Source organism: Rutidosis leptorrhynchoides, chromosome 11, assembly GCF_046630445.1.
Source record: "Rutidosis leptorrhynchoides isolate AG116_Rl617_1_P2 chromosome 11, CSIRO_AGI_Rlap_v1, whole genome shotgun sequence".
Classification (NCBI taxonomy): domain Eukaryota; kingdom Viridiplantae; phylum Streptophyta; class Magnoliopsida; order Asterales; family Asteraceae; genus Rutidosis; species Rutidosis leptorrhynchoides.
In genome coordinates this window covers 338,783,647-338,855,735 of record NC_092343.1, presented here as the reverse complement: position 1 = coordinate 338,855,735, position 72,089 = coordinate 338,783,647, and the positions used below count along the sequence as shown (strand labels likewise).

Genomic DNA, 72,089 nt, shown 5'->3' with positions numbered 1-72,089 from the left:
AATATAACGACACTCGATCAACGTGGTTATATTACGGAAAGACATACCAAAGTTCTAGTGACGCGTGATGGTGGTTAGACTCGATCAACCTAAACACCACCATGTGCCATGTACATGACTTCATCTTTTCAGGTTTGGACATCCGAAAACTCCGAGAATATTTATAGCAACCATACCGGGGACACACCTTCAATTATTGTCAAATTATATTTATGCTTCCGAATGAATTACCGATTCCATTCGACTTCAACCGTATGTCACACGGGTATACTAGCTCATCCTCGCGCAGTCTTATTGACTAATTACAATTTACTCGTTATGCTCACATAGGGGCGGGAACTTCTCTTGCATCACCCTCGTACTTCCGGTTCAGGAGGTCCTTATTCTAAATTCTCAATGGAGAGCGACTCTTCATGTCATACAAGTATTCGCCGCGAGGGTGGATAGTCCTAACAATCGTTTTCAAAACCCGATAAGAACTTGCCCCGACGAACGTTTTTGGAAACCGATAAATCTTCCGCGACGCGAATTTTCTTGAGAAACTTGTCCTAGCTAACGTTTTCAATTCCTAGCAAACTTGTTCAATATGCCTTAGGGAAATGTACCCCGTTTCGGATCGAGATCCTCGTTTCACTTCTAGATTTTGGAGTACCTTACAAAAAGCCTCGGGACCGCGTTTAGACATGAGTACCGCGTACCTTCCACAACCCGACGGACCGAACAAACATGCGATTTAAACCTTGGAAACCATAATACAAGTTTGTATTACCAACTTCAAATTTACTTGAGAAAAGTATTTTCCTTTAACCGAATCCTCGTACTACAATGATTTTCATTCGAGTTTTAACGTCACTCCTTTTGAAACCACATGTGACCGGAAACGTCATTCTCCTCTGTCGAACCAAGTAAACGATGATCAATTCACCGGGGCCGAGGTTATTCATGAGCAACCGAGAAAATTTATTCATATTCAGGTAAAACCCTACGCGACTCGTAATCACCAAGAGCTACGCCGATGTTAGACGTAAACATTTCAAATTCCACGTGGGAAACCGCGTCACGTTAAGAGTCGCACCTTGGAAAGGTGCAATCCGTTTCGGGAAAACGTAGGAAGCTAAATCCGCGATATTTTGATCCTTTAAATTCTTGGGGTGTTTTGGACCCGTCGCTAGCCGTTTAGACTTTTCCGACTCATTTTGGGTCTCCGTTTATCCTACATTCGATGTATCAACTCAAAGACGTGTTTTGCGAAACGAGAACTTGTTATCTCCTTTGATGAACTCACTATCGACGATAAACCTCACTTCCTAGGAGGACCGGTTGAAGCCATGAATCATGGAAGCCAAACCTTAAAACAACATACGACCCCGACCTTCAAGTTCGTTGAAATGCCCAAAGACGTACCTTCACTTATTCGTAAATTTTTACAACGCAAGACCTCGGGGAAGATTCAACAACTACTACTTCCAACTAAATTTCGGGACGAAATTTCTTTTGAGGTGTGGATAATGTAACATCCCGCGTTTTTCCGTTAAATTTATTTTTAACACCGTCTTTTTTTTTTTTAATAATACCTTTCGTTATTTAAATTCTTAGTTTCCGTTGACTAACGTTCATAATAATTCCGTCATTTAATTATAACATCTCTCGTTAACTTGCGTTTTAAAAATATTCGATCGGTTAAATCCCGCACCCGCTTCTAAACTCGAGGGACTAAAATTAACACGGGGCAAACTAGTTGACTAGGTCAACTAGTCCACCCCAATCACCACCATTCAATCACCACCATCTCTCTCTCTTTCTCTCTAGCAAGAACACACACACAAACACCCAATTCAATCATTCATCATCTAAATTCGATCTAGGAGGCTTACAACAAAACAAATTACATATTTGGAATCCTCTCTTCATCCTCTACAATTTGATACCAACTTCATCAAGTTTGGGTAACATTTCTAAAACACTAAATTTCTTTAAATTCATGTTTTTGACTTGAAATTGTGTTAGTTAGGGTCTATGGCTCGTGTCTAGCATGAATATATGATTTACTTGCTCGAATTGTTGTTTTGAGTAACTAGTTTGAACATTTGAATGGGTTTGCTTAATCTTGCATTTTGGAAGATTAAATGTTGTTAAATTGTTAAAGTTCATGTTTTAATTGTGTTACTAGTATCACTAGCTTCGTTTTGATGCGTAGGTTGATTAAGAAAACTTCAAAAACATGAATATTGATTTTTGTGGATTTTGGTTAGGGTTTGATAGACTTAAAATGAGCTTTTGATGTTTCGAATGCCATGGAATGTTAATTGTTAGTGTTTAGTTGTAATGTATGCTTAATTACCTTCGAAACGGCATATCGTATGTGTAAATTGGATTCCCGAATCATAAAATACGTTTTACGAACTTGAAACTTTGAAAATAAACCTTTCTTGATCAATTGACGAGTTTTCGGTTATTGTAAATAATGTTTTTGCTTGATGAAAAGTGGTTAGTTGTATTCCTTGTAAAAATACCTTTCCGATGATATAAGATACATGTTCTAATTGTTTGCGGATCATGAAATATGTTAATTTGAGTTTTGGTTCGTGACTTGGACCATTTTTCTGCAAACTGCATGTTTCCCAGGTATTGCGCGCCGCGCATATACCCGCGCGCCGCGCAGAATTAGAAATCCCAGATGTTTGCCTTCGTGGTTAAGTTCTGACCAGGATTTACACTTGGGTGCGCGCCGCGCAACCCATTGCGCGCCGCGCATATGCCCAGCTCATTTTTGTTTTTATTTTTCCTTTCACAAAATGTTTCCCGCTTAACCGTAACTCCGTTTAACATGAAACTTGACTATTAGGCTCTTATATGACTTCTCGTCTTGGGAAAATTGTCGGATACCCGACCCGACCCCGTTGACTTTGACTTTGACCAAGTTTGACTTTTAGTCAAACTTAACCAAACTTTTATGCAATCGTTCTAACATGCTTTTATACTTGATTCTCGCATGAAACTTGACAACGTCATTCACATGCTATATTTAATCGAGTCGTAATGAGCCATAGGACTAATTGAGCACATTTCACCCGACCTTGTGTCGTAACCGGTTAATTGATACAACTTACTTGTTTAGGTCAAGGCTAAGCAACTTTCATGCATACGTTACTTTGTGAAGTACTTTTATACTCGTGCACTCGAGGTGAGATCATAGTCCCACCTTTTCAACAACTTTTATTCTTTTAAATCGTGGGCTGAGAAACATATACATTACATACTTATATACATTTCACATGTATATATACTTTTCATACTTTTATACTTTGAACAGAAATACGAATACAAGGATACAGACGAGTTAGAACAAAAGTCCTCAATCCAATTATCATTAGTTCCACTTGCAGGGTGTAAGTGTAAGCGAGTGATTATGTTGTGTGGCCATACGGGTTTAACGAACCCTCATTCAGACGGTTCGCTATCGTTAGTGGATGAAATATAATTTCAACGTGCATAGTGTATGTTCTAACACTATATTCAAAATTCAGAGGGAAGATTCAGTTAAGCTTTGGTAATTGGGTGCTCGCAATACAAACTACATTCTTCGGAATAAATACGATTTGGATAATCATCTATACAAACTATTGTGGTTCAAAATATACTTTTACAAATACATTTATGATCTCACCAACGTTTTTCGTTGACAGTTTTCTACATGTTTTCTCAGGTTCATACTTGGCTACTTGATACATGCTTCCGCACTCTTTGATTACTTGATTGGAGTCAACCATGCATGCATACACTAGGGAAAGCACTTTTGGATTCAAACTTTTGTTTACATACTTACGCTATTTATAGCAACTGTGTTTTTAAACTAATTATGTCGCAAGTTATTTCATTTATACTTTATGACTTTTGTAAACTTAGACTTGTTGTCGAACGGTTTTGTAAACTAAACTTGCAAGTCTTGTACCTTTCAAATGAATGCGACATAATTTTGGTCAAACGAGTCTCATATAGGGACTACGACCACGCAACGGGACCTAAGTTAATGGCGCCGTCAATAACGGTTTTGGTCGGGTCGTTACAATTTAGTTGACTTAATCGTAGACGTCCGGCTTCATGTAAATCAAGATTACATGTCTTCAAAGCCCAAAATGCTTTGTGTTCAATTTCTACTGGAAGATGACATGCTTTTCCATAAACAAGTCTAAAAGGTGTGGTTCCAATTGGAGTTTTGTAGGCTGTTCTAAAAGCCCAGAGTGCATCCTCCAATTTAATGGACCATTCCTTCGGATTTGATCCTACGGTTTTCTCTAGAATACGTTTTAAAGCTCGGTTGGTATTTTCAACTTGTCCACTTGTTTGTGGATGATATGCGGTGGAGATTTTATGAGTTACTCCATATCTTTTAAGAACTTTCTCAAGTTGATTATTACAGAAATGAGTACCCCGATCACTTATTAAAGCTTTCGGTGTTCCAAACCTTGCAAAAAGACGTTTTAAAAAGTTGACTACAACTCGTGCATCGTTAGTTGGGAGAGCTTGTGCTTCCGCCCATTTAGATACATAATCAATGGCTACGAGTATATATAGATTATTATTAGATTTTGAAAATGGACCCATAAAGTCAATACCCCAAATGTCAAATACTTCACATACTTGGATGACATTTTGTGGCATTTCATCACGTTGACTTTTTTTTTCGGCCCTTTGACATGCATCACAGGATTTGCAAAGAAGGTGTGCGTCTTTGTAAATTGTAGGCCAATAGAATCCAGCTTCATAAACTTTTCTTGCTGTTAGTTGAGGCCCATAATGCCCTCCTGTTGGTCCTGTGTGACAATGGTTTAAAATTTTACTAGCTTCATCTCCAAATACACATCGGCGTATTATTCCATCGGGACAACTTTTAAACAGATGTGGATCTTCCCAGAAATAGTGTTTTATATCACTGAAGAATTTCTTTCGTCTTTGGTACGATAATCCTTTTTCAAGGAATCCACAAACTAAGTAGTTTGCATAGTCTGCAAACCATGGGATTTCTTTATAATCTATCTTCAATAGATATTCATCAGGAAAGTTGTCTTGTATGGCCGATTCATTTAGAACTTCTAATTCGGGATTTTCAAGACGAGAAAGATGATCAGCGGCGAGATTTTCTGCTCCTCTTTTATCTCGGATTTCAATATCAAACTCTTGTAAGAGTAAGATCCAACGGATTAATCTTGGTTTAGCATCTTGTTTTGAAAATAGGTATCTAAGAGCAGAATGGTCGGTATAGACCACCGTTTTTGCTAGAACGAGATATGATCGAAATTTGTCAAAAGCAAAGACAATAGCAAGGAGTTCTTTTTCAGTAGTTGTATAGTTCGTTTGTGCTCCTTGTAACGTCTTACTAGCATAATATATAGGTTGAAATCGTTTTTCAATCCTTTGTCCTAAAACGGCTCCCATTGCAAAATCACTTGCATCGCACATTAGTTCAAATGGTAGATTCCAATTTGGTGTTATCATGATCGGTGCATTAGTGAGTTTCTCTTTAAGAATATTAAAAGATTTGATACACTCATCTGAAAAGATGAATGGCGCATCCTTTTCTAGGAGTTTATTCATAGGAGTGGCAATTTTAGAAAAATCTTTTATGAAACGTCGGTAAAAACCGGCATGCCCTAGAAAACTCCTAACTCCTCTAACATTGGTGGGATGTGGAAGTTTAGCAATTACATCTACTTTAGCTCTATCCACTTCAATTCCTTCTTTTGAAATTTTATGTCCAAGAACGATGCCTTCTTTAACCATGAAATGGCATTTCTCCCAATTAAGTACTAGATTTGATTTTTCGCATCTAATTAGCATTCGTTCCAGATTAACTAGACATGATTTAAATGTATCACCGAAGACTGAAAAGTCATCCATGAATACTTCCATGCATTCTTCTATCATGTCATGAAAAATCGCCATCATACACCTTTGAAAGGTTGCAGGGGCGTTGCAAAGTCCAAATGGCATTCTTTTGTAAGCAAAAGTACCATAAGGGCACGTGAATGTGGTTTTCTCTTGGTCCTCGGGTGCTATTGGAATTTGAAAATATCCGGAAAATCCATCTAGAAAACAATAGTAACTATTTCCGGCTAATCTTTCCAACATTTGATCTATGAAAGGTAAGGGAAAGTGATCTTTTATGGTGGCGTCATTTAATTTTCTATAATCAATACATACACGCCATCCTGTTACAGTCCTAGTAGGAATAAGCTCATTTTTCTCATTTGTGATGACAGTCATGCCACCCTTCTTAGGTACGCATTGAACTGGGCTTACCCATGGACTATCAGAGATTGGATATATCAAACCTGCATCTTGCAGTTTAATAATCTCTTTCTTAACTACATCTTGCATATTAGGATTTAGTCTTCGTTGGCGTTGCACATACGTTTTATGACCCTCTTCCATAAGGATTTTATGTGTGCAATACGAAGGACTTATTCCTTTAATATCATGAATCTTCCATGCAATGGCTGGTTTATGAGCTTTCAACACAGAAATGAGTTGTGATTTCTCATTTTCAGTAAGAGAAGACGATATTATTACAGGTAATTCAGATTCACCATGTAAATAAGCGTATTCCAAATGGTTTGGAAGTGGCTTTAACTCTAATTTCGAAGGTTCTTCTATTGATGATTTATATCGATATCTGTCTTCTTCTTTTAGCATTTGAATTTCTTCTGTTGTTGGTTCATATCCATTAGCTATAAGTGTAGCTAACATTTCAGCTTCATCAATTGGTTCATTACCTTCTCCTAAAGAACATTCTCCTGTTCCTTGTAATTCTGGAAATTCTTCTAATAATTCTGCATGTGCATCTATAGTTTGAATATAATAACATGTATCATCTGCAGATTGTGGTTGTTGCATTGCTCTATCAACTGAAAAGGTAACACTCTCATCCTCTATACTTAGGGTCAGTTTCTTACCGAACACGTCTATCATTGCTTTAGCCGTGTTTAAGAATGGTCTTCCTAATATGAGAGGAACTTGAGAATCTTCTTCCATGTCCAAAACAACAAAATCTACTGGAAATACTAAAGTACCAACTTTAACTAGCATGTTCTCCATTATCCCTCTAGGATATTTTATTGATCTATCGGCTAGTTTTATGCTTATTCTGGTTGGTTTCAATTCTCCAAGGTCTAGTTTAGCGTATAGTGAATACGGCATTAGATTTATACTAGCACCTAAGTCTGCCAATGCTTCTATTGAACTAAGACTACCCAGAAAACATGGAATTGTGAAACTTCCTGGATCAGATAATTTTTCTGGTATCTTATTCAACAGCACTGCTGAACAATTAGCATTCATAGTAACAGCCGAGAGTTCTTCCATTTTCTTTCTATTTGAGATTAGATCTTTCAAGAATTTAGCATATCTAGGCATTCCTGAAATCACATCAATGAAAGGAAGATTTACATTTATCTGTTTAAACATATCCAAGAATTTGGATTGCTCGGCTTCAAGTTTTTCTTTCTTCATTTTACTCGGGTAAGGAAGTGGTGGTTGGTATGGTTTAACATAAGGTTTATCCTTAACTGTGTTATTTTCATTAACCTTTTTAACTACCGGTTCTTTTTCCTTATCTTGATCAGGTTGTGGTTCTTGTGGAGTAGGAATAGTTTCATCAGAAGTTACAGGTATTTCAGGTGGTTTAAGTGTTGTACCACTTCTTGTGGTAATAGCTTTAGCTGTTTCATTCCGGGGGTTAGCATTTGTATCACTAGGTAGACTTCCCGGTTTTCTTTCACCTATTAACCTTGCTAGGTTACTTACTTCTTGTTCCAGATTTTGAATAGAAGCTTGTTGATTTCTAAATGCTTGAGCATTTTGTTCATTAGTTTGTTTTTGAGATGTGAAAAACTGCGTTTGAGTTTCAACTAGCTTCGTCATCATATCTTCTAAATTCGGCTTTTTATCATCGGTTTGTTGTGGTGGTTTGTTTTGAAAATTAGGTCTTTGCTGATTATAAGTATTATTGGATACTTGTTGATTGCTAGGACCTTGTTGGTTGTTGTATGCAATATTTCGGTTATAATTCTGGTTTTGATTGTAAATCGGTCTTGGCGGTTGATAATTATTCTGATAATTATTTCCAGGCCTTTGGTTTATGTATGAAATATTCTCTCTTTGTTCCATTGTTAATTCAATACTGAGACAATCTTTTGTCAAATGTGGTCCTCCACACTGCTCACAACTAATTCGTATTGAGTGAATATCTTTAGTCATCTTTTCCATTCGTCTCTCCACAGCATCTATCTTTGCGGAAATGGAATCTAAGTCATGGCTAGAATCGGCTCTAGCTGCTTTAGATGATCTAACGATATCTTTTTCTTGGTGCCACTCATGTGAGTGGGAAGCAGTGTTATCAATAATTTTGTAAGCATCAGTTTCGGTTTTCTTCATAATAGAACCACCAGCTGCTATATCTATGTCTTTCCTTGTAGTGATGTCGCATCCTTGGTAGAATATTTGTACTATTTGACAGGTGTCTAAACCATGTTGCGGACATCCTCTTAATAACTTTCCATATCTTGTCCACGCCTCATATAGAGTTTCATTTGGTTTCTGTGTGAACGTAACAATTTCTGCTTGAAGTCTTACGGCTTTAGATGCAGGAAAGAATTGTTTAAGAAATTTGTCAACTAAAACGTCCCATGTATCGATCGCCCCTTCAGGTAACGATTCCAACCAATCTTTGGCTTCTCCCTTTAAAGTCCAGGGAAATAACATGAGATATATCTGTTCATCCTCCACTTCTCGTATTTTAAATAGTGTGCAGATCCTATTAAAGGTACGTAGATGTTCATTTGGATCTTCCTTCGGCGCACCACTAAATTGGCATTGATTAGTCACCATGTGTAGAATTTGTCCTTTGATTTCATAATCTGGCGCATTAATGTCTGGATGAGTAATTGCGTGACCTTGGCCAGTGCGTTTAGCTCTCATTCGGTCTTCCATACTTAAAGGTTCTAGATTCTCCATAATTGAATTTGTTGAATCGGTATCACTAGATGATTCTGATTTAATGGTTCGTTCCTCAACAATCTCTGTTTGAATGATTGGTGGTTCCGGAGGAAAGTTTAATGGTTCAGGATCTATGAACCGTTCCTGAATATTCTCTGGATTCTCAATTGTGAGGTTGGGTTCAAAAAATGGATTATCGGAAATTTGAACTGAAGTACTTGGTTGACTGGATGACGATTCTAAAGAAAAATCAACGGCGGTTATATTTGCTAAATGTCTTGATCTAGTTACAGGTGGTGAACGTACAAAAGGTGGTGAACGTCTTGCTCGGTGCATTCACTGAATATCCTATTAGTTTTTAAAAGGAAAGAAAAATTATAATAAGTTATCCAATTAATAGACTTTTCTGATTTTGCCCACGTTTTGAATAGCCAAAAGATGCAGCAGAGGGGCAGGATTCGTTTGGTCTCAATATAATTGAGGACTGTTTGGCTCCAATATCCCGGTCCACGTACAAATCCAACTATTACTACGAACCAGAAAATTTTGATGTCTATCAATTTAACCACTTAAAATAAATTTTCGTAATTTTAAGAAATTTAGATAAGAAGTAGAAAAAATTCTATGTCCTAAAAACTAGAATGGCGAGAAATAAGAGAGAAAAAGAGTTCGTCGCAAAAGGTCGAAAAAGAAAAAAAAATGGTTGAAAAATAAAAGGTGACGGAAAAATAAAAGAAACTTATAACAACTTAAAAATACTTAACTAACCTAATCTTATTACTACAACTAACTTAAAATTATAATCGCAAATTGAAATTACTAATTGGAATGATAATTGATACATAGTAAAAGGTGTCTAAAAATATTAAAGCTTACAGGAAAAACTAAATACCAAATGGAAATAACTTAAAAAGAAACTAAAACTTAAAAAGGCGTCACAAAATTCTAAAGCACCTAAATCTTAGTCTAAAGAAAAAGCACTTAAGGAATTCTACGGCAAAGCCTAAAAATCTAGGAGTAAAAATAACTATAGCAAAAACTAAGTTTAAAATTAAATATGAGCTAAAAATACAAATATTACGCTAAAATGATTAAAAAGGGACAAAATATAAAAATATACAAAAAGTTGTAAAAAGTACAATTTTTATAAAAATATTATTTTTTATATTATTTATTTAATAAAACTACTAATTTTACAATTTAATAAAACTAATTAATACTAAATACATAAATTAAATAAAAAGTAAAAGTAAAAATAAAACTAATAATAATAATAATAATAATTAGGGTTAAATAATAATTATAATTAATAATAAACCGTAATTAATGCTGAATTAGGGCTTCCTGTTCGCGTGTCAGAGAAGCTCCGCGAGTTGCGGTATTTAAAACATCAAACCCCGCGAGTCGCGGGGTTTCAAATTTTAGATCTGGAGCAGTTTGAAATTTTTACGCGTTTTTTTTTTATTTTCTGTTTTCTGTTTTTTTCTATAAATAAAAGATATTTAATAAAATTTATATTATTATAAACTAAAATAAAGATAAAGAAACTTATAAAACTTAAATATTAAAAAAATACTAAAAAAAATACTTATATTTTTGTTTTTCTTTTTATATTTTTGAATAATTAAAACGTATTTTTACAAAAGCGACTTTTAATAAAAGTAAGCTAAAAATCTTTTTTTTTTATATTAGCGTTGCGCTTCCGGCGTTTAAGAGTGTCCCCGGCAGCGGCGCCAAAAATACTTGATGTTATGCGAGGTGTATGTAAAATAGTTATTAATTTTAGCAGAAAACACTATTAAATACGATACAATTTTACACAAGATATTTATTTATTTATAGAATGGATATACTTAAACCTTGCTACAACACTTATAGGCAGTGTACCTAATCGTAAAGTAGTGTAGTTTTTAGTAAGTCCGGTTCGTTCCACAGGGAAATCTTTAAACAAAGCTCAACGCTATATTAGTTTACTTTTATAAAAGTACAAATATATATATAAGTAATATTATTATTATAAAAGGGGGGTTTTTACCGTTTAATGACCGGTTTGTCGATTTTAAGACTTTAGTCGCAGTTAAAACCTAATGTAAAATATAAAATAAATACAAGACTTAAATTAAAGCGTAAAGTAAATAACGATAATGAAATTGCGAATAATAAAAGTGCGATAAAATAAACTTGCGATAATTAAAAAGTACGATAATTAAAAGTGCGATTAAATAACAATAAATAAAAGTGCGATAATTAGAAGTGCAATTAAATATAAAATAAAGGAAATTAAATATGAAATAAAAGAATTATGCTTATTTAAACTTCCGTAATCATGATGTTTGACGTGTTGATTTTAGTTTTATGCCCATGGGTTAATTGTCCTTTGTCCTGGATTATTTAATATGTCCGTCTGGTTTTTGTCCATAACAGTCCATCAGTCATAAATATAAAGTGCGAGTGTCCTCATCAAATTATTCTTATACCCGAATTTAAATATTCCAACTAATTGGGGATTCGAATTGTAACAAGGTTTTAATACTTTGTTTAATGAATACACCAGGTTATCGACTGCGTGTAAACCAAGGTTTTACTACTTTGTTAACAATTACACCAATTACCCTTGAATGTAATTTCACCCCTGTTTTAATTATTCTAGTGGCTATTAATCCATTCCCGTGTCCGGTTAAATGAACGATTATTCGTACATATAAATACCCCGCCCATCGTGTCCGATCGAGTGTATATGGTAATTTATAGGGACGCCCAATTGTAAATCTTTATATTAACATTAACAAACTTTCATTTAGTTAAACAAATATGAAGCCCATTAATAGCCCATAGTCTAATTTCCACAAGTGTCGTTCTTTTATCCAAACCCCAATTATGGTACAAAGCCCAATTACCCAATTTTAGTAATTAGCCCAACATCATGATTACTTCGGATTAAATAAGCATAATAATAACTTAGCTACGAGACATTAATATAGAAAGGTTGAACATAACTTACAATGATTAAAAATAGCGTAGCGTTACACGGACAGAATTTCGACTTACACCCTTACAATATTCGCTAACATACCCTTATTATTAGAATTATAATTAAAATTAAAATTAAAATTAAAATATAAATATAAATATATACGATATAGATAGAGAGATGGATATATTTTGTGGTTTTTTCGATCAGAATTCGTTTGCTTTTATAGGAAGTTTCTGAAATTGGGGCTCCGCGACTCGCGGCAAAATCCTCTTCAAACTCCGCGAGTCGCGGAGAATGAATTTACAGCTCACACCCTTGGAGTCTTTCTCTGCCGACGGTTTTATAATATATATATAATATATATATAATTAATATAATTAATTATATATTATATTATATTTATATACATAGTTAACTTGTAATTTTTAGTCCGTTGCGTCGAGCGTTAAGAGTTGACTCTGGTCCCGGTTCCGGATTTTCGAACGTCCTTGCGTACAATTTTATATTTTGTACTTTGCGTTTTGAATCTTGTACTCTTGTAATTTCGAGACGTTTCTTATCAATAATTGGAACCTTTTTGATTGTCTTTTGTACTTTTGAGCTTTTTGGTCGTTTGCGTCTTCAGTTCGTCGAATCTGTCTTTTGTCTTCACCTTTTATTATTTAAACGAATATCACTTGTAAATAGAACAATTGCAACTAAAAGCTTGTCTTTCTTGAGGAATAATGCTATAGCATTATCACTTGCCAATCTTCAAATGCTCTCTGTCTTGCATTTTCGTACTCCTGTGAAGCTATAAACCTTTGCATTTCTTGCATTTCATTCTCCCCTCCTACATTACCTTACTGTTGGTTTCTCTCAACCTGTGGATGTCTACCATGGTATTGTACTGCGGCGTTATTTCGCCTCTTCAAAACTTTTGCACCATGGTATACATTTAAACCTATAGTATCGAGGGGTTCTGGTTCTTCGACTAATAATCCCCCCCGACTTATATCCACACCGAGATATTCAGCAATCAAAGTAATAAAAATACCACCTCCTATTATGCTATGCGGTCTTATCCCCCTAACCATAGCTGATAAATAATAACCCACACAAATCCTGTTCATTTACCTTTTCCTTGTTCTTACCTCTTTGTGTAATCGAATTAGCTAAAAACCTATGAATCACTCTTAATTCAGCTCTATCTATATCCAAATAAGAGTAATTTCCCCCTTTGAATCGGTGATGGCTTGTCATTTGACTCTATACACCGTGTGTATCAAAATTTTCATCTATCTTTCTACCATTTAGTATCAACCCTCTACAATCGGCAGATGCTAACTCCTCAGGCGTATATATACATAAAGCCTGAGCCATGTTGATAATGCTAAAAACGAACATATATTTCATAGCATTATTCCTCAAGAAAGACAAGCTTTTAGTTGCAATTGTTCTATTTACAAGTGATATTCTTTTAAATAATAAAAGGTGAAGACAAAAGACAGAATCGACGAATTGAAGACGCAAATGACCAAAAAGCTCAAAAGTACAAAAGACAATCAAAGAGGTTCCAATTATTGATAAGAAACGTCTCGAAATTACAAGAGTACAAGATTCAAAACGCAAAGTACAAGATATTAAATTGTACGCAAGGACGTTCGAAAATCCGGAACCGGGACATGAGTCAACTCTCAACGCTCGACGCAACGGACTAAAAATTACAAGTCAACTATGCACATAAATATAATATAATATTTAAATAATTCTTATAATTATTTAATATATTATATTTATTTATAAAACCGTCGGTAAACAAAGAGCCAAACTTGTGTGAGCTGTATTTACAAACTCCGCGACTCGCGGAGTTTGAAGGCCAAAAGGGCCGCGAGTCGCGGAGGCCCAAATTCTGAAAGTCCCTGTAAAGCCAACCGAATTCTGATCATTTTTCACACTCTTAATCTATCTCTCTTTCAATATATACGTAAAAATATATATATATAATTTATATTTTAATTTTAATTTTAATTTTAAATCCTAATAATAAGGGTATGTTAGCGAATGTTGTAAGGGTGTAAGTCAAAATTCTGTCCGTGTAACGCTACGCTATTTTTAATCATTGTAAGTTATGTTCAACCTTTTTAATTTAATGTCTCGTAGCTAAGTTATTATTATGCTTATTTAATCCGAAGTAATCATGATGTTGGGCTAATTACTAAAATTGGGTAATTGGGCTTTGTACCATAATTGGGGTTTGGATAAAAGAACGACACTTGTGGAAATTAGACTATGGGTTATTAATGGGTTTTATATTAATTAAACAATACCTTGTTAATTTAATATACAAACTTATAATTTGACGTATTTATATATAACCACATACGCTTGACTGGGTACGGTGGGCGGGATATCTATAAATACCAATAATTATTCATTTTACCGGATACGGAACTGGATTAATAGTTAATAGACTTGTTGAAACAGGGGTAAATTACATTCAAGGGTAATTGGTGTAATTGTTAACAAAGTAGTAAAACCTTGGTTTACACGCAGTCGATAACCTGGTGTATTCATTAAACAAAGTATTAAAACCTTATTACAATTCGAATCCCCAATTAGTTGGAATATTTGACTTCGGGAATAAGAATAATTTGACGAAGGCTTTCGCTCTTTATATTTATGACTGATGGACTATTATGGACAAATCTGTATGGACATATTAAATAATCCAGGACAAAGGACAATTAACCCATGGGCATAAAACTAAAATCAACACGTCAAACATCATGATTACGGAAGTTTAAATAAGCATAATTCTTTTATTTCATATTTAATTTCCTTTATTTTATATTTAATTGCACTTCCAATTATCGCATTTTTATTTATTGTTATTTTATTTAATTGCACTTTTAATTATCGTACTTTTTAATTATCGCAAGTTTATTTTATCGCACTTTTATTATTCGCAATTTCATTATCGTTATTTACTTTACGCTTTAAATTAAGTCTTGTATTTATTTATTATTTTACATTTGGTTTTAACTGCGACTAAAGTTTTAAAATCGACAAACCGGTCATTAAACGGTAAAAACCCCCCTTTATAATAATAATATTACTTATATATATATTTGTATTTTTATAAAAGTAAACTAATATAGCGTTAAGCTTTGTTTAAAAAGATTCCCTGTGGAACGAACCGGACTTACTAAAAACTACACTACTGTACGATTAGGTACACTGCCTATAAGTGTTGTAGCAAGGTTTAAGTATATCCATTCTATAAATAAATAAATATCTTGTGTAAAAATGTATCGTATTTAATAGTATTTCCTGCTAAAATTAATAGCTATTTTATATACTACTCTGCTAAAACATCAGTTGTTAACCCAATGTTTATAATATCAAATGAGATTTTAAATTATTATATTATCATGATATTATCATGTATGAATATATCTTAATATGATATATATATACATTAAATGTCTTTACAACGATAATCGTTACATATATGTCTCGTTTAAAAATCATTAAGTTAGTAGTCTTGTTTTTACATATTTAGTTCATTGTTAATATACTTTATGATATGTTTACTTATCATAGTATCATGTTAACTATATATATATCCATATATATGTCATCATATAGTTTTTACAAGTTTTAACGTTCGTGAATCACCAGTCAACTTGGGTTGTCAATTGTCTATATGAAACATATTTCAATTAATCAAGTCTTAACAAGTTTGATTGCTTAACATGTTGGAAACATTTAATCATGTAAATATCAATCTCAATTAATATATATAAACATGGAAAAGTTCGGGTCACTACAGTACCTACCCGTTAAATAAATTTCGTCCCGAAATTTTAAGCTGTTGAAGGTGTTGACGAATCTTCTGGAAATAGATGCGGGTATTTCTTCTTCATCTGATCTTCACCCTCCCAGGTGAACTTGGGTCCTCTACGAGCATTCCATCGAACCTTAACAATTGGTATCTTGTTTTGCTTAAATCTTTTAACCTCACGATCTATTATTTCGACGGGTTCTTCGATGAATTGAAGTTTTTTGTTGATTTAGATTTCATCTAACGGAATAGTGAGATCTTCTTTAGCAAAACATTTCTTCAAATTCGAGACGTGGAAAGTGTTATGTACAGCCGCGAGTTGTTGAGGTAACTCAAGTCGGTAAGCTACTGGTCCGACACGATCAATAATCTTGAATGGTCCAATATACCTTGGATTTATTTTCCCTCGTTTACCAAATCGAACAACGCCTTTCCAAGGTGCAACTTTAAGCATGACCATCTCTCCAATTTCAAATTCTATATCTTTTCTTTTAATGTCAGCGTAACTCTTTTATCGACTTTGGGCGGTTTTCAACCGTTGTTGAATTTGGATGATCTTCTCGGTAGTTTCTTGTATAATCTCTGGACCCGTAATCTGTCTACCCCCACTTCACTCCAACAAATCAGAGACCTGCACTTTCTACCATAAAGTGCTTCAAACGGCGCCATCTCAATGCTTGAATGATAGCTGTTGTTGTAGGAAAATTCTGCTAACGGTAGATGTCGATCCCAACTGTTTCCGAAATCAATAACACATGCTCTTAGCATGTCTTCAAGCGTTTGTATCGTCCTTTCGCTCTGCCCATCAGTTTGTGGATGATAGGCAGTACTCATGTCTAGACGAGTTCCTAATGCTTGCTGTAATGTCTGCCAGAATCTTGAAATAAATCTGCCATCCCTATCAGAGATAATAGAGATTGGTATTCCATGTCTGGAGACGACTTCCTTCAAATACAGTCGTGCTAACTTCTCCATCTTGTCATCTTCTCTTATTGGCAGGAAGTGTGCTGATTTGGTGAGACGATCAACTATTACCCAAATAGTATCAAAACCACTTGCAGTCCTTGGCAATTTAGTGATGAAATCCATGGTAATGGTTTCCCATTTCCATTCCGGGATTTCAGGTCGTTGAAGTAGACCTGATGGTTTCTGATGCTCAGCTTTGACCTTAGAACACGTCAAACATTCTGCTACGTATTTAGCAACATCGGCTTTCATACCCGGCCACCAAAAATGTTTCTTGAGATCCTTGTACATCTTCCCCGTTCCAGGATGTATTGAGTATCTGGTTTTATGAGCTTCTCTAAGTACCATTTCTCTCATATCTCCAAATTTTGGTACCCAAATCCTTTCAGCCCTATACCGGGTTCCGTCTTCCCGAATATTAAGATGCTTCTCCGATCCTTTGGGTATTTCATCCTTTAAATTTCCCTCTTTTAAAACTCCTTGTTACGCCTCCTTTATTTGAGTAGTAAGGTTATTATGAATCATTATATTCATAGATTTTACTCGAATGGGTTCTCTGTCCTTCCTGCTCAAGGCATCGGCTACCACATTTGCCTTCCCCGGGTGGTAACGAATCTCAAAGTCGTAATCATTCAATAATTCAATCCACCTACGCTGCCTCATATTCAGTTGTTTCTGATTAAATATGTGTTGAAGACTTTTGTGGTCGGTATATATAATACTTTTGACCCCATATAAGTAGTGCCTCCAAGTCTTTAATGCAAAAACAACCGCGCCTAATTCCAAATCATGCGTCGTATAATTTTGTTCGTGAATTTTCAATTGTCTAGACGCATAAGCAATCACCTTCGTTCATTGCATTAATACACAACCGAGACCTTGCTTTGATGCGTCACAATAAATCACAAAATCATCATTCCCTTCAGGCAATGACAATATAGGTGCCGTAGTTAGCTTTTTCTTCAATAACTGAAACGCTTTCTCTTGTTCATCATTCCATTCAAATTTCTTCCCTTTATGCGTTAATGCAGTCAAGGGTTTTGCTATTCTGGAAAAGTCTTGGATGAACCTTCTGTAGTAACCAGCTAGTCCTAAAAACTGGCGTATGTGTTTCGGAGTTTTCGGGGTTTCCCACTTTTCAACAGTTTCTATCTTTGCCGGATCCACCTTAATACCTTCTTTGATCACTATGTGACCGAGGAATTGAACTTCTTCCAACCAAAATGCACACTTTGAAAACTTAGCGTACAATTCTTCCTTCCTCAATACTTCTAACACCTTTCTCAAATGTTCACCGTGTTCTTGGTCAGTCTTTGAGTAAATTAGTATGTCATCAATGAAAACAATGACAAACTTGTCAAGGTATGGTCCACACACTCAGTTCATAGGGTCCATGAACACAGCTGGTGCATTAGTTAAACCAAACGGCATGACCATAAACTCGTAATGACCGTAACGTGTTCTGAAAGCAGTCTTTGGAATATCATCTTCTTTCACCCACATTTGATGATACCCGGAACATAAGCCAATCTTTGAATAAACAGACGAGCCTTGTAGTTGATCAAATAAGTCATCGATTCTCGGTAGTGGGTAGTGGTTCTTGATGGTAAGTTTGTTCAACTCTCGGTAGTCGATACACAACCTGAATGTACCATCTTTCTTCTTGACAAACAAAACAGGAGCTCCCCACGGTGATGTGCTTGGTCGAATGAAACTACGCTCTAAAAGTTCTTGTAATTGGCTTTGCAGTTCTTTCATCTCGCTGGGTGCGAGTCTGTAAGGAGCACGAGCTATTGGTGCAGCTCCTGGTACAAGATCTATTTGAAATTCAACGGATCGATGTGGGGGTAATTCCTGTAATTCTTTCGGAAATACATCGGGAAATTCTTTTGCAATGGGAACATCATTGATGCTCTTTTCTTCAGTTTGTACTTTCTCGACGTGTGCTAGAACAGCATAGCAACCTTTTCTTATTAGTTTTTGTGCCTTCAAATTAATAATAAGATGTAGCTTCGTGTTGCCCTTTTCTCCGTACACCATTAAGGGTTTTCTTTTTTCTCGTATAATGCGAATTGCATTTTTGTAACAAACGATCTCTGCTTTCACTTCTTTCAACCAGTCCATACCGATTATCACATCAAAACTCCCTAACTCTACTGGTATCAAATCAATCTTAAATGTTTCGCTAACCAGTTTAATTTCTCGATTCCGACATATATTATCTGCTGAAATTAATTTACTATTTGCTAATTCGAGTAAAAATTTACTATCCAAAGGCGTCAATGGACAACTTAATGTAGCACAAAAATCTCTACTCATATAGCTTCTATCCGCACCCGAATCAAATAAAACGTAAGCAGATTTATTGTCAATAAGAAACGTACCCGTAACAAGCTCCGGGTCTTCCTGTGCCTCTGCCGCATTAATATTGAAAACTCTTCCGCGGCCTTGTCCATTCGTGTTCTCCTGGTTCGGGCAATTTCTAATAATGTGGCCCGGTTTTCCACATTTATAACAAACTACATTGGCATAACTTGCTCCGACACTACTTGCTCCGCCATTACTCGTTCCGACACCATTTTTTCCTTTCGTTCTATTAACCCCTGGTCCGTAGACCTCACACTTCTCCGCGCTATGACCACTTCTTTTACACTTGTTGCAAAATTTGGTGCAGAACCCCGAGTGATACTTTTCACACCTTTGGCATAGCTGCTTCTGATTGTTGTTGTTGTTGCGGTTATTATTGTTGTTGGGATGATTGTTGTAGTTGCTGTTGTTGTTGTTGTTGTTGTTGTTGGGCCGTTTGTTGTAGTTGCGATTGATGTTGCGATTGTTGGGATAATTGTTGCGATTATTGTTGTAATTGCTGTTGTTGTTGTATTGGTGATTCTTATCACCGTTTTCCTCCCACTTTCTTTTGACTTGCTTCACATTGGCCTCTTCAGCAGTCTGTTCTTTAATTCTTTCTTCATTCTGGTTTACTAGTTTGTGAGCCATTCTACATGCCTGTTGTATGGAGGCGGGCTCGTGTGAACTTATATCTTCTTGGATTCTTTCCGGTAATCCTTTCACAAACGCGTCGATCTTCTCTTCCTCATCTTCGAATGCTCCCGGACACAATAGGCACAATTCTGTGAATCATCTTTCGTACATGGTAATATCAAATCCTTGGGTTCGTAACCCTCTAAGTTCTGTCTTGAGCTTATTGACCTCGGTTCTGGGATGGTACTTCTCGTTCATCAAGTGCTTGAATGCTGACCACGGTAGTGCGTACGCATCGTCTTGTCCCACTTGCTCTAGATAGGTATTCCACCATGTTAACGAAGAACATGTGAAGGTATGTGTAGCGTACTTCACTTTGTCCTCTTCAGTACACTTACTTATGGCAAACACCGATTCGACCTTCTTGGTCCACCGTTTCAATCCGATCAGTCCTTCGGTTCCATCAAATTCCAAAGGTTTGCAGGCAGTGAATTCTTTGTAGGTGCATCCTACACGATTTCCTGTACTACTAGATCCAAGGTTATTGTTGGTATGTAGCGCAGCCTCTACTGCGGCTATGTTTGAAGCTAGAAAAGTACGGAATTCCTCTTCATTCATATTCACGGTGTGTCGAGTAGTCGGTGCCATTTCCTTCAAAATAGTCAAATGGAACAAGTTAATCATACAGAATATTAAGAGTAGTTAATAGTATTTCGTAGCATAATATGAACTCATTTATAAAAGCTTTTTCTTCATATTAGCGTTTTATAAGTTTAAATTCGGGTAGTACCTACCCGTTAAGTTCATACTTAGTAGCTAATATACAATTCAACTACTACAATTCTATATGAAAAACTGATTATAATAATATTTCGCGTTCAAACTTTTACACAATATTTTACAAACTTACAATACCGCTTATTTTACATATAGCATGAAATATAGCACACAATAAATTTGATACAAGATGGTTGTGAAGATAATTCTAGCTAGTACACAAGTCGTTCAGCAAAGGCAATAAAGACACGTAATTCATACGTCCAGAAACAAGTCATGCATTCTGGTTTTACTAGGATTACTTCCCATCCTTGGTCTTGTGGAACATAACCGTTATGGCCGTTGATAAGACAGCGTGTTGTAACGTCGTCAAAGGGACGAGGGTTACGTAATGTCCAACAGTCCCGTAACAATCTAAAAACCTCATTTCTTACCCCAATTACCGACTCCGTCACTTGTGGGAACGTTTTGTTTAATAGTTGTAGCCCGATGTTCTTGTTCTCACTTTGGTGAGAAGCGAACATTACTAATCCGTAAGCATAACATGCTTCTTTATGTTGCATGTTAGCCGCTTTTTCTAAATCACGAAGTCCAATATTCGGATATATTGAGTCAAAATAATTTCTTAACCCATTGCGTAAAATAGCATTTGGGTTCCCCACAATATATGCGTCAAAGTAAACACATCGTAACTTATGGATTTCCCAATGTGATATCCCCCATCTTTCGAACGAAAGCCTTTTATAAACCAAGGCATTCTTGGAACGTTTTTCGAATGTCTTACAAACTGATCTCGCCTTAAATAGTTGTGCCGAAGAATTCTGACCGACTCTAGACAAGACTTCATCAATCATGTCTCCGGGTAGGTCTCTTAAAATATTGGGTTGTCTATCCATTTTGTGTTTTTATACTGTAAAATAGACAAGAGTTAGATTCATAAAAAAAATACTTATTAATACAAGCAAGTTTTACATATATCATAAAGCATAAGCACACTATATTACATATATTACACCACACGAATACAACTATCTTATTCCGACTCGCTTGTTTCTTCTTCTTCGGTTTTGGTTCGTTTTGCCAAGTTTCTAGGGATATATGATGTTCCCCTAATACGAGCCGTCATTTTCCACATTGGTTTAGAAAAACCTGGTGGTTTAGAGGTTCCCGGGTCATTGTTACAACTTAAAGACTTCGGGGGGTTGACGATACATATAAAGTTCATCGTGGTTGGAATTAGATTTCTCTATTTTTATGCCCTTTCCCTTATTATTTTCTTTTGCCTTTTTAAATTCAGTTGGGGTAATTTCTATAACATCATCGGAATTCTCGTCGGAATCCGATTCATCGGAGAATTGGTAATCCTCCCAATATTTTGCTTCCTTGGCGGAAACACCATTGACCATAATTAACCTTGGTCGGTTGGTTGAGGATTTTCTTTTACTTAACCGTTTTATTATTTCCCCCACCGGTTCTATTTCTTCATCCGGTTCCGATTCTTCTTCCGGTTCTGATTCTTCTTCCGGTTCCGACTCTTCTTCCGGTTCCTCTTCGGGAACTTGTGAATCAGTCCACGAATCATTCCAATTTACATTTGACTCTTCATTATTATTAGGTGAGTCAATGGGACTTGTTCTAGAGGTAGACATCTATCACATAATATCAAACGCGTTAAGAGATTAATATATCACATAATATTCACATGTTAAAAATATATAGTTTCCAACAAAATTTGTTAAGCAATCATTTTTCAAGTAAACACGGTCGAAGTCCAGACTCACTAATGCATCCTAACAAACTCGATAAGACACACTAATGCAAAATTCTGGTTCTTTAAGACCAACGCTCGGATACCAACTGAAATGTCCCGTTCTTATTGATTAAAAACGTTCCTTATTAATTGATTTCGTTGCGAGGTTTTGACCTCTATATGAGACGTTTTTCAAAGACTGCATTCATTTTAAAACAAACCATAACCTTTATTTCATCAATAAAGGTTTAAAAAGTTTTACGTAGATTATCAAATAATGATAATCTAAAATATCATGTTTACACACGACCATTACATAATGGTTTACAATACAAATATGTTACAACAAAATAAGTTTCTTGAATGCAGTTTTTACACAATATCATACAAGCATGGACTCCAAATCTCGTCCTTATTTAAGTATGCGACAGCAGAAGCTCTTAATAATCACCTGAGAATAAACATGCTTAAAACGTCAATAAAAATGTTGGTGAGTTATAGGTTTAACCTATATATATCAAATCATAATAATAGACCACAAGATTTCATATTTCAATACACATCCCATACATAGAGATAAAAATCATTCATATAGTGAACACCTGGTAACCGACATTAACAAGATGCATATATAAGAATATCCCCATCATTCCGAGACACCCTTCGGATATGATATAAATTTCGAAGTACTAAAGCATCCGGTACTTTGGATGGGGTTTGTTAGGCCCAATAGATCTATCTTTAGGATTCGCGTCAATTAGGGTGTCTGTTCCCTAATTCTTAGATTACCAGACTTAATAAAAAGGGGCATATTCGATTTCGATAATTCAACCATAGAATATAGTTTCACGTACTTGTGTCTATTTTGTAAATCATTTATAAAACCTGCATGTATTCTCATCCCAAAAATATTAGATTTTAAAAGTGGGACTATAACTCACTTTCACAGATTTTTACTTCGTCGGGAAGTAAGACTTGGCCACTGGTTGATTCACGAACCTATAACAATATATACATATATATCAAAGTATGTTCAAAATATATTTACAACACTTTTAATATATTTTGATGTTTTAAGTTTATTAAGTCAGCTGTCCTCGTTAGTAACCTACAACTAGATGTCCACAGTTAGATGTACAGAAATAAATCGATAAATATTATCTTGAATCAATCCACGACCCAGTGTATACGTATCTCAGTATTGATCACAACTCAAACTATATATATTTTGGAATCAACCTCAACCCTGTATAGCTAACTCCAACATTCACATATAGAGTGTCTATGGTTGTTCCGAAATATATATAGATGTGTCGACATGATAGGTCGAAACATTGTATACGTGTCTATGGTATCTCAAGATTACATAATATACAATACAAGTTGATTAAGTTATGGTTGGAATAGATTTGTTACCAATTTTCACGTAGCTAAAATGATAAAAATTATCCAATCTTGTTTTACCCATAACTTCTTCATTTTAAATCCGTTTTGAGTGAATCAAATTGCTATGGTTTCATATTGAACTCTATTTTATGAATCTAAACAGAAAAAGTATAGGTTTATAGTCGGAAAAATAAGTTACAAGTCATTTTTGTAAAGGTAGTCATTTCAGTCGAAAGAACGACGTCTAGATGACCATTTTAAAAAACATACTTCCACTTTGAGTTTAACCATAATTTTTGGATATAGTTTCATGTTCATAATAAAAATTATTTTCTCAGAATAACAACTTTTAAATCAAAGTTTATCATAGTTTTTAATTAACTAACCCAAAACAGCCCGCGGTGTTACTACGATGGCGTAAATCCGGTTTTACGGTGTTTTTCGTGTTTCCAGGTTTTAAATTATTAAGTTAGCATATCATATAGATATATAACATGTGTTTAGTTGATTTTAAAAGTCAAGTTAGAAGGATTAACTTTTGTTTGCGAACAAGTTTAGAATTAACTAAACTATGTTCTAGTGATTACAAGTTTAAACCTTCGAATAAGATAGCTTTATATGTATGAATTGAATGATGTTATGAACATTATTACTACCTTAAGTTCCTTGGATAAACCTACTAGAAAAGAGAAAAATGGATCTAGCTTCAACGGATCCTTGGATGGCTCAAAGTTCTTGAAGCAGAATCATGACACGAAAACAAGTTCAAGTAAGATCATCACTTGAAATAAGATTGTTATAGTTATAGAAATTGAACCAAAGTTTGAATATGATTATTACCTTATATTAGAATGATAACCTACTGTAAGAAACAAAGATTTCTTGAGGTTGGATGATCACCTTACAAGATTGGAAGTGAGCTAGCAAACTTGAAAGTATTCTTGATTTTATGTAACTAGAACTTGTAGAATATATGAAGAACACTTAGAACTTGAAGATATAACTTGAGAGAGATCAATTAGATGAAGAAAATTGAAGAATGAAAGTGTTTGTAGGTGTTTTTGGTCGTTGGTGTATGGATTAGATATAAAGGATATGTAATTTTATTTTCATGTAAATAGGTCATGAATGATTACTCATATTTTTGTAATTTTATGAGATATTTCATGCTAGTTGAAAAATGATGGTTCCCACATGTGTTAGGTGACTCACATGGGCTGCTAAGAGCTGATCATTGGAGTGTATATACCAATAGTACATACATCTAAAAGCTGTGTGTTGTATAAGTACGAATACGGGTGCATACGAGTAGAATTGTTGATGAAACTGAACGAGGATGTAATTGTAAGCATTTTTGTTAAGTAGAAGTATTTTGATAATTGTATTGAAGTCTTTAAAAAGTTTATAAATACATATTAAAACACTACATGTATATACATTTTAACTGAGTCGTTAAGTCATCGTTAGTCGTTACATGTAAGTGTTGTTTTGAAACCTTTAGGTTAACGATCTTGTTAAATGTTGTTAACCTAATGTTTATAATATCAAATGAGATTTTAAATTATTATATTATCATGATATTATCATGTATGAATATCTCTTAATATGATATATATATACATTAAATGTCTTTACAACGATAATCGTTACATATATGTCTCGTTTAAAAATCATTAAGTTAGTAGTCTTGTTTTTACATATGTAGTTCATTGTTAATATACTTTATGATATGTTTACTTATCATAGTATCATGTTAACTATATATATATCCATATATATGTCATCATATAGTTTTTACAAGTTTTAACGTTCGTGAATCACCGGTCAACTTGGGTGGTCAATTGTCTATATAAAACATATTTCAATTAATCAAGTCTTAACAAGTTTGATTGCTTAACATGTTGGAAACATTTAATCATGTAAATATCAATCTCAATTAATATATATAAACATGGAAAAGTTCGGGTCACTACAAAAATTACCTGCTTATCATTCCTAACTCTAGACACGCCTTACTGCCTCTATTGCATAGATAGTGTATAGATAAATTTATATCTTAGCGTATCTACTATTGTTACCTTTGCCTGATAGCTTCCGTGGATTCCTCCGTAACTTATGAGATTTTAGTATTATATATGCATATGTAAATTATGTATTGCAGGGCACTAATCTACATCCTATAATCTATTTCTTATCTAAAATCCTTCATCTGATCGTACGAGATGAATCTCTCAATCAGTTCGAGTCCCTCAGATTCCGATAGCTATTCCGATAGTTATTCCGACAGCTATTCGGATATGGATTTTCACTCGAGCTCCGAAAGCAGTGTGACCGGAATGGGTCAACCAATCGGTCATCCCCAATTCATCTTATGGGTTCGTAGTCGACTTAATCAATGGAGACGCGAAAAATGCAATCCCTTCCACCAACCGAATTTATCTCTTGGCAATGAACCTGAAGCACTTACCGGCGAACCGGTTCGTAATACTATTTTCTCTCTCATTTCCCGAATATCTCGCTAAGATTATATTCTATCTAAAATTCTAAACCTTATTCATCCGCTCGTTTCGACCGACAATCATTCCGGAATAATAGAATAAGTCAACGAACTTCGCGCTCGAATAATTAATTTGGAGAATATGGTGCAAAATTTACCAGCTTCAGCAATATCACCAGCACTAATAGTACCATCAGTAATAGCACCAGTACCATCAACAATTCATGCCTCAACATCTCATTCTGTACCTCGAGTATAATCACCATTCTACGTATCATTTTATATCAATTATCTTCGTTATTCATGGCGATTATGTAATCTCTAATGTTTTAGAGATTATGTACTCTAATTCTAACCGTAAATCAGATGAGTTTAATATAATATTAACTCATTAAATCCATGATTACATCTGAAGAAAATATATATGTTTATATATTTTCATAAGGATTGTAATTAGAAATTCTTCGTACAAACTGTTAATGGTAAAAATATTTTAACGGGTAGGTAATACTCGAGGAATATTTAGATTTCATATTAACAAGTTACACTGTATATTCTTCGAATCTGATTCAACGGTCATTTAATATCCTACTCACATCTCCAGATATACGAATCCGTTCACCACAGAATAACCATTTTCATTCAATTTCATATTACCTATCAGAATTCAACAAGTGGCATAATGAAGAAAACATTGGACAAAATAAAAATTGTTAGAAACAAACAAATTAATTATGAGAAATTTTGTTAAGAATCCACGCTAACTGTTCCTAGCTAACTGTTAATTCCGTATTAAATTTTATTTATCGCAATTTACATTCTCGCAATTTTATTTATCGTTATTTAATTTCTGTTATTTACTTTACACAATTTATTTATCGTCATTTAATTTCTGTTATTTATTTTACGCACTTTAAATATCGGGACACGTATACAAGGTTTTGACATATCATATCGACGCATCTATATATATTATTTGGAATAACCATAGACACTCTATATGCAGTAATGCGGGAGTTAGCTATACAGGGTTGAGGTTAATTCTATAATTATATATATAGTTTGAGTTGTGATCGAGTCTGAGACGTATACGGGTCACGATACGAATTAATTAATTCGAATATTATATATTAAGTTATATATGAATTATTGGACTGTTAACTGTGGACTATTGACTGTGGACGAATAATATTGGACAATTAAAATGAATTAAAATACTGATTATAACATATGAAACTAAATAATTCCTCAAGTTTGCCACTTGATTTCATCTTTAACCTCATTTGTATCTTGACGATTACAATCTGCGTTCAAACCTTTCATGATTCTTGAAAACACCTCAATCGAGAGGATGAATCAACCGCACTTCATCTATGGAAGGAAAGATTTATGCATATAGTTATGCACTTGAAAAACTCTTGGAACCTGAGTAAACATTTAACACGTATCTGTACTAGCTTCTTTGGTATTGTTATTACCGAAAATCACTTTGTAATCCCTTTCAAAGTAGCAAATTTTGTCACAGCTTCAACAAATCAACTTCGACTTTCATTCGAATTAGCCTTATTATAACCTCGAGATATATGTTGCCCTTTCGCCATAGTTACCGGAGAACTTTTTATGTTTCACCATATTACCATCAGCGTTTAATTATCTAAAAACACAATTCTTCGAAAACCACCTCGGTTTGATAACTGACGAAGCAGCATGTTGTAGATGGATTAGGACGGGTCATCACAGTTGTAATGACCCGGAATTTTCTGACCAAATTATACTTATGAGATTAATATTTACATAAATTAAACCATACCAACATGATAAGCAATCCAAATTGTTGAGACTTGTGTTTTTGAAAAGAGTTTTACACAACGTTTGACCGTCCAATATGACCGATGATATCACGAACTATATAACATACGATAATTATACGTTTGTGTATATATATGTATTTATATATATTTAACATGATCTAAGGATGGTTTAACATCTCATTGTGTACTAATGACAATGAGTTATAAGTATATTTTGAAACTACTAACTTAAGTTTTCAAAACGATAACTATACGTAACATTCTTTGATATATATACTTATAATCTATAATGCTTATACATGTATCGTATATATAATGTATTTAATTACTTTTAAGGACTTAAATACATAAAACAATATAAGTATATTCACAAAAGATAGCTATATTTGAATTCTCGTTCCGTTTCCTCAAGATTTCTATACGTATATCTAGGCTATATGTACCCGTATCATACCCAGCTTCTATACGTATTTACTATTGGTATATACACATCAAATCAGCATCCTAATCAACATTATTACTGCCCTAGATATGAGGTAACTATAATTTGTCAAGTAGTATGAATTATTAGTAAGAAAACAAAATTAGGAATCCTTTTCTTTCTTTATAAACTAAAAACGTTTTTATAAATGAACACCATTTCTTCACTCCATTTTCTCATAACTACACCCTCATTTCTCTCTCAAAATACTCCTAACTTCATACTTGATCATCTCCAAGCATTTTCCCCATCATTTAGCTTCAATTACAAGCCTTAAACACCATAAGAAAACTCTTTCAAGAACATATCAAAATAACCACCCATTTGAAGAAGTTTACTTCCAACCTTTTGATCTAACTCCACCACTCTTTGATTCCAAGATTATTTCTTATCTTTTGCAGTAACTTTGTCCAAGTAACTTGAGGTAGTAACCTTGTTCATAATCTTATTCAATTCATATTCATATAGCTATCTTATTTTGTGGTATAAAATTTTAACAACAAGAACATAGTTTGAATGATTTCAAACTTGTTCGCAAACTAAATAGATCCTTCTAACTTGACTTTTAAAACACTTCAAGACCTGTAATATATCATAATGATATGCTAACCTAACAAGATATAACTTGGTTTTACAAAGAACATATTAAAAACTGAATCTACGTCGTCGGAGTGCAACCGGGGGCTGTTTTGGGTTGGATAATTAAAAACCATCTTGAACTTTGAATTGGAAGTTCATGTTATGGAAAAATGATATTTCTTATGAATATGTTAACACATAAAAATTTCTTGGTTTAACTCAAAGTGTAAGTATTTTTAGAAAAATGATCATTAAACGTTGTTTTTATGATGGAAAATGATCACTTTCATAAGTTTCACCAAAGTTTGACCTATAACCTATGATTTTGAATACAAATTAAGGTATTTTCAGTTCATATTCTTAAAATTTGACTCAATCCAAGGAAGTGGCAAGTTGAACCAACAAAAACGGAGTTGTAATGAAGAAACTACGACTAAAACAAGATTGGGTATCCGAAGCTAGTTTAGCTACGAAAATATTTGGAGAAAAAGTAAATTAATCATATCTTTTCTAATTAATATGATATTTTATATATAATTACTTATGATTTGATTTTATATATTTCAGGACCACCCGTAAACAACACGAGAAGATTAATCATAAGACCTCCTGATTGTACGCAACACGTCATTTGACAACACGGTACTTTATGTACGCAACACGTCATTTGACAACATGGTACCATGGGTCGAGATTAATTCTGATCAATACGAATACGATGGGGTCTTTATTTATTTTATTTAAGCAACTAATTGTTGACCACTAACATCGGACTGCTAACTACGGACTAAGAAAATATTAAAAGTATTAAAAGTATATATATATATATATATATATATACATATATATATATATGTAACGATTACTTAAAAAGAAAATATGTTGATATATTATATATATGGTTAGGTTCGTGATATCTATCGGAGACCAAGTCGAATTAAATACCTTCAAGGCAAAAGTGAGTTTCATTTGCTCCCTTTTTAATTGCTTTTGCAATATATATTTTTGGGCTGAGAATACATGCGCTGCTTTTATAAATGTTTACAAAATAGACACAAGTACTTAAAAATATATTCTACATTGAGTTGTACCACTGGCATATTTCCCTGTAGCTTGGTAACTACTATTTACATGGGTATTGTAAACGCGAATCCTGTTGATAGATCTATCGGGCCTGACAACCCCAACCGGACTGGACGACCAGTATTCAACGGTTGCACAGTACTTCGTTTTGTAGGCTACACTTGGTACGGTGTAGTAAGATTTCATAATAAAGGGAATATGCGATGTTGATTAATAGTTAAGTATGGTTACCAAGTGCTCAACCACTTAGAATGCTTTACATACACGCGAGTGTATTATGTTTATAATTATGAAATCTTGTGGTCTATTAATATATTGAAATGATTGTTATGATAAACTTATGAACTCACCAACCTTTTGGTTGACACTTTAAAGCATGTTTATTCTCAGGTACGAATTAAGTCTTTCGCTGTGCATTTGCTCAATTTAAGGACATTACTTGGAGTCGATCATCGCAATGGGACTAAATGTAGATGAATTCGTCCAGGTGGATAAGGTCGGGTCATCACAGGTGGTATCAGAGCGTTGGTCTTAGCGAACCAGGTCTTGCATTAGTGTGTCTAGCTGATAGTTGTTTAGATGCATTAGCGAGTCTGGACTTCGACCGTGTCTGCATGTCAAAAGTTTTGCTTATCATTTCGTATCAAAAATTATCTGCTTATCATTCTAAGTCTAGACACGTCCTACTGCCTTTATTGCATAGATAGTGTACAGATAAATTCATATCTTAGCGTATCTGTTACGGTAGACTTTATCTGACACATTTCTTTAAATCCCTTCGTAATCTACGGGATCTTCTGTACTATACATAGATATTCTATGTAATTAGAATATCATCCGATATCCGAAATTCATTTCATACCAAAAACTCTTTATCTAACCGAGCAAAATGGAACTCACCACTAGTTCAAGCCCCTCGGATTCCGACATGGATGTTCACCTAAACTTCGGAAGCATCGTCACTAGAATGAATCAACCAATCAGTCATTCCCCGATCATCTGATGGGTTCGTAATCGACTTAATCAGTGGAGGCGAGAAGAAGGTGATCCCTTTCATCAACCGAATTTACCTCTTGGTTAAGAACCTGAAACACTTACCGACGAACCTGTTCGTAACACCATTTTCTCTCTCATTTCTAGAGTATCTCACCACGATTATATACTACATCAAATTCTAGATCTTATTTATCCGCTCGTCCGAACCGTCAATCACCCCGGTGTAATAGAAGAAGTCAATGAGCTTCACGCTCGAGTAGTGGCTTTGGAACGTATGGTGCAAAGATTACAAGCACCATCAGCAACACCAATACCACCAGTAGCGTCCACATCGCAAGCCTCAATACCATAAGCACCAGCAGCATCACCGACACCAACAGTACCACCAACATCGACACCAGTACCACCAACAACTCAAGTTTCAACATCACACGCCTCAACATCTCATTCTGTACCTCGAGCCTAATCATCGTCCTACGTATCGTTCTATCTACTTTATCTTCGTTCTAAATATCATTCTACATCGATTTTCTTCGCTCGACATGGCGATTATGTAATTTCTAAAGTTTTAGAGATTATGTAATCTAGTATTAACGGTAAAGCAAATGAGATTAATATCATATTAACTCATTAAATTCATGATTTCATTTGAAAAAAATATATATGTATATATGTTTTCATAAAGATTGTAATTAAAAGTTCTTTTGTACAAAATATTAATGGTGAAATTTTTTTTTAATGGGTAGGTAATACCCGAGGAATAATTAGATTTCATCTTAATAAGTTACATTGTACATTCGTCGAAGCTGATTCAATAGTCATTTACTATCCTACTTACAACCACTGATATACGTATCCGTTCACCGCAGAATAACCATTTTCATTCAATTTCATATTTGGATTTTGACCTCCCAGAATCCAACAAGTGGCATATGAAGAAAACATATGACAAAATAAAATCTGTTAGAAACAAACAAATTAACTATGAAAAATTTTGTAAAGAATCCACGCTAACTGTTCCAGCTAACTGTTCCTAGCTAACTGATTACATTTTATTTATCACAGTTTATTTATCACAATTTAATTATCGCACTTTTATTAATCGCCATTTAATTTCTGTAATTATTTTACGCACTTTAAATATCGGGACACGTATACAATGTTTTGACATATCATATCGACCCATCTATATATATTATTTGGAATCACCATAGACACTCTATATGCAGTAATGATCGAGTTCTATATACAGGGTTGAGGTTGATTCTACAATAATATATATAGTTTGAGTTGTGATCAAGTCTAAGAGGTATACGGGTCACGACACGTATTAATTAATTCGTATATAATATATTAAACTATATATGAATTATTGGACTGTTACTATGGACTATCGACTGTGGACTAATGACATTGGACAATTAAAATGAATTAAAATATTGATTATAGCATATGAAACTAAACATTTCTTCAAGATTGCCACTTGATTTCATCTTAAACCTCATTGTATCTCGACGATTACAATCAACATTCAAATCTATCATGATTCTTAAAAACACCTCAATCGAGAGGATAAACTAACCGCACTTCATCTACGGAAGAAAAGATTGATGCATATAGTTATGCACCTGAAAAATCCTCGAAAACTGAGTAAACGTTTGACACGTATCTGTTCTAGTTCCTTTGACATTGTTATTACCGAAGATCGTTTTGCAATCCCTTTCCAAAGTAGCTAATTTTGTCACAGCTCCAGCAAGTCAACTCCGACTTTTCATCCGAAACAACTTTATTATAACCGCGATATATATGCGTACTCTTTATTGTTACTGGGGAACCTTTTATATTCCACAATATTACCATCAGCGATTAATCATTCTAAAAAACACAATTCTCCTGAAACTACCTCGGTTTGATAACCGATGACCCAGATCAGTTAACTTTGAAAATGCTGACGAAGCAGCATGTTGTAGATGATCTTAATGGCCAAAAGTTTGATGATAAATAAAGGAGTGTATTATGTTTATGATTATGAAATCTTGTGGTCTATTAACATATTGAAATGATTGTTATGATAAACCTATGAACTCACCAACCTTTTGGTTGACACTTTAAAGCATGTTTATTCTCAGGTACGAATTAAGTCTTCCGCTGTGCATTTGCTCAATATAAGGACATTACTTGGAGCCGATCATCGCAATGGGATCAAATGTTGATGACTTCGTCCAGGTGGATTAGGACGGGTCCTTTCACGTACTCTTTAATTATCGCAATTTTATTTTATCGCACTTTTGTTTATCGCAATTTCATTATCGTTATTTACTTTATGCTTTAAATTAAGTTATATTTATTTTTAATATTTTACATTAGGTTTTAACTGCGACTAAAGTTTTAAAAATTGACAAACCGGTCATTAAACGGTAAAAACCCCCTTTTATAATAATAATACTACTTATAGATATTTTTATATTTTTACAATTATAAGCTAAAAATATAGCGTTAAGCTTGTTTAAAAGATCCCTGTGGAACGAACCGGACTTACTAAAAACTACACTACTGTACGATTAGGTACACTGCATATAAGTGTTGTAGCAAGGTTTAGGTATATCCATTCTATAAATAAATAAATATCTTGTGTAAAATTTTATCGTATTTAATAGTATTTCCTTTTAAAAATTAATACTATTTCATATACCCCTCGCATAACATCAAGTATTTTTGGCGCCGCTGCCGGGGACATTGCTTAAACGCCGGAAGCGCAACGCTATATATAAAAAAAAAAGATTTTTATAAAGTTCCTTTTTTGTAAAAATATACGTTTTAATTATTAAAAATCAAAAATATAAAAGAAAAGAAAAACAAAATATTTATATATTTTTAATAGTTTGTTATATATATATAAAATTATAAAGTTTCTTTTTTTTATTTTAGTTTTTAAAATTAAATTTTTATTTAAGTTATATAAATATTATATATATATATATATTTAAAACAGAAAACTGGAAAAAAAAATTATAAAAACCACGAGGCCCTGTACTGTAGCAGCCCAACTCTGGCCCGAAACCCTAGCTCATGCGATCGCATGAGCCCGAAGGCAAAACTTCATGCGATCGCATGACCTGATTTGACTCGCCTGGTAACCTCAGCCGACAGTAGGGTGTAATTATTATTATAATTAATATTTAATTAAAACCCTAATTAGGGTTTAGTTATTTAATTATTTAGTTTAGTTTTTATTTTATTTATATTATTAAGTTTAATTAGTTTTAATAAATTATAAAATTAATAGTTTTATAAAATAAATAATATAAAAATAATATTTTTACAAAAATTGTACTTTTTTCAACCTTAAGTTTATTTTTATATTTTGTATCTTTTTATTTGTTTTAGCGTAATATTTGTATTTTTCGCTCATATTAAGTTTTAAGTCATAGTTTTTACCGTAGTTATTTTTATTTCTAGATTTCTAGGCTTTGCCGTAAAATCCCTTAAATGCTTTTTCTTTAGACTAAGATTTAAGTGTTTTAGAATTTTGCGACGCCGTTTTTATATTTTTGTACCTTTTTAAGTTATTGCCATTTGGGATATAGTTTTTCTTTTAAGCTTTAATATTTTTAGACGCAACTTTTAATTCTTAGTTTTTAGACTTTTAAGTTTCGACGCGCTACTTTCTTATTTTTATTTTTCGACGCCTTTTATTTTTCGACGTTTTCCGACGCGCTCTTTTTCTTTCTTATTTTTCGCCGCTCTAGTTTTTAGGACTTAGATTTTTTTCTATTTCTTCTCTAAAATTTCTTTAAATTTCAACGAAAAATTATTTTAAGTGGTTGAATTGATAGACATCCAAATTTTCTGTTTCGTAGTAATAGTTGGATTTGTTAGTGGCTGAGTTGTGAGATTTCGATTTAAAGGGTTCTGGCTCCCTGCTGCATCTATTGGCTATTCGAAATGTGGGCAAAATCAGAAAAGTCTATTAATTTGATAACTTATATAATTTTTCTTATTTTTATAACTAATAGGATATTCAGTGAATGCACCGAGCAAAACGTTCACCACCTTTTGTACGTTCACCACCTGTAACTCGATCAAGACATCTAGCAAATATTGTCGCCGTTGATTTTTCTTTAGAATCGTCATCCAGTCGACCAAGTACTCCAATTCAAATTTCCGATAATCCATTTTTTGAACCCGACCTTACAATTGAGAATCCGGAGGATATTCAAGGACAATTCAGAGATCCTGAACCACTAATCATTCCTCCTGAACCACAAATCACTCATCCAGAAATTGTCGAGAAAGAAACCATTAAATTAGAATCCCTTAGTGATTCAGATTCAACAAATTCAATAATGGAAAATCTGGAACCTCTAAGTATGGAAAACCGAATGAGAGCTAAACGCACTGGCTAAGGTCACGCAATTACTCAACCTGACATAAATGCGTCAGATTATGAAATCAAAGGACAAATCCTACACATGGTAACAAATCAATGCCAATTTAGTGGTGCGCCGAAGGAAGATCCAAACGAACATCTTCGAACCTTTAATAGGATCTGTACTCTATTTAAAATTCGAGAAGTTGAGGATGAACAGATATATCTCATGTTATTTCCCTGGACTTTAAAGGGAGAAGCCAATGATTGGTTAGAATCGTTACCTGGAGGAGCGATTGATACATGGGACGTTTTAGTTGAAAAATTTCTTAAACAATTCTTTCCGGCATCTAAAGTCGTAAGACTTCAAGGAGAAATTGTTACGTTCACACAGAAGCCAAATGAAACTCTATATGAAGCATGGACAAGATTTGGAAAGTTATTGAGAGGATGTCCACAACATGGTTTAGACACTTGTCAAATAGTATAAATATTCTATCAAGGATGCAACATCACTACACGAAAAGACATAGATATAGCAGCTGGTGGTTCCATTATGAAGAAAACATCAACTGACGCTTACAAAATTATTGATAACACTCCTTCCCACTCACATGAGTGGCACCAAGAAAAAGATATCGTTAGATCATCTAAAGCAGCTAGAGCCGATTCTAGCCATGACTTAGATTCCATTTCTGCAAAGATAGATGCTGTCGACAGACGAATGGAAAAGATGACTAAAGATATTCACTCAATACGAAATAGTTGTGAGCAATGTGGAGGACCACATTTAACAAAAGATTGTCTCAGTATTGAACTAACAATGGAACAAAGAGAGAATGTTTCACACATAAACCAAAGGCCTGGAAATAATTATAAGAATAATTATCAACCGCCAAGACCAAACTACAATCAAAACCAGAATTATAATCGAAATGTTCCATACAAAAACCAACAAGGTCCTAGCAATCAACAATTATCCAACAATACTTACAATCAGCAAAGACCTATTTTTCAAAACAAACCACCACAAACCGATGATAAAAAGCCAAATTTAGAAGACATGATGTCAAAGCTAGTTGAATCTCAAACTCAGTTTTTCACATCTCAGAAACAAACCAATGAACAAAATGCTCAAGCATTTAGAAATCAACAAGCTTCTATTCAAAATTTGGAACAAGAAGTAAGTAACCTAGCAAGGTTAATAGGTGAAAGAAAACCGGGAAGTCTACCAAGTGATACAAATGCTAACCCCCGGAATGAAACAGCTAAAGCCATTACCACAAGAAGTGGTATTACACTTAAACCACCTGAAATACCTGTAATTTCTGATGAAGCTATTCCTACTACACAAGAACTACAATCTGAACAAGATAAGGAAACAGAACCGGTAGCTGAAAAGGTTAATGAAGATAACACAGTTAAGGCTAAACCTTATGTTAAACCATACCAACCACCACTTCCTTACCCGAGTAAAATGAGAAAAGAAAGACTTGAAGTCGAGCAATCCAAATTCTTGGATATATTTAAACAAATAAATGTCAATCTTCCTTTCATTGATGTGATTTCAGGAATGCCTAGATATGCCAAATTCTTGAAAGATCTAATCACAAATAGAAAGAAAATGGAAGAACTCTTGGCTGTTACTATGAATGCTAATTGTTCTGCAGTGCTGTTGAATAAGATACTAGAAAAATTATCTGATCCAGAAAGTTTCACAATTCCATGTTTTCTGGGTAGTCTTAGTTCAATAGAAGCATTGGCAGACTTAGGTGCTAGTATAAATCTAATGCCGTATTCACTATACGCTAAACTAGACCTTGGAGAATTGAAACCAACACGAATAAGTATACAACTAGCCGATCGATCAGTAAAATATCCTAGAGGGATAATGGAGAACATGCTAGTTAAAGTTGGTACTTTAGTATTTCCAGAAGATTTTGTTATTCTGGACATGGAAGAAGATTCTCGAGTTCCTCTCATATTAGGAAGACCATTCTTAAACACGGCTAAAGCAATAATAGACGTATTCGATAAGAAACTGACCCTAAGTATAGAGGACGAGAGTGTTACCTTTTCAGTTGATAGAGCAATGCAACAACTGCAATTTGCAGATGATACATGCTATTATATTCAAACTATAGATTCACATGCAGAATTATTAGAAGAATTTCCAGAATTACAAGGAATAGGAGAATGTTCTTTAGGAGAAGGAACCGAACCAATTGATGAAACTGAAATGTTAGCTACACTTATGGCTAATGGATATGAACCAACAACAGAAGAAATTCAAATGCTAAAAGAAGAAGACAGATATCGATATAAATCATCGATAAAAGAACCACCGACATTAGAGTTAAAGCTACTTCCAAACCATTTGGAATATGCTCATTTACATGGTGAAACATAATTACCTGTAATAATATCGTCTTCTCTTATTGAAAATGAAAAATCCCAACTCATTTCTGTGCTAAAAGCTTATAAACCAGCTATTGCATGGAAAATTCATGATATTAAAGGAATAAGTCCTTCGTATTGCACACATAAAATCTTTATGGAAGAAGGTCATAAAACGTATGTGCAACGCCAACGAAGACTAAATCCAAATATGCAAGATGTTGTTAAGAAAGAAATTATTAAACTACTTGATGCAGGTTTAATTTATCCAATTTCTGATAGTCCATGGGTAAGCCCAGTTCAATGCGTACCTAAGAAGGGTGGCATGACTGTCATCACAAATGAAAAAAATGAGCTTATTCCTACTAGGATGGTAACAGGATGGCGTGTTTGTATTGATTATAGAAAATTAAATGACGCCACCAGAAAAGATCACTTTCCCTTACCTTTCATTGATCAAATATTAGAAAGATTAGCAGGAAACAGTTACTATTGCTTTCTTGATGGTTTTTCCGGATATTTTCAAATTCCAATAGCACCCGAGGACCAAGAGAAAACCACATTCACGTGCCCTTATGGTACTTTTGCTTACAAACGCATGCCATTTGGACTTTGCAACGCCCCTGCAACCTTTCAAAGGTGCATGATGGCGATTTTTCATGATATGATAGAAGAATGCATGGAAGTTTTCATGGATGACTTTTCAGTCTTCGGTGATACATTTGAATCATGTCTAGTTAATCTTGAAGAATGCTTATTAGATGCGAACAATCAAATCTAGTACTTAATTGGGAGAAATGTCATTTCATGGTTAAAGAAGGCATCGTTCTTGGTCATAAAATCTCAAAGGAAGGAATTGAAGTAGATAGAGCTAAAGTATATGTAATTGCTAAACTTCCACATCCCACCAATGTTAGAGGAGTTAGGAGTTTTCTAGGGCATGCCGGTTTTTACCCAAGTTTCATAAAAGATTTTTCTAAAATTGCCACTCCTATGAATAAACTCCTAGAAAAGGATGCTCCATTCATCTTTTCAGATGAATGCATCAAATCTTTTAATATTCTTAAAGAAAAACTCACTAATGTACCAATCATGATAACTCCAAATTGGAATCTACCGTTTGAACTAATGTGTGATGCAAGTGATTTTGCAATGGGAGCCGTTTTAGGACAAAGGATTGAAAAACGATTTCAACCTATTTATTATGCTAGTAAGACGTTACAAGGAGCACAAACGAATTACACAACTACTAAAAAAGAACTCCTTGCTATTGTCTTTGCTTTTGACAAATTTCGTTCATATCTCGTTCTAGCTAAAACGGTGGTCTATACTGACCATTCTGCTCTTAGATACCTATTTTCGAAACAAGATGCTAAACCACGAATAATTCGTTGGATCTTACTCTTAAAAGAGTTCGATATTGAAATCCGAGACAAAAAAATCTCGCAGCTGATCATCTTTCTCGTCTTGAAAATCCTGAATTAGAAGTTCTAAATGAATCGGCAATACAAGACAACTTTCCTGATGAATATCTATTGAAGATAGATTATAATGAAATCCATGGTTTGTAGACTATGCAAACTACTTAGTATGTGGATTCCTTGAAAAGGGATTATCGTACCAAAAACGAAAGAAATTCTTTAGTGATATAAAACACTATTTCTGAGAAGATCCACATTTGTTTAAAAGTTGTCCCGATGGAATAATACGCCGATGTGTATTCGAGGATGAAGCTAGTCAAATCTTAAACCATTGTCACACAGGACCAACAGGAGGGCATTATGGGCCTCAACTCACAGCAAGAAAAGTTTACGATGCTGGGTTCTATTGGCCTACAATTTTCAAAGACGCACACCTTCTTTGCAAATCTTATGATGCTTGTCAAAGGGCCGGAAAAATAAGTCAACTTGATGAAATGCCACAAAATGTCATTCAAGTATATGAAGTATTTGACATTTGGGGTATTGACTTTATGGGTCCATTTCCAAAATCTAATAATAATCTCTACATTCTCGTTGCCATTGATTATGTATCTAAATGGGCGGAAGCACAAGCTCTCCCATCTAACGATGCACGAGTTGAAGTCAACTTTTTAAAACGTCTTTTTGCAAGGTTTGGAACACCGAAAGCTTTAATAAGTGATCGGGGTACTCATTTTTGTAACAATCAACTTGAGAAAGTTCTTAAAAGATATGGAGTAACTCATAAAATCTCCACTGCTTATCATCCACAAACAAGTGGACAAGTTGAAAATACCAACCGAACTTTAAAAAGTATTCTAGAGAAAACCGTAGGATCAAATCCGAAGGAATGGTCCATGAAATTGGAGGATGCACTCTGGGCTTTTAGAACAGCCTACAAAACTCCAATTGGAACCACACCTTTTAGACTCGTTTACGGAAAAGTATGTCATCTTCCGGTAGAAATTGAACACAAAGTATTTTGGGCTTTGAAGACATGTAATCTGGATTTACATGAAGCCGGACGTCTACGGTTAAGACAATTAAATGAATTAGAAGAATTGAGACATGAAGCATACGAAAATTCATTAATCTATAAGGAAAGAACGAAGAAATGGCATGATAAAAGAATCAGAAGTTCAAAAGAATTTAAAGAAGGAGATAGAGTTCTTCTTTTCAATTCACGATTCAAGCTATTTCCTGAAAAATTGAAATCAAGATGGTCTGGACCATTCATAGTCAAAAGATTTTTCCCATACGGAACAGTAGAGTTAATAAATTCAAATGGGATTGAATTTAAAGTTAATGGTCACAGAGTTAAACATTACATAGATAGTCCGATGGAAGTTGACAACGAAGTTAATCACAATTTCAACACCACAGCTAACTAAGTGTGGGGAGAATCAAGTCTTTAAAGGATAATAAGTATTTCTGTTAGAGTTAGATGTTCTGTTTTTGTGTAGTTTCCGAGAATGGAATCCGAATGGTCTTTCCCTAGTAGACCCTAAAGAACTAGTCTCCTCCCCCCCATTCTGAATTTTTATTTTTTTAGGTTTTACGAGATGAAGACTTCCTGTGAACTAAACCATGGTCTAATGCTACACGCTTTGATCACTAAACGAAATAATGACACCCTTTCAAGTGAATTGGTATCATTAATCAGAGGCAAATTGGACGGAGTAAGAAAAGAATCCAGGAACAAAAATAATAAGTTACTATTTGGTAAAGGAAAATCAAAATCCGCAGCAAAAAGAAGAGCACGAAACCTTGAAAGATGTCATAAATGCGGAAAATGGTCACACGAAGGAAAATGCTCGACGAATCAGACATATTCCAATACCGAATTCGTTACTTTATGCAGAGATGGACCGTTCATATGTTTTGAAGAAAAAACGTTGAATGCTCGAGGTTACGCCTATGTAGCTATGGAAAACTAATTAGTCCGACTATCTTATGAGTGGGCTAAAACAGGTCACTGAGAATTCCATATCACAGGTAAGTATATACAGTTTTTATTTTTATTTTTATTGCTTTGAACCTTTTGATAATAAACGCTAAATTGTTCGCTATAAAGTATTAAATTGGTATTCAATAAAATTAGGTTTTGCGACCGAAATTATTGATATCATACAAAAATTTATTACATCACTGCGAAATTTACCGTTTATTCTTAAGGTATAAATATCTTTAATCAATCGACCCAAAATATTTCAGAAATTCGTCAAGAGTAAAACTATGTAATATAACCGAAATTACTTTACCGAAAAGATGGGCGTATATTTTTGATAATATTTGATTGATTAAAGTGGGATAAAAGACCAAAAAGATTTTTAATTTTTAATTTTTACTTTATTTTTAAAATTAATGTATTAATATTGTAAAACTTTTAAAATCAATATATTTAAGTTTGTAAATATTTGAAAAATTAATATTTTTAATATAAGTTTGTATGTATAAAACAAAAATATAATATAAAGTTGGTATGAATTTTTAATATTACTAATATGAATTTTAAATTTTATGCATTTTAAATTTAAGTTTGGTGTGAATTTAAAAACAAAAATTTACTTTATTTCGCTAAGTTAAAAATTAATTTCTAAAAATTCGTCGTGAGTTGAAAACTAGGTCGTTGAACCGAAATTGCTCTACCCAAGGGAGGGACGAGAATTTTTATTATCATTATTTTTAATCTTGTTGAATTAAAGTATGCCAAAAATATTAAAAAAAAAAAAAAAAAAAAACCCAAAAATCTTTGCTTTTAAAACCACGCTTAAAAATGACAAATTTTAAAATTTTGTCGAGGGACGGACTAGGACAACTATCCGAAACTACCTCGTCCTAAATAACAAGGAAACAAAAATTTTAAAATTTAATTAAATTATGTTTCAAAAGTTATAAGGTTTTTATTAAAAAAAAAAAAAAAAAAAAAAAAAAAAAAAAAAAGGCAAAAGTTACTGTACTCGAACCCCATGCGATCGCATGGGATTTAGCCTTCCAATCCATGCGATCGCATGGAGCTGGAATTCAGGTCAGATAGAAAAAGTCCAGCGAGCAGTCTGTCTTCACACTAAACACACACAAAATACACGAACACATACACATATTATCTCCTAAAATCACCATTTTAACACCAAATTTCTTGCTACAATCCGCTCTAAACATGAAATTGTTCAGAAGTTTATCAAGAAAGGTAACAATTACATCCCTAAACCTCTTTAAATTTGATTTTTAGTGTTCTTGAGCTATATTTTTTCTAATTTGATTTTATTAATTTCTAGTGTAATTAGAGTTAAATTGTTAGTATATTATGCATGTATAACCTAGATTGATGCTATTTAACATGATTTAAAGCCAAAAACTTCAAAATTTTTAGAAATCTAGGGTTTGTGTTCTTGAGCAATTTGGGGCTTTTTGATATAAACAGGTTATGGCTGATTTTTTTTCATGAATTATTGCTAAATTAAGTAGTGTAACATGTTTAGGTAGCTAAATGATCCAAACTTTGATCCTAAACATGATTTTTGAAGATTAAAGTGGACTTTTTAAGTATAAAATTCATTAACTTGATTAATTTGATATAATTGCCATTCGAGACTTGTTTAATTGTTAGTAATGGATGTTTTAACATGTTATTTGAGTTAAATGCTTATGAACTTTGTATACATTTTCATATATGCTTATTTGAAAAAGTGTAGAATTGTAAAAATTGTGAAAATATGTATAAGTTTAATTTTGATTGAACATGTTAATTTAATTGTTTCAAGTTGTTATTTTGCTAACACTAATGTATATTTAGATGCACAAATTTTGTGTTTAATGTGTTTTGCAGAGATGTACAGATACTGATGGTGCAACATCATCATCTAGACAACCACAACCAGAACCTGAACCTAAAATGCAATATGAACCTGAACAAGAACCACAACAGGAACCACAACAATAGCCTGATCAACACGTACCTTATTATGATCCGCTACAATTTGTTGATGCCTTCACAGTATTTCCGATGCATCCACCAGTAGAATACCCAACAATTTCTGAACACACGTTGCATCCTAATCTGAGATTCGATAGAAGCTGGAGAGATTACCCATCATATCAAAGTAACAAATTCAAACTGCTACCAAAAAATGTAGAGGTGCCAAGAGTAATCGATTGGGATCCTTTGGAAAGGGTCCAACTAGCTAACCGAGTTAGACTCCATCTGATCCAAAGGTATGGCAGTTCTTCTTTTCCCGATTGGGAACGTCTATTCACCATTCGTAGACCTGTATATAAGGAATGATGTGTTGAGCTGATGAGTACTATAGCGTTAAATGTAGATGTAGATAGGTTAGATGATAGAAGTTTTCTTAGGTTTATACTTGGCCGTAGGATGTACAGGATGTCTATGCTGGACATGGCCAGGGCATTACAGATTTACACTCCTAGTGAATTGCTACTACCCGATTGTATGAATTTGATTTATCGTGGTGAAAGGGTAGATAGGAATTTTGACGCGAACGTCGTCTGGAGGCGTATGTCAAACTATAATGTTTTTACACTGGGAGGAAAACACTCCTACTTACATATTAACAAAGCCGAGCTTCGTATAATTCATAGATTTTTGGCTAACTCGATTACACAGAGAGGTCACAACAAGGAGAAAATGACCTTACATGATTTATTTTACCTAAAGTGTATTCGAGACCCAAGAAGCTTTGTTAATATCCCCTACTGTGTTGGTTTTTATTTGTCAAAAATGGTGGAAGGAATACAGGAAGGGGGGATTATAGGAGGAGAAATTTTTGTTACTCTCATTGGAGAGTACTTAGGTGTAGATAGGAACCAAGGGGGTCCACTTTTGGAATGTAGGTAATAGGTTGAGCCTTTAGGATTGAAGGTTTATGCGGGTGCTAAGGTATTAAAGAGTAGACGCAATCAGCCAGTACCCTATGAAGGTAATCATCCTCAGGTAGAGAGAGGTTCAGACGAGGAAATGGAGGAAGCGGATGACATTAGGGATGTCATTCGGGAGGCTATGACTGACGTCTACCAGCATATAGATGAGGTAGATATGACAAACGCGGAGAGATTTTGTCGGATGGAGCAGTGGCAAGCCCGAAATGATTACGAGCATTCCAGGCAACGACAGCATGATAGATGGGACTATCATCAGCGTCAGATTATGAGCCGGCTGTCACCTCAGGATCACTACGTTCCGACCCGACCCGCTTACTATCCTCTACACCAGCCCGAGATGAGACCACCATATACTCTCTATGACCCTAACCAGGCCTACCAGTACACCTATCACCAAGCATGGAACCCGGACGACGACATGAACTGGAACCCCTATCCAGATTGATATAGTTCAGTTGGTGATTTCTATGATTTTTATCTTTTTATTATTTTTATTTATTTATGTTTAAACATATGATATTGTGATACATTAATGTATTGTTTAATATTTTTATTATTTTGTACTAATATTTCATATTTGATTTGAAAGTGGGATTTTAAGTCCCATTTCAAATTACCATGCATGTTTATATTTGTATGTATGTATATTGTCAATTGTACACAACAGGGTAAAACAGCGCATTTTCAAAGACTGGCATTAAGTTCAGCAAAAGCTACTAATTTTGATGACAAAACAAAAAACAAATGTGATGTAACAACAAGACGGAATGAACAAATGATGTGCACCATTTATCATTCAACAAACAAACGCCAATATGTTTGGAAACTTTGATAAAATTTAATCATTTTTCTACGCTAATCACCCTCAATAATTTAAATTGTTACTGATTTCTTGCAAATGAGGGCATTGCAAGATCTTAAGAGTGGGAAGGGGTTAAATTCTTTCGAATTTTTAAAATTTTTTGACTTATACACTTGGTTACCATTAAAAATACTAGTAATGCAGTAGTTGTATTAGAATCTAGTGCTCTCTGATAATAAAGAACAGCCCTAGTCTTATATACTGACTACACAATTCTAGTAAAAATTTTCAAAATTTTCAATTAAATGAACTCAAAATCATGTTTATACATATTTATGAACGATAAAACTAGGTGTTAACACCGAAATTATTGTTACCTCGGAAAGGACATAAATTGAGAAACAAACCAAAATGTTAGAATTCATTTAAAATGGAATAGAGGACAATAAAAAGGCAAAGAAAGGAAAATAAAAGCTAAGTATGGGAAAATTTACCAAGTTATTTAAAACATATATCACATATTTTTGTACAAATAACTGAAGATACTTTTGCTTTTGACTAATCTAAACAGTTTTACCCGATTTACTGTAATATATTTGAAAGAAAGATGGATCTACACGATGAATCAATTCCATCATTAAAAGGAAGTAAAGCCTTCCGAAAAAGACACGCGCTTCTTGATTTAGGTCAGGAAGTTGTCGTCCAGACCAGTTGTAGAGTCTACGAAAAACCTTGAAAAGTTTTCTCGAAAATCAGCAGGAAATCCACGGACCTCAGCATCAAACAGGGTCGCCAAGTGGTCAGACTTATCCTAACCATGAGAGGATCTGTCTCGTAAAATGGGGAGGGCGCCATGTAAATTAGCTGTATAAGACTAATGAATTAGATCCCCAGAAAGGATAATCTCCTTAAAAGATCAAAAATCAGCTTTTAAGACTGATATTACTCAATCCTAGAGATTGACCTTAAAGATTGAGAATTACAAACTCATGGAATTCGATGATATCTAAACTCGAGCTTGAACGAGAAAATATTTTGATCAAAATTACAAACCGATTTGTTTTCTAAAAACCCATTTTTAATGCGTTCATTACCATTGAACGTAAAATCCTAGGAATTCACCTGGAATTCATTAGGTCACCTGAACCAAATGTCAACCGTAAGAACGGTGGTTGCATAGTATGGTCAAAGACAGGACCTTGTGCCAGACTGAAAAACTATAGGGTGAGCTTTACTATTGCTCCTACCAAGGATAGTAATTGCATCCGATGTAGTGACCCGAACTTTTCCATGTTTATATATATTAATTGAGATTGATATTTACATGATTAAATGTTTCCAACATGTTAAGCAATCAAACTTGTTAAGACTTGATTAATTGAAATATGTTTCATATAGACAATTGACCACCCAAGTTGACCGGTGATTCACTAACGTTAAAACTTGTAAAAAACTATATGATGACATATATATGGATATATATATATATAGTTAACATGATATTATGATAAGTAAACATATCATTAAGTATATTAACAATGAACTACATATGTAAAAACAAGACTACTAACTTAATGATTTTTAAACGAGACATATATGTAACGATTATTGTTGTAAAGACATTTAATGTATATATATCATATTAAGAGATATTCATAGATGATAATATCATGATAATATAATAATTTAAAATCTCATTTGATATTATAAACATTGGGTTAACAACATTTAACAAGATCGTTAACCTAAAGGTTTCAAAACAACACTTACATGTAACGACTAACGATGACTTAATGACTCAGTTAAAATGTATATACATGTAGTGTTTTAATATGTATTTATATACTTTTGAAAGACTTCAATACACTTATCAAAATACTTCTACTTAACAAAAATGCTTACAATTACATCCTCGTTCAGTTTCATCAACAATTCTACTCGTATGCACCCGTATTCGTACTCGTACAATACACAGCTTTTAGATGTATGTACTATTGGTATATACACTCCAATGATCAGCTCTTAGCAGCCCATGTGAGTCACCTAACACATGTGGGAACTATCATTTGGCAACTAGCATGAAATATCTCATAAAATTACAAAAATATGAGTAATCATTCATGACTTATTTACATGAAAACAAAATTACATATCCTTTATATCTAATCCATACACCAACGACCAAAAACACCTACAAACACTTTCATTCTTTAATTTTCTTCATCTAATTGATCTCTCTCAAGTTCTATCTTCAAGTTCTAAGTGTTCTTCATAAATTCTACAAGTTCTAGTTACATAAAATCAAGAATACTTTCAAGTTTGCTAGCTCACTTCCAATCTTGTAAGGTGATCATCCAACCTCAAGAAATCTTTGTTTCTTATAGTAGGTTATCATTCTAATACAAGGTAATAATCATATTCAAACTTTGGTTCAATTTCTATAACTATAACAATCTTATTTCAAGTGATGATCTTACTTGAACTTGTTTTCGTGTCATGATTCTGCTTCAAGAACTTCGAGCCATCCAAGGATCCGTTTAAGCTAGATCCATTTTTCTATTTTCCAGTAGGTTTATTCAAGGAACTTAAGGTAGTAATGATGTTCATAACATCATTCGATTCATACATATAAAGCTATCTTATTCGAAGGTTTAAACTTGTAATCACTAGAACATAGTTTAGTTAATTCTAAACTTGTTCGCAAACAAAAGTTAATCCTTCTAACTTGACTTTTAAAATCAACTAAACACATGTTCTATATCTATATGATATGCTAACTTAATGATTTAAAACCTGGAAAAACGAAAAACACTGTAAAACCGAATTTACGCCGTCGTAGTAACACCGCGGGCTGTTTTGGGTTAGTTAATTAAAAACTATGATAAACTTTGATTTAAAAGTTGTTCTTCTGGAAAAATGATTTTTCTTATGAACATGAAACTATATCCAAAAATCATGGTTAAACTCAAAGTGTAAGTATGTTTTCTAAAATGGTCATCTAGACGTCGTTCTTTCGACTGAAATGACTACCTTTACAAAAACGACTTGTAACTTATTTTTCCGACTATAAACCTATACTTTTTCTGTTTAGATTCATAAAATAGAGTTCAATATGAAACCATATCAATTTGATTCACTCAAAACGGATTTAAAATGAAGAAGTTATGGGTAAAACAAGATTGGATAATTTTTCTCATTTTAGCTACGTGAAAATTGGTAACAAATCTATTTCAACCATAACTTAATCAACTTGTATTGTATATTATGTAATCTTGAGATACCATAGACACGTATACAATGTTTCGACCTATCATGTCGACACATCTATATATATTTCGGAACAACCATAGACACTCTATATGTGAATGTTGGAGTTAGCTATACAGGGTTGAGGTTGATTTCAAAATATATATAGTTTGAGTTGTGATCAATACTGAGATACATATACACTGGGTCGTGGATTGATTCAAGATAATATTTATCGATTTATTTCTGTACATCTAACTGTGGACAACTAGTTGTAGGTTACTAACGAGGACAGCTGACTTAATAAACTTAAAACATCAAAATATCTTAAAAGTGTTGTAAATATATTTTGAACATACTTTGATATATATGTATATATTGTTATAGGTTCGTGAATCAACCAGTGGCCAAGTCTTACTTCCCGACGAAGTAAAAAATCTGTGAAAGTGAGTTATAGTCCCACTTTTAAAATCTAATATTTTTGGGATGAGAATACATGCAGGTTTTATAAATGATTTACAAAATAGACACAAGTACGTGAAACTACATTATATGGTTGAATTATTGAAATCGAATATGCCCCTTTTTATTAAGTCTAGTAATCTAAGAATTAGGGAACAGACACCCTAATTGACGCGAATCCTAAAGATAGATCTATTGGGCTTAACAAACCCCATCCAAAGTACCGGATGCTTTAGTACTTCGAAATTTATATCATATCCGAAGGGTGTCCCGGAATGATGGGGATATTCTTATATATGCATCTTGTTAATGTCGGTTACCAGGTGTTCACCATATGAATGATTTTTATCTCTATGTATGGGATGTGTATTGAAATATGAAATCTTGTGGTCTATTGTTACGATTTGATATATATAGGTTAAACCTATAACTCACCAACATTTTTGTTGACGTTTAAAGCATGTTTATTCTCAGGTGAATACTAAGAGCTTCCGCTGTCGCATACTTAAATAAGGACGAGATTTGGAGTCCATGCTTGTATGATATTGTGTAAAAACTGCATTCAAGAAACTTATTTTGTTGTAACATATTTGTATTGTAAACCATTATGTAATGGTCGTGTGTAAACAGGATATTTTAGATTATCATTATATGATCATCTACGTAAAGCTTTTTAAACCTTTTTTGATGAAATAAAGGTTATGGTTTGTTTTAAAATGAATGCAGTCTTTGAAAAACGTCTCATATAGAGGTCAAAACCTTGCAAAGAAATCAATTAATATGGAACGTTTTTAATCAATAAGAACGGGACATTTCAGTTGGTATCCGAGCGTTGGTCTTAAAGAACCAGAATTTTGCATTAATGTGTCTTATCGAGTTTGTTAGGATGCATTAGTGAGTCTGGACTTCGACCGTGTTTACTTGAAAAATGATTGCTTAACAAATTTTGTTGGAAACTATATATTTTTAACATGTGAATATTATGTGATATATTAATCTCTTAACGCGTTTGATATTATGTGATAGATGTCTACCTCTAGAACAAGTCCCATTGACTCACCTAATAATAATGAAGAGTCAAATTTAATTGGAATGATTCGTGGACTGATTCACAAGTTCCCGAAGAGGAACCGGAAGAAGAGTCGGAACCGGAAGAAGAATCGTAACCGGAAGATGAATCGGAACCGGATGAAGAAATAGAACCGGTGGGGAAAATAATAAAATGGTTAAGTAAAAGAAAATCCTCAACCAACCGACCAAGGTTAAATATGGTCAATGGTGTTTCCGCCAAGGAAGCAAAATATTGGGAGGATTACCAATTCTCCGATGAATCGAATTCTGACGAAAATTCCGATGATGTTATAGAAATTACCCCAACTGAATTTAAAAATGCAAAAGAAAATAATAAGGGAAAGGGCATAAAAATAGAGAAATCTAATTCCAACCCCGATGAACTTTATATGTATCGTCAACCCCCGTAGTCCTTAAGTTGTAACAATGACCCGGGAACCTCTAAACCACCAGGTTTTTCTAAACCAATGTGGAAAACGACGACTCGTATTAGGGGAACATCATATATCCCTAGAAACTTGGCAAAACGAACCAAAACCGAAGAAGAAGAAACAAGCGAGTCGGAATAAGATAGTTGTATTCTTGTGGTGTAATATATGTAACATAGTGTGCTTATGCTTTATGATATATGTAAAAATTGCTTGTATTAATAAGTATTTTTTTTTTTTTTGAATCTAACTCTTGTCTATTTTACAGTATAAAAACACAAAATGGATAGACAACCCAATATTTTAAGAGACCTACCCAGAGACATGATTGATGAAATCTTGTCTAGAGTCGGTCAGAATTCTTCGGCACAACTATTTAAGGCGAGATCAGTTTGTAAGACATTCGAAGAACGTTCCAAGAATGCCTTGGTTTATAAAAGGCTTTCGTTCAAAAGATGGGGGATATCACATTGGGAAATCCATAAGTTACGATGTGTTTACTTTGACGCATATATTGTGGGGAACCCAAATGCTATTTTACGCAATGGGTTAAGAAATTATTTTGACTCAATATATCCGAATATTGGACTTCGTGATTTAGAAAAAGCGGCTAACATGCAACATAAAGAAGCATGTTATGCTTACGGATTAGTAATGTTCGCTTCTCACCAAAGTGAGAACAAGAACATCGGGCTACAACTATTAAACAAAACGTTCCCACAAGTGACGGAGTCGGTAATTGGCGTAAGAAATGAGGTTTTAAGATTGTTACGGGACTGTTGGACATTACGTAACCCTCGTCCCTTTGACGACGTTACAACACGCTGTCTTATCAACGGCCAAACGGTTATGTTCCACAATACCAAGGATGGGAAGTAATCCTAGTAAAACCAGAATGCATGACTTGTTTCTGAACGTTTGAATTACGTGTCTTTATTGCCTTTGCTGAACGACTTGTGTACTAGCTAGAATTATCTTCACAACCATCTTGTATCAAATTTATTGTGTGCTATATTTCATGCTATATGTAAAATAAGCGGTATTGTAAGTTTGTAAAATATTGTGTAAAAATTTGAACGCGAAATATTATTATAATCAGTTTTTCATATAGAATTGTAGTAGTTGAATTGTATATTAGCTACTAAGTATGAACTTAACGGGTAGGTACTACCCGAATTTAAACTTATAAAACGCTAATATGAAGAAAAAGCTTTTATAAATGAGTTCATAGTATGCTACGAAATACTATTAACTACTCTTAATATTCTGTATGATTAACTTGTTCCATTTGACTATTTTGAAGGAAATGGCACCGACTACTCGACACACCGTGAATATGAATGAAGAGGAATTCCGTACTTTTCTAGCTTCAAACATAGCCGCAGTACAGGCTGCGCTACATACCAACAATAACCTTAGATCTAGCAGTACAGGAAATCGTGTAGGATGCACCTACAAAGAATTCACTGCCTACAAACTTTGGAATTTGATGGAACCGAAGGACCGATCGGATTGAAACGGTGGACTGAGAAGGTCGAATCGGTGTTTGCCATAAGTAAGTGTACTGAAGAGGACAAAGTGAAGTACGCTACGCATACCTTCACAGGTTCTGCGTTAACATGGTGGAATACCTATCTAGAGCAAGTGGGACAAGACGATGCGTACGCACTACCGTGGTCAGCATTCAAGCACTTGATGAACGAGAAGTACCGTCCCAGAACCGAGGTCAATAAGCTCAAGACGGAACTTAGAGGGTTACGAACCCAAGGATTTGATATTACCAAGTACGAAAGACGATTCACAGAATTGTGCCTATTGTGTCCGGGAGCATTCGAAAATGAGGAAGAGAAGATCAACGCGTTTGTGAAAGGATTACCGGAAAGAATCCAAGAAGATATAAGTTCACACGAGCCCGCCTCCATACAACAGGCATGTAGAATGGCTCACAAACTAGTGAACCAGATTGAAGAAAAAATTAAAGAACAGACTGCTGAAGAGGCCAATGTGAAGCAAGTCAAAAGAAAATGGGAGGAAAACGGTGATAAGAATCACCAATACAACAACAACAGCAATTACAACAATAATCGCAACAATTATCCCAACAATCGTAACATCAATCGCAACTACAATAAACGGCCCAACAACAACAACAACAACAACAACAACAACAACAACAACAACAACAACAACAACAACAACAACAACAACAACAACAACAACAACAACAACAACAACAACAACAACAACAACAGCAACTACAACAATCATCCCAACAACAATAATAACCGCAACAACAACAACAATCAGAAGCAGCTATGTCAAAGGTGTGAAAAGTATCACTCGGGGTTCTACACCAAATTTTGCAACAAGTGTAAAAGAAATGGTCATAGCGCGGCGAAGTGTGAGGTCTACGGACCAGGGGTTAATAGAACGAAAGGAACAAATGGTGTCGGAACAAGTAATGGCGGAGCAAGTAGTGTCGGAGCAAGTTATGCCAATGTAGTTTGTTATAAATGTGGAAAACCGGGCCACATTATTAGAAATTGCCCGAACCAGGAGAACACGAATGGACAAGGCCGCGGAAGAGTTTTCAATATTAATGCGGCAGAGGCACAGGAAGACCCGGAGCTTGTTACGGGTACGTTTCTTATTGACAATAAATCTGCTTACATTTTATTTGCGGGTGCGGATAGAAGCTATATGAGTAGAGATTTTTGTGCTAAATTAAGTTGTCCATTGACGCCTTTGGATAGTAAATTTTTACTCGAATTAGCAAATGGTAAATTAATTTCAGCAGATAATATATGTCGGAATTGAGAAATTAAACTGGTTTGCGAAACATTTAAGATTGATTTGATACCAGTAGAGTTAGGGAGTTTTGATGTAATAATCGGTATGGACTGGTTGAAAGAAGTGAAAGCAGAGATCGTTTGTTACAAAAATGCAATTCACATTATACGAGAAAAAGGAAAACCCTTAATGGTGTACGGAGAAAAGGGCAACACGAAGCTACATCTTATTAGTAATTTGAAGGCACAAAAACTAATAAGAAAAGTTGCTATGCTGTTCTAACACACGTCGAGAAAGTACAAACTGAAGAAAAGAGCATCAATGATGTTCCCATTGCAAAAGAATTTCCCGATGTATTTCCGAAAGAATTACCGGGATTACCCCCACATCGATCCGTTGAATTTCAAATAGATCTTGTACCAGGAGCTGCACCAATAGCTCGTGCTCCTTACAGACTCGCACCCAGCGAGATGAAAGAACTGCAAAGCCAATTACAAGAACTTTTAGAGCGTGGTTTCATTCGACCAAGCACATCACCGTGGGGAGCTCCTGTTTTGTTTGTCAAGAAGAAAGATGGTACATTCAGGTTGTGTATCGACTACCGAGAGTTGAACAAACTTACCATCAAGAACCGCTACCCACTACCGAGAATTGATGACTTATTTGATCAACTACAAGGCTCGTCTGTTTATTCAAAGATTGACTTACGTTCCGGGTATCATCAAATGCGGGTGAAAGAAGATGATATTCCAAAGACTGCTTTCAGAACACGTTACGGTCATTACAAGTTTATGGTCATGTCGTTTTGTTTAACTAATGCACCAGCTGTGTTCATGGACCTTATGAACCGAGTGTGTGGACCATACCTTGACAAGTTTGTCATTGTTTTCATTGATGACATAATTATTTACTCAAAGAATGACCAAGAACACGGTGAACATTTGAGAAAGGTGTTAGAAGTATTGAGGAAGGAAGAATTGTACGCTAAGTTTTCAAAGTGTGCATTTTGGTTGGAAGAAGTTCAATTCCTCGGTCACATAGTGAACAAAGAAGGTATTAAGGTGGATCCGGCAAAGATAGAAACTGTTGAAAAGTGGGAAACCCCGAAAACTCCGAAACACATACGCCAGTTTTTAGGACTAGCTGGTTACTACAGAAGGTTCATCCAAGACTTTTCCAGAATAGCAAAACCCTTGACTGCATTAACGCATAAAGGGAAGAAATTTGAATGGAATGATGAACAAGAGAAAGCGTTTCAGTTATTGAAGAAAAAGCTAACTACGGCACCTATATTGTCATTGCCTGAAGGGAATGATGATTTTGTGATTTATTGTGACGCATCAAAGCAAGGTCTCGGTTGTGTATTAATGCAACGAATGAAGGTGATTGCTTATGCGTCTAGACAATTGAAGATTCACGAACAAAATTATACGACGCATGATTTGGAATTAGGCGCGGTTGTTTTTGCATTAAAGACTTGGAGGCACTACTTATATGGGGTTTAAAGTTATTATATATACCGACCACAAAAGTCTTCAACACATATTTAATCAGAAACAACTGAATATGAGGCAGCGTAGGTGGATTGAATTATTGAATGATTACGACTTTGAGATTCGTTACCACCCGGGGAAGGCAAATGTGGTAGCCGATGCCTTGAGCAGGAAGGACAGAGAACCCATTCGAGTAAAATCTATGAATATAATGATTCATGATAACATTACTACTCAAATAAAGGAGGCGCAACAAGGAGTTTTAAAAGAGGGAAATTTAAAGGATGAAATACCCAAAGGATCGGAGAAGCATCTTAATATTCGGGAAGACGGAACCCGGTATAGGGCTGAAAGGATTTGGGTACCAAAATTTGGAGATATGAGAGAAATGGTACTTAGAGAAGCTCATAAAACCAGATACTCAATACATCCTGGAACGGGGAAGATGTACAAGGATCTCAAGAAACATTTTTGGTGGCCGGGTATGAAAGCCGATGTTGCTAAATACGTAGGAGAATGTTTGACGTGTTCTAAGGTCAAAGCTGAGCATCAGAAACCATCAGGTCTACTTCAACAACCCGAAATCCCAGAATGGAAATGGGAAAACATTACCATGGATTTCATCACTAAATTGCCAAGGACTGCAAGTGGTTTTGATACTATTTGGGTAATAGTTGATCGTCTCACCAAATCAGCACACTTCCTGCCAATAAGAGAAGATGACAAGATGGAGAAGTTAGCACAACTGTATTTGAAGGAAGTTGTCTCCAGACATGGAATACCAATCTCTATTATCTCTGATAGGGATGGCAGATTTATTTCAAGATTCTGGCAGACATTACAGCAAGCATTAGGAACTCGTCTAGACATGAGTACTGCCTATCATCCACAAACTGATGGGCAGAGCGAAAGGACGATACAAACGCTTGAAGACATGCTACGAGCATGTGTTATTGATTTCGGAAACAGTTGGGACCGACATCTACCGTTAGCAGAATTTTCCTACAACAACAGCTACCATTCAAGCATTGAGATGGCGCCGTTTGAAGCACTTTATGGTAGAAAGTGCAGGTCTCCGATTTGTTGGAGTGAAGTGGGGGATAAACAGATTACGGGTCCGAAGATTATACAAGAAACTGCCGAGAAGATCATCCAAATTCAACAACGGTTGAAAACCGCCCAAAGTCGACAAAAGAGCTACGCTGACATTAAAAGAAAAGATATAGAATTTGAAATTAGAGAGATGGTCATGCTTAAAGTTGCACCTTGAAAAGGCGTTGTTCGATTTGGTAAACGAGGGAAATTAAATCCAAGGTATATTGGACCATTCAAGATTATTGATCGTGTCGGACCAGTAGCTTACCGACTTGAGTTACCTCAATAACTCACGGCTGTACATAACACTTTCCACGTCTCGAATTTGAAGAAATGTTTTGCTAAAGAAGATCTAACCATTCCGTTAGATGAAATCCAAATCAACGAAAAACTTCAATTCATCGAAGAACCCGTCGAAATAATGGATCGTGAGGTTAAAAGACTTAAGCAAAACAAGATACCAATTGTTAAGGTTTGATGGAATGCTTGTAGAGGACCCGAGTTCACCTGGGAGCGTGAAGATCAGATGAAGAAGAAATACCCGCATCTATTTCCAGAAGATTCGTCAACACCTTCAACAGCTTAAAATTTCGGGACGAAATTTATTTAACGGGTAGGTACTGTAGTGACCCGAACTTTTCCATGTTTATATATATTAATTGAGATTGATATTTATATGATTAAATGTTTCCAACATGTTAAGAAATCAAACTTGTTAAGACTTTATTAATTGAAATATGTTTCATATAGACAATTGACCACCCAAGTTGACCGGTGATTCACGAACGTTAAAACTTGTAAAAAACTATATGATGACATATATATGGATATATATATAGTTAACATGATATTATGATAAGTAAACATATCATTAAGTATATTAACAATGAACTACATATGTAAAAACAAGACTACTAACTTAATGATTTTTAAACGAGACATATATGTAACGATTATCGTTGTAAAGACATTTAATGTATATATATCATATTAAGAGATATTCATACATGATAATATCATGATAATATAATAATTTAAAATCTCATTTGATATTATAAACATTGGGTTAACAACATTTAACAAGATCGTTAACCTAAAGGTTTCAAAACAACACTTACATGTAACGACTAACGATGACTTAACGACTCAGTTAAAATGTATATACATGTAGTGTTTTAATATGTATTTATACACTTTTGAAAGAATTGAATACACTTATCAAAATACTTCTACTTAACAAAAATGCTTACAATTACATCCTCGTTCAGTTTCATCAACAATTCTACTCGTATGCACCCGTATTCGTACTCGTACAATACACAGCTTTTAGATGTATGTACTATTGGTATATACACTCCAATGATTAGCTCTTATCAGCCCATGTGAGTCACCTAACACATGTGAGAACCATCATTTGGCAACTAGCATGAAATATCTCATAAAATTACAAAAATATGAGTAATCATTCATGGCTTATTTACATGAAAACAAAATTACATATCCTTTATATCTAATCCATACACCAATGACCAAAAACACCTACAAACACTTTCATTCTTCAATTTTCTTCATCTAATTGATCTCTCTCAAGTTCTATCTTCAAGTTCTAAGTGTTCTTCATAAATTCTACAAGTTCTAGTTACATAAAATCAAGAATACTTTCAAGTTTGCTAGCTCACTTCCAATCTTGTAAGGTGATCATCCAACCTCAAGAAATCTTTGTTTCTTACAGTAGGTCATCATTCTAATACAAGGTAATAATCATATTCAAACTTTGGTTCAATTTCTATAACTATAACAATCTTATTTCAAGTGATGATCTTACTTGAACTTGTTTTCGTGTCATGATTCTGCTTCAAGAACTTCGAGCCATCCAAGGATCCGTTGAAGCTAGATCCATTTTTATATTTTCCAGTAGGTTTATCCAAGGAACTTAAGGTAGTAATGATGTTCATAACATCATTCGATTCATACATATAAAGCTATCTTATTCGAAGGTTTAAACTTGTAATCACTAGAACATAGTTTAGTTAATTCTAAACTTGTTCGGAAACAAAAGTTAATCCTTCTAACTTGACTTTTAAAATCAACTAAACATATGTTCTATATCTATATGATATGCTAACTTAATGATTTAAAACCTGGAAACACGAAAAACACTGTAAAACTGAATTTACGCCGTCGTAGTAATACCGCGGGCTGTTTTGGGTTAGTTAATTAAAACTATGATAAACTTTGATTTAAAAGTTGTTCTTCTGGGAAAATGATTTTTCTTATGAACATGAAACTATATCCAAAAATCATGGTTAAACTCAAAGTGTAAGTATGGTTTCTAAAATGGTCATCTACACGTCGTTCTTTCGACTGAAATGACTACCTTTACAAAAACGACTTGTAACTTATTTTTCTGACTATAAATCTATACTTTTTCTATTTAGATTCATAAAATAGAGTTTAATATGAAACCATAGCAATTTGATTCACTCAAAACGGATTTAAAATGAAGAAGTTATGGGTAAAACAAGATTGGATAATTTTTCTCATTTTAGCTACGTGAAAATTGGTAACAAATCTATTTCAACCATAACTTAATCAACTTGTATTGTATATTATGTAATCTTGAGATACCATAGACACGTATACAATGTTTCGACCTATCATGTCGACACATCTATATATATTTCGGAACAACCATAGACACTCTATATGTGAATGTTGGAGTTAGCTATACAGGGTTGAGGTTGATTCCAAAATATATATAGTTTGAGTTGTGATCAATACTGAGATACGTATACACTGGGTCGTGGATTGATTCAAGATAATATTTATCGATTTATTTCTGTACATCTAACTGTGGACAACTAGTTGTAGGTTACTAACGAGGACAGCTGACTTAATAAACTTAAAACATCAAAATATATTAAAAGTGTTGTAAATATATTTTGAACATACTTTGATATATATGTATATATTGTTATAGGTTCGTGAATCAACCAGTGGCCAAGTCTTACTTCCCGACGAAGTAAAAAATCTATGAAAGTGAGTTATAGTCCCACTTTTAAAATCTAATATTTTTGGGATGAGAATACATGCAGGTTTTATAAATGATTTACAAAATTGACACAAGTACGTGAAACTACATTCTATGGTTGAATTATCAAAATTGAATATGCCCCTTTTTATTAAGTCTGGTAATCTAAGAATTAGGGAACAGACACCCTAATTGACGCGAATCCTAAAGATAGATCTATTGGGCTTAACAAACCCCATCCAAAGTACCGGATGCTTTAGTACTTCGAAATTTATATCATATCCGAAGGGTGTCCCAGAATGATGGGGATATTCTTATATATGCATCTTGTTAATGTCGGTTACTAGGTGTTCACCATATGAATGATTTTTATCTCTATGTATGGGATGTGTATTGGAATATGAAATCTTGTGGTCTATTGTTACGATTTGATATATATAGGTTAAACCTATAACTCACCAACATTTTTGTTGACGTTTAAAGCATGTTTATTCTCAGGTGAATACTAAGAGCTTCCGCTGTCGCATACTTAAATAAGGACGAGATTTGGAGTCCATGCTTGTATGATATTGTGTAAAAACTGCATTCAAGAAACTTATTTTGTTGTAACATATTTGTATTGTAAACCATTATGTAATGGTCGTGTGTAAACAGGATATTTTAGATTATCATTATTTGATCATCTACGTAAAGCTTTTTAAACCTTTATTGATGAAATAAAGGTTATGGTTTGTTTTAAAATGAATGCAGTCTTTGAAAAACGTCTCATATAGAGGTCAAAACCTCGCAAAGAAATCAATTAATATGGAACGTTTTTAATCAATAAGAACGGGACATTTCAGTTGGTATCCGAGCGTTGGTCTTAAAGAACCAGAATTTTGCATTAATGTGTCTTATCGAGTTTGTTAGGATGCATTAGTGAGTCTGGACTTCGACCGTGTTTACTTGAAAAATGATTACTTAACAAATTTTGTTAGAAACTATATATTTTTAACATGTGAATATTATGTGATATATTAATCTCTTAACATCATTCGATTCATACATATAAAGCTATCTTATTCGAAGGTTTAAACTTGTAATCACTAGAACATAGTTTAGTTAATTCTAAACTTGTTCGCAAACAAAAGTTAATCCTTCTAACTTGACTTTTAAAATCAACTAAATACATGTTCTATATCTATATGATATGCTAACTTAATGATTTAAAACCTGGAAACACGAAAAACACTGTAAAACCGAATTTACGCCGTCGTAGTAACACCGCGGGCTGTTTTGGGTTAGTTAATTAAAAACTATGATAAACTTTGATTTAAAAGTTTTTCTTCTGGGAAAATGATTTTTCTTATGAACATGAAACTATATCCAAAAAGCATGGTTAAACTCAAAGTGTAAGTATGTTTTCTAAAATGGTCATCTAGACGTCGTTCTTTCGACTGAAATGACTACCTTTACAAAAACGACTTGTAACTTATTTTTCCGACTATAAACCTATACTTTTTCTGTTTAGATTCATAAAATAGAGTTCAATATGAAACCATAGCAATTTGATTCACTCAAAACGGATTTAAAATGAAGAAGTTATGGGTAAAACAAGATTGGATAATTTTTCTCATTTTAGCTACGTGAAAATTGGTAACAAATCTATTTCAACCATAACTTAATCAACTTGTATTGTATATTATGTAATCTTGAGATACCATAGACACGTATACAATGTTTCGACCTATCATGTCGACACATCTATATATATTTCGGAACAACCATAGACACTCTATATGTGAATGTTGGAGTTAGCTATACAGGGTTGAGGTTGATTCCAAAATATATATAGTTTGAGTTGTGATCAATACTGAGATACATATACACTGGGTCGTGGATTGATTCAAGATAATATTTATCGATTTATTTCTGTACATCTAACTGTGGACAACTAGTTGTAGGTTACTAACGAGGACAGCTGACTTAATAAACTTAAAACATCAAAATATCTTAAAAGTGTTGTAAATATATTTTGAACATACTTTGATATATATGTATATATTGTTATAGGTTCGTGAATCAACCAGTGGCCAAGTCTTACTTCCCGACGAAGTAAAAAATCTGTGAAAGTGAGTTATAGTCCCACTTTTAAAATCTAATATTTTTGGGATGAGAATACATGCAGGTTTTATAAATGATTTACAAAATAGACACAAGTACGTGAAACTACATTATATGGTTGAATTATTGAAATCGAATATGCCCCTTTTTATTAAGTCTGGTAATCTAAGAATTAGGGAACAGACACCCTAATTGACGCGAATCCTAAAGATAGATCTATTGGGCTTAACAAACCCCATCCAAAGTACCGGATGCTTTAGTACTTCGAAATTTATATCATATCCGAAGGGTGTCCCGGAATGATGGGGATATTCTTATATATGCATCTTGTTAATGTCGGTTACCAGGTGTTCACCATATGAATGATTTTTATCTCTATGTATGGGATGTGTATTGAAATATGAAATCTTGTGGTCTATTGTTACGATTTGATATATATAGGTTAAACCTATAACTCACCAACATTTTTGTTGACGTTTAAAGCATGTTTATTCTCAGGTGAATACTAAGAGCTTCCGCTGTCGCATACTTAAATAAGGACGAGATTTGGAGTCCATGCTTGTATGATATTGTGTAAAAACTGCATTCAAGAAACTTATTTTGTTGTAACATATTTGTATTGTAAACCATTATGTAATGGTCGTGTGTAAACAGGATATTTTAGATTATCATTATTTGATCATCTACGTAAAGCTTTTTAAACCTTTATTGATGAAATAAAGGTTATGGTTTGTTTTAAAATGAATGCAGTCTTTGAAAAACGTCTCATATAGAGGTCAAAACCTCGCAAAGAAATCAATTAATATGGAACATTTTTAATCAATAAGAACGGGACATTTCAGTTGGTATCCGAGCGTTGGCCTTAAAGAACCAGAATTTTGCATTAATGTGTCTTATCGAGTTTGTTAGGATGCATTAGTGAGTCTGGACTTCGACCGTGTTTACTTGAAAAATGATTGCTTAACATATTTTGTTGGAAACTATATATTTTTAACATGTGAATATTATGTGATATATTAATCTCTTAACATCATTCGATTCATACATATAAAGCTATCTTATTCGAAGGTTTAAACTTGTAATCACTAGAACATAGTTTAGTTAATTCTAAACTTGTTCGCAAACAAAAGTTAATCCTTCTAACTTGACTTTTAAAATCAACTAAACACATGTTATATATCTATATGATATGCTAACTTAATGATTTAAAACCTGGAAACACGAAAAACACTGTAAAACCGAATTTACGCCGTCGTAGTAACACCGCGGGCTGTTTTGGGTTAGTTAATTAAAAACTATGATAAACTTTGATTTAAAAGTTGTTCTTCTGGGAAAATGATTTTTCTTATGAACATGAAACTATATCCAAAAATCATGGTTAAACTCAAAGTGTAAGTATGTTTTCTAAAATGGTCATCTAGACGTCGTTCTTTCGACTGAAATGACTACCTTTACAAAAACGACTTGTAACTTATTTTTCCGACTATAAACCTATACTTTTTCTGTTTAGATTCATAAAATAGAGTTCAATATGAAACCATAGCAATTTGATTCACTCAAAACGGATTTAAAATGAAGAAGTTATGGGTAAAACAAGATTGGATAATTTTTCTCATTTTAGCTACGTGAAAATTGGTAACAAATCTATTTCAACCATAACTTAATCAACTTGTATTGTATATTATGTAATCTTGAGATACCATAGACACGTATACAATGTTTCGACCTATCATGTCGACACATCTATATATATTTCGGAACAACCATAGACACTCTATATGTGAATGTTGGAGTTAGCTATACAGGGTTGAGGTTGATTCCAAAATATATATAGTTTTAGTTGTGATCAATACTGAGATACATATACACTGGGTCGTGGATTGATTCAAGATAATATTTATCGATTTATTTCTGTACATCTAACTGTGGACAACTAGTTGTAGGTTACTAACGAGGACAGCTGACTTAATAAACTTAAAACATCAAAATATCTTAAAAGTGTTGTAAATATATTTTGAACATACTTTGATATATATGTATATATTGTTATAGGTTCGTGAATCAACCAGTGGCCAAGTCTTACTTCCCGACGAAGTAAAAAATCTGTGAAAGTGAGTTATAGTCCCACTTTTAAAATCTAATATTTTTGGGATGAGAATACATGCAGGTTTTATAAATGATTTACAAAATAGACACAAGTACGTGAAACTACATTATATGGTTGAATTATTGAAATCGAATATGCCCCTTTTTATTAAGTCTGGTAATCTAAGAATTAGGGAACAGACACCCTAATTGACGCGAATCCTAAAGATAGATCTATTGGGCTTAACAAACCCCATCCAAAGTACCGGATGCTTTAGTACTTCGAAATTTATATCATATCCGAAGGGTGTCCCGGAATGATGGGGATATTCTTATATATGCATCTTGTTAATGTCGGTTACCAGGTGTTCACCATATGAATGATTTTTATCTCTATGTATGGGATGTGTATTGAAATATGAAATCTTGTGGTCTATTGTTACGATTTGATATATATAGGTTAAACCTATAACTCACCAACATTTTTGTTGACGTTTAAAGCATGTTTATTCTCAGGTGAATACTAAGAGCTTCCGCTGTCGCATACTTAAATAAGGACGAGATTTGGAGTCCATACTTGTATGATATTGTGTAAAAACTGCATTCAAGAAACTTATTTTGTTGTAACATATTTGTATTGTAAACCATTATGTAATGGTCGTGTGTAAACAGGATATTTTAGATTATCATTATTTGATCATCTACGTAAAGCTTTTTAAACCTTTATTGATGAAATAAAGGTTATGGTTTGTTTTAAAATGAATGCAGTCTTTGAAAAACGTCTCATATAGAGGTCAAAACCTCGCAACGAAATCAATTAATATGGAACGTTTTTAATCAATAAGAACGGGACATTTCATCCGACACGTTATAGACCATAATTAAAAGCATGTCAGGGGACATTGCCTTAACAGTTGCTTGTTCAACGTTTTCCTTTACAACCAGACGGTAGTTTACCGAAAGGTAATATACGAAACAAGTAAACTGGACGTGTTGCTTTCCCAATACAAGGTTAGAAAGTGGGTGACACAAAACCATAAGTTTTGAGCTAAAATTTTCAAATCTGAAACCCACAAAACCCACAAAAACAATTTGCAAACACCGGTGAAGGGTTATTCCGGAAAACTTATCTAGGGTAAAAGCTAGATTTAATTTTCAAAAGATCAAATGTTTTCATAAAGATCCAATTTCCTTAAGGGATCTAAATTTTATAGTCATGTGGGACTGTAAACCACATCGTTACTACCATTGTTCATACCGCCGTATAGAAATCACTGATGTACAGAGTGTGAAGAATAAAGAAGTGATTCTAGTATTTTTATTTCAAGACTATATTGCTTGAGGACAAGCAACACTCAAGTGTGGGAATATTTGATAATGCTAAAAACGAACATATATTTCATAGCATTATCCCTCAAGAAAGACAAGCTTTTAATTGCAATTGTTCTATTTACAAGTGATATTCGTTTAAATAATAAAAGGTGAAGACAAAAGGCAGATTCGACGAATTGAAGATGCAAACGACCAAAAAGATCAAAAGTACAAAGTACAATCAAAGTGGTTCAAATTATTGATGAGAAACGTCTCGAAATTACAAGAGTACAAGACGCGAAACGCAAAATACAAGATATTAAATTGTACGCAAGGACGTTCGAAAATTCGGAACCGGGACCAAAGTCAACTCTCAACGCTCGACACAACGGACTAAAAATTACAAGTCAACTATGCACAAGAATAAAATATAATATTTAAATAATTATATAAATTATTTATATATTATATATTATAATAAAAACCGTCGGCAAGCTAGGAGCCAAACTCTTGTGAGCTGGAAAAAGGGGCCATGCGATCGCATGGCCTGGAAGGCAAAAATCCATGCGATCGTATGGCAGTAGGTGACAGCCCACATGCCTATAAATTCGCAGTTTTGGTTGATCATATATCCATCATCTCTCTATCTCACTCACGTATATATATATATATATATATATATATATATATATATATATATATATATATATATATATATATATATATATATATATATATATATATATATATATTATTTTAATTTTAATTTTAATTCTAATTCTAATAATAAGGATATGTTAGCGAATGTTGTAAGGGTATAAGTCAAAATTCTGTCCGTGTAACGCTACGCTATTTTTAATCACTGTAAGTTATGGTTAATGTTATTTTTAATTTAATGTCTCGTAACTAAGTTATTATTATGCTTATTTAAGACAAAGTAATCGTGATGTTCGGCTAAAATAATTAAAATTGGGTAATTGGGCTTTGTACCATAATTGGAGTTTGGACAAAAGAACGACACTTGTAGAAATTAGACTATGGGCTATTAATGGGTTTTATATTAACTAAATGATACCTCGTTGATTTAATATATAGACTTATAATTTGACGTATTTATATATAACCACATACGCTTGACTGGGTACGGTAGACGGGATATCTATAAATACCAATAATTGTTCATTTTACCGGACACGGAACTGGATTAATAGTTAATAGACTTGTTGAAACAGGGGTGGATTACATTCAAGGGTAATTGGTGTAATTGTTAACAAAGTAGTAAAACCTTGGTCTACACGCAGTCGATAACCTGGTGTATTCATTAAACAAAGTAATAAGACCTTGTTACAATTCGAATCCCCAATTAGTTGGAATATTTGACTTCGGGAATAAGAATAATTTGATGAAGACTTTCGCACTTTATGATTATGACTGATGGACTATTATGGACAAATCCGTATGGACATATCGAATAATCCAGGACAAAGGACAATTAACCCATTGTAATAAAACTAAAATCAACACGTCAAACATCATGATTATGGAAGTTTAAATAAGCATAATTTATATATTTCATATTTAATTGCACTTTTAATTATCGCACTTTTATTTATTGTCATTTTATTTAATTGCATTTTTAATTATCGTACTCTTTAATTATCGTAATTTTATTTTATCGCACTTTTATTTATCGCAATTTCATTATCGTTATTTACTTTACGCTTTAAATAAAGTTATATTTATTTTTAATATTTTACATTAGGTTTTAACTGCGACTAAAGTTTTAAAAATCGACAAACCGGTCATTAAACGGTAAAAACCCCCTTTTATAATAATAATACTACTTATAGATATTTTTATATTTTTACAATTATAAGCTAAAAATATAGCGTTAAGCTTGTTTAAAAGATCCCTGTGGAACGAACCGGACTTACTAAAAACTACACTACTGTACGATTAGGTACACTGCCTATAAGTGTTGTAGCAAGGTTTAGGTATATTCATTCTATAAATAAATAAATATCTTGTGTAAAATTGTATCGTATTTAATAGTATTTCCTTGTAAAAATTATTACTATTTCATATACCCCTCGCATAACATCACTGTTTGACATAAACTACTTCTTGCAGCTTCTCATTGAGAAATGTAGATTTAACATCCATCTGGAATACCCTAAAGTTCATCTTAGCAGCATATGCCAGGAACAATCTGATAGCTTCCATCCTAGCCACTGGAGCATATGTCTCTCCATAATCCAACCCTTCTTCCTGTTTGAAACCCTGAGCTACCAATCTAGCTTTGTTTCTGATCACAATCCCTTCTTCATCCATCTTGTTCTTGAAAACCCACTTGGTACCAATGATCTTCTTAGTTTCATCGTCAGGTTTAGGTAACAATGTCCAAACCTTGTTCCTATCAAACTGGGAGATTTCTTCTTGCATAGCTCCTGCCCAGCTAGGATCTTTTATTGCTTCTTCAGGACATGTAGGTTCAATGGTAGACACAAAATTAACATGCATACAAAAATTGCTGGTTGCATGCCTCCTTGTTTTAACACCACTAGCCAGATTACCAATAATTTGCTCAATTAGATGCTCTTTTGTCCATCTAGTGTTATGAACAGGTGAGCTTGTCATGGAACACAGAGCATTTTGATCATCAGCTGGTTCGAAAGTATGAGCAGCAGTTGGAGACAGCTGTTCATTATTAGTGTAACCAGTATCAGCTTGTGATCCTTCAGAACCAGTAGACCTATGCTTAAGTTGTAAGACTTCAGTAGAGCCATTAGGTCCACCTGGTTTAGACATAGATGGAACAGAGTGTTCCATCTCATCATCAGAGAACCCAGCAACATGGATTGGTGAGGGATTTGCTGCTGGTTCTTCTTCATCATCAAGAGCTTGCTGAGTAGGCTCTTCAAACAATAACTCTTCATCTTCTTGACTGGGAGATGAAGCTGGGGCAGTTTCATCAAATGTAACATTGATAGACTCTTCAAAACAACCCCTTCTTTTATTGAAAACCCTATATGCCTTTGACATGTTGGAATATTCCAAGAATATCCCTTCATCAGCCTTAGCATCAAACTTGCCCAGCTGATCCCTATTGTTTAGAATGTAACAGGGAGCACCAAATACATGAAGAAATGAAATTGAGGGTCTTCTTCCTTTGAGAACTTCATAAGCAGTTTGCTGATGTCTTTTCACTATAAGAGATCTATTCTGGGTAAAACATGCAGTGTTCACAGCTTCTGCCCAATATGAATTTTTCAGCCCAGACTCAGATAACATAGATCTTGCTGCTTCAATGAGAGTTCTGTTTCTTCTTTCTGCAACACCATTTTGCTGAGGTGTTCTCACAGCAGAAAAGTTCTGTGAAATACCTTTGTCAGCACAAAATTCTTCTAATGTAGCATTTTTGAATTCTGTACCATGATCACTTCTTAGCTGCTTCACCAATTGCCCATTCAATAGTTCCATTCTTTTGATAAAATTGATAATTTCATCAGCAGCTTCACTCTTTTGCTTCAAAAAGAATACCCGAGTGAATCTAGAATATTCATCAACAATAACCAGTGTATACTTCTTCCCACTACAGCTGGCTACATTAACAGGACCAAACAGATCCATACGAAGAAGGTGAAATGGTTTCTCAACAGATGAAATCTGCTTTGATTTGAATGAGGTATGGTGATGCTTCCCTTTTTCACAACCAGGACACAATCTGTCCTTCACATAAGACATGGTGGGTAGCCCAGACACCAAACTTTTGCTAGATAACTTGTGGATATCTTTGAAGTTGAGATGTGAGAATCTCTTGTGCCATAACCATTTAAGGTTGTCTGCTGCCTTAGAATAAAAACAAGTATCAGTTGCTGTGACTGTTGTGTTCATGTCAATTTGATACATGTTCTCATGTCTTTTTGCTGTCAGCAGAGGCTTCCCTGTCTTATCAAAAATAGTGCCAATCTTCCTTCTGAATTGGACTATCTTATTCTTACTTGTCAGTTGGCTTATGCTGAGTAAATTATGTTTAAGCCCAACGACATATGCAACATTTGAGAATGTGACATTCCCATTTGTCAAAGTACCAAAACCCTTTGTGTAACCCAACGAATTATCTCCATACGAAACAACTGGACCATCCTTTTTCTGATATTCCATCAGTAGGGACTTACATCCGATCATATGTCTCGAACAACCACTATCGAGATACCAGATTTGCTTGTTTTGAATGCCCTGCACAGTAGCTAAGAGATTAGTTCTTTTTGGGAACCTATCCAAGGATGGGTTCTGGAAGGGTCATCTTTGATGATCTCTTCTGGTCTGCTGGTTTGCTAGAAGAAGCAGCAGGAGATGGGGTTAGGGTGAAAGGACACCGGTTAGCTAAGTGAAACTTGCTGCCACATTTGTAGCATTTTCTCATATTTGGTATCGGTGACTGGTCATACACTGAGTAAATGGGTGTAGTAAGATCGGGTCGACTTTTGGTTACTACCTCAATTAGCTGATCAAGCTTTACTGTCATGATCTCAGTGATAGACAGCTCATCGTTCGAGTCCACTTTTGCTTTTCCCTTAGGGGTAGCTCACTTCTTAGAACCAATACCATAGTCATGGCATATTGCTTTGCCTTTATCATTTGACGAGCCAGTGTGGGAAGTTACTGCCTTGTCTACTGAAGGTGATGAACTAGTAGGAGTTTTCCCTGCTGCCTTGGACTTGCCAGTGTTTCGTTTAACTGGCTTGTCTGCAGCTACTGGTTGACCAGTAAGTTTGTCATCAGCTGGCTCAGCACAATTGGAACTCGAACACAAAGGGGAATCATTAGGTTTAATTTTCCTCAGATTATTTTCAGTGATTTCCCTTTTAATACGTCTTTCTTTTGGAGTCATGTAGTAGATGCTTGAGGGGTCAGTAGTCTCATCAATTGAGGTACTGGCTTCTCTTGCTCTAACTTCATCCTCCAAGATCTCTTTCATGGCAGGTGGTGGGGTTACAGTAGGTCTAACAAACTTATTTGTCAAGACCTTTTTACCCTTAACTATCTTGGCAAAAGTATTTGGCAAGACAGCTTCAGGATCAGTTTCCAGAATTGGGTCCATGAAAGTAACTTCTGCAATAGCAGCAGCAGCAGCAGCATAGTTAACAGCAAAGAACTCTTCAACTTGGGCAGGCACCTGCTCGTTAACACACTTGGCTGTGCGTTGAGCAGATGTACACCATGAAGCGACAACCTTTTTAAGGTTATCCAGCTGGTTTTTGACTTCTGCTGCCTCAACCTGAAGAGACTGTAAAGCAAAATTTTGTTTTTCAAGTTTGGAAATATCATCTTTCAAGATTTTAATTTTTTCATTTTTGCTTTTAAGATTCTCATTTAAAGTTTTGTTGTCAGTTTTCAAAACTTCTTCACGTTTGCAGCCTCTACATAAGTCAACTCTTAGGTAGTCAAACATTTCGGCTTTTTCATCATCAGTATAAGTTCGAAAATTATCAACCTTATACATCATTTCTGCTTTTCACTGAGGTGAATCTCTTTTCTGATCAGCTTCCCTCATATCAACCAAAAACTTACTACCATTCTCATCCTCATCATACTCCTCTATCTCCTTGGCCATTAAACACAGCTTTTTACCAGAAGCATAATCAGCACCATCATCATCAGTATCACTATCAGAGGATGACGACGAGCTGGTTTCATCCCAATCATGATGCTCAGCAACTAGTACCTTTTCTGGCTTTTTACCCATCTTATCAGTCTTAGCACTTTCCTTTATCTCAGTTTTTGAGAAAGAGTTAGCATGTGAAGTAGAAGGTTTCCTGGACATGCATTCAGCAACAAAATGTCCAACCTTCCCACAATTATAACACTTAAATTTTGGACCCTTGACTGACTTGCTGCTATACCTAGCACTTGGCTTCTTACTTCCTTTGTATGACTTGCTGGTTCTATTACGATTGAACCTTTTGAACTGCCTAGCCAGCAAAGCCATACCTTCAGCAAACCCTTCCACATCACTTTCATCATCACTGCTTTCTTCAGACTCAGTACCACTATCCGCATCACTTTCAGCTGACTCTTGTTCTGCCATCAACTTTTGAACCAGTAAAGCTTTTTAAGCTTTCTTCTTTTTAGCAGTAGCAATAAGAGCAGTATCATCTGTTTTAGTGGATTTTGAAGTGGTGGGGGCAGACCTAAAGTTTTCTTTCAGGTTATGTTCAAATTTTGCCTCTGCCTTCTCATGGTTCCATACGGAACTGCAGAGAGAAGACATGTTGAAATTTTTTAAGGTCTGAGTGATTCTTAAAGGGTCAGTAACAGATTTCCATTTAGTAGGCAGTGAATCAATAAATTTGTTTACTTGTTCAAATTCAGTATAAGTGACATTCAAAGTGATCAGGTCTGCAATCAAGAAGTTAAACCTAATAAAGGTTTGCTTAAGGGTTTCATTCTTGTAGACAAAGAACATTTCATATTCTCTTTTCAAAGCAATCATTTTGTTCTGCCTAACTTCTCCCATACCCTCATAGGTGACATCTAGATAGTCCAACATAAGCTTGGCATTTACTTTTCCCTTAATCAGTTTAAACAGTGGGTTAGGCAAAGTTATTGCTAACAGGGTTCTGATTTTAGGGTCAAGTCTAACACGACGTTTATCCTCAGCATCCCATCTAGAAGGAGTGAGAATAACCTCTCTGCCAGGAATAGCAGGAGTGAAGCTGTAGCTGGAGCACTACCAATAGTTTCAGTGGGAACAAATGGACCATCTGTGGCAATACCAGGCATGAGTGGGTCAATAGACTCAAGATGAAGCATGAATCTTGCCTTCCAAGTTTCATACTCATCTTCAACAAATTTGGGTGATCTATTGGATGAGCCATTTTCAAGGTAAGCTGTATTTGAATATGCAGCCATGAGAGAATTCAGATCTAAGATATTAATTATCAAGACTGAAGCTCTGATACCAGTTGTTGGTCCCTTAATAACAACAGGAGTATTGTAGAGGGGGGGTGAATACAATTTCTTTCTTAATCAACTTAACAGTTAAACACGATTAGTATTCAAGCATGTAAATCAAATAGAGTCACAGGTAATTTTCAACGGTTATTCTTTATTGATTGAATCACAAAGAATTACAACTATCCTTGGCGGAATAATAGTTGGTTGATACAGATTACCTAGAATATAGCTAAGAGGCAAACTAAAAGCTATTACACGATTTGGACTCTAAATAACAAAACCCACACCACTAGTTGTTACAATAGTGGATACAATAATTTATAGTAGTCCTATTATCCGTGTAATTGATCCATTGTCCACTGGTACATAGGATGTCTGTACTTGAGGGGACAATTGTATAAGAAGGCGCGCTTCCTTCTTTCCTCTTTGGTAGCTATTTGCAGGAACACTCCAATTTGGTTTGGCACCACTATTTGATTAAACAAATAGAATATTGTGTTCCCTAGGTATTGACAAAGTATAACCCATGTCTGCACATGCGTTAAACTTCTACATTCCCACATGGTCTTGTAAGATCACTTGTCAGCCGCCGACGCGTGTCCTTCTCTGTTCAACTTTGTCTTTGACTTCTGTTGAATAGTACAGTTGATGTAGACCACTCAGGGAAACTACCATGCTTGTAATGGAGCATGGCTGTCTTGTGTTGTATGCTGCTATCCAGATCTACTGGTTCTTCATATTCTGAGTCACTTGATATTCTTAATTTGTTGAGTACACATCCTGTGTTGATTCGAAGAATACACTCTACCTTGTGCTGGTAGACTAGGCAGCATACTAAACACTCGACACAGCTATATTATCTGACTATACATAAACAAACTTGTGCTGGCTGCACATAACATTTTAGTGCAAATAAATTACAGTTTTGTCATAATTAAATCCTTAATTATTTTGGGGACTCAACACATTTATCATTATTAAT

The 72,089-nt window shown here is 34.3% G+C and overlaps 1 non-coding gene across 1 annotated transcript; it reads right to left on the bottom strand.

Moving 5' to 3' along the window:
- Nucleotides 1-35,832: 35,832 nt before the first annotated feature.
- On the bottom strand, nucleotides 35,833-35,939 carry LOC139879018 (small nucleolar RNA R71). Its single transcript, XR_011769874.1, has one exon. It is a non-coding gene; the product is annotated as a small nucleolar RNA R71 (small nucleolar RNA).
- Nucleotides 35,940-72,089: the final 36,150 nt, after the last annotated feature.